Source organism: Phacochoerus africanus, chromosome 8 (genome assembly GCF_016906955.1).
Source record: "Phacochoerus africanus isolate WHEZ1 chromosome 8, ROS_Pafr_v1, whole genome shotgun sequence".
Lineage (NCBI taxonomy): Eukaryota > Metazoa > Chordata > Mammalia > Artiodactyla > Suidae > Phacochoerus > Phacochoerus africanus.
In genome coordinates, this window is record NC_062551.1 from 83,366,381 (window position 1) to 83,436,552 (window position 70,172).

The 70,172-nt window shown below is 46.1% G+C and overlaps 3 protein-coding genes across 7 annotated transcripts; all 3 read left to right on the forward strand.

The window, feature by feature from the left end:
* The first annotated feature begins 5,179 nt into the window (after positions 1 to 5,179).
* On the forward strand, positions 5,180 to 17,718 carry LIN28A (lin-28 homolog A). Its single transcript, XM_047791833.1, has 4 exons — positions 5,180 to 5,282; positions 5,747 to 5,931; positions 16,239 to 16,423; positions 17,423 to 17,718. The coding sequence occupies exons 1-4, from the start codon at positions 5,252 to 5,254 to the stop codon at positions 17,637 to 17,639; spliced, it is 618 nt and encodes a 205-aa protein (XP_047647789.1). The 5' UTR covers positions 5,180 to 5,251; the 3' UTR covers positions 17,640 to 17,718.
* A 4,589-nt stretch (positions 17,719 to 22,307) lies between these two features.
* DHDDS (dehydrodolichyl diphosphate synthase subunit) lies at positions 22,308 to 53,596 on the forward strand. 5 transcript variants are annotated; one of them, XM_047792745.1, is made up of 9 exons: positions 22,308 to 22,379; positions 22,956 to 23,032; positions 25,121 to 25,237; positions 26,301 to 26,443; positions 28,703 to 28,819; positions 30,300 to 30,401; positions 39,724 to 39,838; positions 42,510 to 42,617; positions 51,268 to 53,596. In XM_047792745.1, exons 2-9 carry the CDS (start codon positions 22,970 to 22,972, stop codon positions 51,505 to 51,507), a joined length of 1,005 nt encoding a protein of 334 aa, XP_047648701.1. In that variant the 5' UTR covers positions 22,308 to 22,379; positions 22,956 to 22,969; the 3' UTR covers positions 51,508 to 53,596. The 5 variants fall into 5 exon arrangements, with proteins under 5 accessions (XP_047648701.1, XP_047648705.1, XP_047648703.1 ...); XM_047792749.1 differs by having other exon boundaries at positions 51,271 to 53,596; XM_047792747.1 differs by having other exon boundaries at positions 22,311 to 22,508; positions 22,917 to 23,032.
* Positions 53,597 to 54,662: 1,066 nt separating this feature from the next.
* HMGN2 (high mobility group nucleosomal binding domain 2) lies at positions 54,663 to 58,378 on the forward strand. The gene is made up of 6 exons (XM_047792751.1): positions 54,663 to 54,875; positions 55,860 to 55,904; positions 56,093 to 56,122; positions 56,488 to 56,538; positions 56,962 to 57,057; positions 57,524 to 58,378. Exons 1-6 carry the CDS (start codon positions 54,861 to 54,863, stop codon positions 57,557 to 57,559), a joined length of 273 nt encoding a protein of 90 aa, XP_047648707.1. The 5' UTR covers positions 54,663 to 54,860; the 3' UTR covers positions 57,560 to 58,378.
* The last annotated feature ends 11,794 nt before the right edge of the window (positions 58,379 to 70,172 follow it).

The window sequence follows — 70,172 nt, forward strand, 5'->3', positions numbered from 1 at the left end:
ATGGCAATGCCAGATCCTTAACCCATTGTGCAAGGGTGGGGATCGAACCCACAACCTCATGGTTCCTAGTCGGATTTGTTTCCACTGTGCCACGATGGGAACTCCCTCCACAACCTTTTTACTTGCACATATCTTGTTCCTTATTGGTAAGATGGGGACAGTACCAGTCATGACGACAACATACTAAGACTGTGGGAAAAAAGTGAGCTTTGGGGTCAAACATATGGGTTCAAATCTGCCTCTGCTGTGTGTTAGCTGAGCTATGTTAGCCAAGCTATATTCCTCTCCTGCAAGGTGGGAATATTTATACCTATTACTTGGGGTTATTGACAGGCTTGAATGAGGTAAGAAAACTGCCTGTAATCTTGATAAATAATAACATTTTTTTGTCTTTTTAGGAGCGCATATGGAAGTTCCCAGGCTAGAGGTTGAATCAGAGCTGTAGCTGCTGACCTATACCACAGCCACAGCAATGTGGGATCCAGCTTGTGTCCAGGCCCACAACAATGTCAGATCTCTAACCCACTGAACAAGGCCAGGGATCAAACACTTGCCCCCATGGACACCAGCCAGGCTCGTTACCACTGAACCACCACGGGAACTCCTTAATAGCTGTTTTATTACTACCTATCAGAATACAAACTCCACAAAGATGGGATTTTTGTTTGTATTGTTTACTTACAACACTTAGAACAATGCCTGCCAAAGAAATGCTCAATAAATATGTGTATATTTTTAATTAATTAATTAATTTATTTATTTATTTATTTTTGCCATTTCTTGGGCTGCTCTTGCGGCATATGGAGGTTCCCAGGCTAGGGGTCGAATCGGAGCCATAGCCGCCGGCCTGTGCCAGAGCCACAGCAACACAGGATCTGAGCCACATCTGCAACCTACACCACAGCTCACAGCAACGCTGGATCCTTTACCCACTGAGCAAGGCCAGGGATCGAACCCACAACCTCATGGTTCCTAGTCGGATTCATTAACCACTGAGCCAAGATGGGAACTCCTACATATGTTTTTAAAATTGATGAGTTACTATCATTATTAATGCCTCTTTCATTTCTTCCTTTTATGGACGTAAGAGCCTACACAAGAATTTGGCAAAGGACTTTATTTTTATTTTTTTATTTTTTGAATGTCACTAGACAATGAATTAAGCAAACTTTTATTGAAGCTTAAATTGTGGTACAGAAATACATTTCAACTGATTTAAGTCCAACACCATGAAGAGAGAAATTATGGCACCAAAATTTTCCCTCCTCTATCATACATACTAGGATTAGTTAAAATTACTATTCGATCTATAGTTTTCATTTTTCTAGGCTTTGTGGAAAAGTACTTTAAAGGGGAGATGTTCTTTGTGTTGATACTGGAAAACTTTGCCTTGTCTAAAGAGCTCCCTTTTCTTCCCTTTATCTAGATAATATTATTCCCAGAAACCAATACACAAGAAATTTGCAATGCTTAACTATATCATGTTTTTTTTTTCCCCCTAACTAGGCTTTAACTTCTTGGATGGCAGGAAATGTTTCTTCTTTACTTTTGAGGGGTACATTTTTGGTCATTACACTACTTAGTGCATATTACTTATTTGATTCCTCCACCAACCTTCTGAGCTAGCACAATGACTGGATCACAGTAACTACCTAATAAGTTTTCACTGAGATGAGGACCCAAGAAAGGAAGAAATTTAGTCGGGAGCCCCCATCTCCAACAGGGAGAAGAGGCATTAATTAGGTTGGGAGCCATGTGTCCCTTCCTAAAGCATCCTCTGCCTCCAAAAATGCAACTCTATGAGGTTCTGACCTCTTTCTGGGTTTGTATTATTTAAACTTGAGAGAGGCAGCCTCAGAAAATAAGTATTATGACTCTTGTAATAACATTCATTATTTTGATCAAAGCCTCTCAAGAAACTCTCCTTGGATGTCTTCTGTGGGCCAAGCTCTGTGCTAAGTACTGGTAAGGATGTGAGAGAAGATGTGGAAAGAAATGATATATAATGGTCCAGGTCCTTAGGGAGCAAATGATCAAGCAGGTTCTAAATCATAGCGACAAGCACGTGCACAATAGCTATAATAACAGTAATAATTTACATTATTAAGAACTAACTAGGAGTTCCTATTGTGGCTTACATGGTTATAAACCTGACTTATAACCATGAGGGTGGGTTTGATCCCTGGCCTTGTTTGGTGCGTTAAAGATCTGGCGTTGCCGGAGCTGTGGTGTAGGCCAGCTTGGATACTAAGTTGCTATGGCTGTGGTGTAGGCCAGCATCTGTAGCTCTGATTCGACCCCTAGCTGGGAATGTCCATATGCCACAGGTGCAGAGCTACAATGCAAAAAGCAAAAAGCAAAACAAACAAACAACAACAAAAAAAACTAACCGTATGTCAGATGCTATTTTATTTTATTTTATTTTATTTTATTGTCTCTTCTGTAGATGCACTCATGGCATATGGAGGTTCCCAGGCTAGGGGTCCAATTGGAGCTGTAGACGCTGGCCTACGCCAGAGCCACAGCAACGCGGGATCCGAGCCGCATCTGCGACCTACACCACAGCTCACGGCAACGCCGGATCCTTAACCCAATGAGAAAGGCCAGGGATTGAACCTGCAACCTCATGGTTCCTAGTCGGATTCGTTAACCACTGAGCCATGATGAGAACTCCTGTCAGATGCTATTTTAAAAGCTTCAATTATATGATCTAACTTTATCCTCATAATAACACTGAGAGTTATGTTCTCTTTAGCCCCATTGGGCAGAGGAGGAAACTGAGGCATAAAGAGGTTAAAGAAGTTGTCCCAGGTCACAGAGCTATAAATAGACATTCAAACATTGACAATCTGATTCCAATTCCTGTGCTCCTATGAAAAGTGCGAATAGGAAAATAATTTGAAATTATTTCAAATTTCAAATAATCTAAAATCTGAAATTGTCTCAAATGTGGCAAGGTCACTAAGGGGTTGAGGAGAATCAGGGGTTCTGGGAAGGACTTGGAGGTGAGAATTCAAGGTGGGATTCTCAAATCTGGGCACTGGGAGCCAGGAGAGCATGGCTTTATTCAGAACCATGGACAGAGCTCCAGATGCCCTCAGGACCCTGGACAGAGAAGCCGGTAGGGCTTGCCGGGAACAAGTTTCACACCAAGGAAAAGCAGAGCGCTGAAATCCCTTATACTTTTTTCTTCATCCAGACTTCAGTCACCTGCTCTGAACTTTAGGAACAGAGGTACACAGAGTGAGTATATTTTAAGGGTGCTAGTTATGGGAGGAGATAAAACTCAAGTCGGGAGGATTATATAAATAAAAATGGCTTTGGCTGATATACTTGCATAACTCTAGGAAGATCTAAACTAGGGTCCTCAGCTGGGAGTGGACCAATGATGGTGTTATTCGTTAATGATTTGTATTTTTTAGGCTGAGTAGCATAGAGCCACAATTGTCCTTTTTTTTTTATCACGCAAAATCCTATGCCCCATCTCTTAGGCTGAAGTTTTATTCTCTTGCAGAGAGAGAAATAATCTGGTAGGAAAGAGAGAGAAATAATCTTTCCAGAGCCCCTAGCTCTCCTCCTCATCGCTTCCTTCGCTACCCTACACTCACCCTTGTTCTCTATTTCTCAAACACACACACACACACACACACACACACACACACACGCAGGGTGAGAAGCATGAGACGTTCTGTACACTTGGTGGAGAAGATTGAATTCAGAGCGAGCAGATGCCCCCGAAAGCAGGCTCTGTCCCTTTAAGTGGGTTGTAGCAGTGGGGGAGGGGAACTGGCCGGAGCTGGCATTGTCCAGTTTGAACTGAGCACCGGAAGTGAAGGGGCAGGGCCAGGGCCATGCACTGAGCCCTGGGCCATTGTCCATCTCCGACCAGGGCACTAGCCAGCCCCCTGGCCAACCTTCTTTATCTCCTAGAGGGGGAGGCTACCTCTTTAAATGAGATCCCCTACTCCAGTTCCCCCACCAACTTCGCTATGGGGAAGGGAGCACACTTTAGGATGGGACTCTGAAAAGAAGAGGGTCTGGGAACCTGAGAGTCGGTGTTTTGGGGTAAATACCTCCACCCACCTATCTACCTAGTCACTCTCAGCAACGAATAGGGACAGGATGGAAGTGGGCAGGATGAGGGCAGCTGGTGGAGAGAGGAGCACACTGCAAGCCTCTTAGGGTTCTTTCTGTTCTCTCAGGGAACTCAATGTGGGGTCAATATTAGACACAGATTTGGAAGGAAACAAGGAAGGATTCTTTACACAGACTCAATTAGGAGTGCTTTCAAAGAGCCAGAAAAACTCAGTTGGAAACTCAGGAAGGCAGAGACATTCAGTCAGAGATAGACTTTGAGAGGCAGCGCCTAGGTCAGGAGTGGAGATCGGTCCCGCTGGGTCTCCCGCCTCCCCCTGCCTCCCCCGCCCCTCCCGGCTTCCCCATCCCAGGCTTCCTAGTGTCCTGAACTCCAGGTCTATCTAAGCACACGGAGGTGGGGGGTGAGAACGGGTCAGCGCCGAGCTGCCGGGTCAGCTAGGAGGCCTGAAGGGGAAGGGAGGGGGAGGGGCGCTCAAGGGCTGGGGGAGGGGGAGGGCTCATCCATTTCTCCCTTGACAGGTGGTTTGTGTCTCTGATTGGCCAGCGCTGCCAGGCTCACACCTCCCTCCCCCAACTCTCTGGAATGTATAATTATCTGCACGGGGGGTGGGGGTGGTGTGTGAGTGTGTGTGGGAGCAGTCACGTGGCTTTAAAACTACCCCCTCCACAGGCCCCCCCCCCACCTGTATGCTGCTTTAGGGACCCCCATTGAGTCCTTAAAGTGCAGGATTCCAAATTCCCGGGTACTCAAGACTTCTTAGGGCTGACGGCCCCCATCTCCAGATGTGTGCGCGGGCGCGCGTGTGTGTGTGTGTGTGTGTGTGTGTGTGAGGGGGTGTCAAACCTTAAGGTTCTGAGAAGGGACACCCCAGAGGTGTCAGAGACTGCAGTGGTGGGGGAGGGCCAGAGCTGGAGCCGGAGGGAAAGGGAGGGGAAAGAAGAGGGAGGGGAGGGGAGGGGGGCTGCCCGCGGGGGGTTGGGTCATTGTCTTTTAGAATTTGGGAGCCTTTGAAAAGCCGTGGGCCCTCCCACCGCTATTGTGCTGGGGAAGATGTAGCAGCCTCTTCTCCGAGCCACCCCTTTGCCTCCGGACTTCTCTGGGGCCAGCAGCCGCCGGACCAGGGGCCCGGGGCCGCGGGCTCAGCCGACTACCATGGGCTCTGTGTCAAACCAGCAGTTTGCAGGTTCGACCTGGGGACAACTTAGGCTACAGGAGCTCCCAAAAGCCACATAAAAGGGAGGTGGGGAAGTGTCCCCCAGGCCACCCGAAGGACCCCAAGTCTGCGGATTCCTGCTTCGGGGGGGCCATCTCTGGAGCAAAGAACCCTGGTGTCCCAGCGGCGTGCAGGCTGAGGCTCCGGGGGCGGGGGTGGTGGGAAGAGAAGAGGAGGGGCCTGTCCGGCCGGCTGTCCCCGGGTAACGTGTTGTGTGTGGGAAGACGAGCAAAACTTTCGGGGCACCACTGGCTTTAGTGTAAGGTTGGGGAGCACAGGAGGCAGCCGGGACAGGGATTCTCTCTCCGGCCACTTGGTAGCCACAGCTTCCTGGGTGTTTACCGGCGGGCTGGACGCTAGGGTCTCTCTGCCGGGTCTCTGATAGGGTCCTCCAATTCCGTGGCCCCCCAGCTGAGCGCCTTCCCAATCTCCAGGTGGCTGCGCCAAGGCGCCGGAGGAGGCGCCGGAGGACGCGGCCCGAGCAGCCGAGGAGCCGCAGCTGCTCCACGGTGCCGGCATCTGTAAATGGTTCAACGTGCGCATGGGGTTCGGCTTCCTGTCCATGACCGCCCGCGCCGGGGTCGCGCTCGACCCCCCAGTGGACGTCTTTGTGCACCAGGTGAGACCGATTCTAGTAACTTTGCCGCGGGAAGGGGATGTTGGCGCGCGTATCCAAGGGTGGGCGGTCGGCTCGGCTCTTGGATTGAAGGAGATCAAGGGCTCTCATTGTGAGTTCTCATCTTTGCCGTGGCACCCCAGTTTTGAGTTCCCGATGACTCTAATCAGACGGGAGCTGGAGGCAGAGTCGATTATCAGCACCCCCAGCCCCTTCCGGCAGCCTCTCTGGCTTACCACGTGTCTGTTACCTCTTTCCCTTGGGCAGGGGGCAGGGAGGTGACCCCATGTGGCAGAACTAAGGTTGTATTGTGCTTGCCAGTGGGGGGAGGGCGAGCTGGCCGGCCAGGGAAGCACATGCCCGGTCGGAGCGGAGCCGGCTTGGAGAGAGGGAGGGAAACCTCTCCGGGTCCCTTCGGGGTAAAGCTGAGAAGTCAGCGGGGTCTCCTCACCCTGATAGTCACCCAACACTCAAACCCTGGTGCCAGGGTGGGTTTGGCAAATCCTGAAGGATCAATTTGGGGGTCTGAAAGCTGCTCAAGAGGACACCACGTCTCAGGCGCACAGTTCACTAGCTGGGCTTTCGCTGTCCATTTCCTATTGGGAAAGAAAACCCAAGGAACCAGGCCTTAGATTCCCCGGGCCAGGCTGGGAGGGAGTTGGGTTGCAACCCCAAGTTCTCAGTTAAAGCAAGGCAGCACAGTGGGGGTGAAATTCAGTGTCGCCGGCCAGGGGGTGGAGGGAGGCTAGCCTCTGGACTATTCTCCTCGGCTTGGCATTTATGGCCCCAGACAGCCATTGATTGCTGTCCTAACATTCCCAGCCTCAAACAAGGAGCCAGAGACTTCAGGTTTCCCTCCTCCCCGGCCACCGCTTCCTGAATATCTTAGAAGTGTTTCTGTGGTCCCAGGACACCAGCCTCACATAACAACCGTGCAAAGGAAGTTGTGGCTTGGGTTCCCTCCACCTTTGGAGATTTGAGACTGGACCTGGGAGGAAAATTGCTAATCCCAGGCCCATAGGTTGACACCCAGGCCGGGCATGGAGGGGTTACTTCAGGGAGGTTAGCTTTCGGAGCTGTGGGGGAGGGGAAAGGAGGATGTGGGGATTAAGGGTTGGAGCCTGAGGGATGGTATTCTGGAGGGGGAGGGGTGGGGAAGGGAGATGCTGGGTGGACTGGTTGGTGGCTGCAGGGAAATCTCTGAGCCTGGCCCTCAAGAACGCTGAGTGGGGGGAACAAGGGAGATAGAGGATGCTGGGAGATGGGGACCCACCAGTTAACGCTGGGGGTCACTGGGCTATTAGAACGTCTTTCTGCCAGAAAGGTTGGCAGCAGGATGCTTGACTACCCCCTTGCTTTGCTCATTCACTCCACCCCCCCCATTTTACCCCCTCCCCATCTGACAACTAATTCTGGCTGGTGGTTTTGCCCCCTTCCCTGTCTCATTTACATATGTGAATGATAACCCACAGGAAGTAATTGTGGGAGAAAGAAGGGAATTGGCCTCTTTAGATCTATTAAATCACTTTATTACAGGAACCAGCTCTGAATGGCCCTCCTCAGCGGGGTGGCCAGCTCCGCCACTCTCCCATTTATCTGATCACAAAGAGATTAAAATCTCTCCAGGTCCAGAGAGGACTGGACAGCTTCCCCAACTTTGGAAGACTTGGAATAAGAGTCAGACCCAACATTTTCTTGCTTCTCTTCCCAAGGCTGCAAAATAGGGAAGGACTGAGGGAATGGCACTCCTCTGGGGTTCTTTCACCAAAGAAAGATATCCAGCATCCAAGGAAGGTTTTCCTGAGCAAATGGATCTGTGCTTCAGCCCACTTAACCCTTAGGATCAAAAGCAGTTGGGAAATATCAGCTGGCATAAGGTGGGGACCTTCAGTTGGGGAACGGCGCCTACACCATGCTGTTTCAGATGGGTTAGCTGGGAGATAATATGGACTGTGGGGTCTTGGAACATCCGGGACATTCCACAGTTGAATAAGTTATCAAGAGGAGTTGAGCTGGGATAAGGAATCAAGAATTCTTCTCCCTCAACATCCCCTATTAACAGTCACAGAGGACAATGGCGGAAATTCCCTGAGCCTCACCTGGTAGCTCGTCTTTAAATAGCGCGCTGCTGGAGCTTAAGTTGATCCTCAAACCCCACCATAGCAGTTAGACAAGTGATTCCAGTCCTGCACTTGAGAAATGTGAACTATCTCCCTGGGGATCTAATGTAGAGGAATTAGGTAGATACAGATCCTTAGAAACCCTCCTGGGGGAGGAGATTGTCCCCAAAGTGGAGCAAGTAAGACATACCTTTAATAAAACCTCCCTTTTGGCTGCTGGTGGTGGACACCTTGGAATTTCGGTGTGGGTAGTGAGGAGGATAATTGTCCTAAATTAACATCTGCCAGGGAAGGGGATCAGGGAGCCCCTTTAGTAAGGAAAGAGGAAGGGGCTGGGGTGGGGAAACATGAAACTTTTTCTTTTACCCTCCAGGTTTGGGCGTATGTGGTTCCCAACACACTGTTTCCTACTCTACTTATACTCCCTGTCAAACACTCAGTGCCCCCCAGGGAAGGATAAGTAGGAAAGAAAACCTACCCTTAGCCTTTAAAAAAAAAATTTAAAAAAAAATTAGTAAATAAAACCTATAAAGTGAAGAGACTTCTATAACAATCCTTTTACTCAGCTACAGGTCTTGGGCTAAAACTCTCTTCCTGTCCCTGAATTTGGGGGTATTTAAGAATCATAGTAATGGCAGGTGGCCAGCCCTTTTAAGGCCAGGGTTCTCACTATTGACATATTTTGAGCAGGATCATGTCTCGTTCTGGGCATTCTCAGTTGTGACAACCAAAAATGTGTCCAGACATTGCCAAATGCCCCTTGGGAGGCAGCATCACTGCCCCCCCCAGTTGCAAAACAGTTATACATTGAAACATTGAAAGCTGGAGCAAGAACGAGCTAACTGGTTTCCTGAGATTCCCCAAGAATTCTCAGTTCTCCGAGGCCATTTTACAAGTTTTGAGTTAGCTCACATTTCCTGTGGTTCAACTCCCAAAGCCCCAAGATTTGTAGAAATTTGAAAACTAGGAAAAGGTTCCCTGCTTTCTCCCACAGCTGCTTGGAACCCAAATTTTTTAAAAAGGGCTTTCTGGCTAAAATGTTGTATTTCGAAGGCTTGGAGGTAAAAGAAGAGCCCAGATTGACAGGGGGGATCAAGTTTGGGTTAGAAAAAATTTCTCTTACTGAGAGGCTGCTGAAGCCACGTGGTCTGCTTTTTCTGAAAAGGAGGAGTGGGGGTGGTGAGAACAACCTCAGGCCACGTCTAGATTAGGACTCATGGGTTTGGGGGTGGGGAGAGTGTAAAGGGATCTTTCCCACCAGGTTTATAACCTTACCATTCCTCTGATTACCAGCCTTAGGTTTAGTTATTGATATACTTATCTTATCCCCTCCTAATTAACCTATATACTCTTTGAAGAGAGGGACGAGCAGTCTTGTTAGTTTTCTAGTATGTACTTGGGCTGAAGAAATTCATAGAAACTAAGGGGCCCCAGAGGAGTCAGCAGAGGTCTTCCTTCAGACAAAAAGACTGGCGATAGGGAGGGAATGTTAACTGATAGTTGCTGTCTTTCTGGACTAGCGCCTGCATAGGGCCTGGCACCCAGTGGAAACTCTGGACAAGTTTGTAGAGGGAATATCTGTGGGTCACAGTTGAGGCCCAGAAAGGATATTGAGGCCACGGGTTTGGTGGTTATTCATTAGTTACTTCATTTCCATCTTAATAGGAAAGTGTATTTGTTTTTTAATGAGTGAATTTTCTTAGGAAGTTGATAGAGAAGCACCTGGGTTAGTTTGAGCATTAAGGGACATTAGGTCCTTCTTTTTCTGAAGAGACATGCTTTCTAGAGAGTGTCCCAAATAAAGGCAGTGTCACCAAGTTTTTTTCTGGAACATTCTTAATCAATCTATCTTAGTCCTCAGCCTATTGGAATTCCCTGTCGCCTTTTTTTTTCTTTCCTTTTGGAAACAGCCTTAGGCAAATCTCCCCTCCCTTCTGCAATTACTATCAGTGTTAAATCTTGGAGGTCAAAGGAGGTGGGGGAGGAGGAGGAGAAAACTTTTAAGAATAGTACATAATTAGTACAGACTCAGCTTGGAGTTGTTTAATTCAGACTGGAAAGGAGAGTAAATGGCTTTTGTCAATAGAGCAGAACAGCTGGGTTTCTGGTTTAAAACTCCAGAAGCCTTTCTTCATTCCTTGAGTAGGTGGGTGGGGGCGGTGAGGAGGGAATACCCCGGTCTTTATAGGGACCCACTCTGGGTTGGGTCCTGAGTTCAGCCCCTCACAACGCCATCTTCCTAAGGACCGAGGAAAAGACGCCCGCCCTAAGGAGCTGGGCGGGTCAATCTAGGTGAACACTCCTGTTCCCAGTTGAGAACCAGGCAGCTCCTTTCTCTCTTCAGCTCCATTCTCCCTCTCATTCTGCCTTTGTGCGGACAGGCTGATAAGCAGCGCCATCTGGTGGAGAACTCCAGGCAGGAGCTGATATTTCTGGCTGTGTCTGAGCAGAGGTGATATGGAGGGTTGTTGGCTGGCAGCTTTTGGTTCTGGACAGATCTCTTTCCCCACCCTCTCTGACACACACACCATCAAAATAGCTTCTGGGAGAACCGGTTGGTTTCCTGGCTCCTACCCAACCCTACCTGCAGGAATGAGGCTTGCTTGGGTCAAACTAAGGACACCTTGGGACCAGGTCATTAAAATTACCTTCATTTGCTGCTTTTTACTTTTTAAATGTGGTTATTAAAAAATTTTTTAAATGTCTATGCATCTCACATTATATTGTATGGAAGTGGATATAGAGTTGGGCTAATTGCAATCAGCTCAGCGTTCACACTGTAAATGTGGGCAAGGTGCTTATAAATCCCTCTGCCTCCATGAACTCAGCTATAACACAGGGGTCGTGATAAGGTCTACCTCACAGGTTTGGTGTGAGGGTCACATGTGTTACAACATGCAAAGTGCTTAAACTACCACTTAGCCTATAATAAACATCAATGACTATTAGTAATTCTGGAGCGTAGAGAACTTAGTTTATTTTACAAATGTTCGTGCACTGGTAGGCCCCTAGAACTTAGGGTATAGACATGTAGTAGGTGATCCTGAGCTGGAATGGCCTTGAGTATTGTAGAAAAGCCAGAAACCCAACCTCTGACCAAGTCCAAGCCCTTGCTTTTACAGATGATTATAGACCCAGGGCTTATTTCTCCAAGTTTCATAGAGCAAGTTGAGAGAAACACAGCTTCCCTGAGTGGCTCCTAAGATCATGTCTGTCTGTAGCTTATAAAGGCATAAGTTGAGGCTGGGATGTGGTGCTTGATGTGGAGGAAGGGGAGAGTGGGGCTTTAGGGGAGCTGAAGCCCTAAGTACTATACATGGCCCAAGTCCTTCCCTGCCATCCAGAAAGAAAGAAAGGCCTTCTATACTGTTTTCTGCCTGATTAAATGCCATTCCCCCCTCTCCACTCCCCTCCATAGACTGCTCACAAATTAGGAATTTGAACAAATCGGGAAAGGAAGATTGGAGCCCTGCCTCCCTCCCACCTTTAATAGAATTTTTCTGAATAAATAACCCTAATTCAGGTCCCTGAGTAAAAGTTTTGACTGAAGCCACCCAAGTGAGTGGTGGATCCTGTTTGGCTCCCTCCCTAGAAGGGTGGGAGGGCTGATGAGAAGGAAATATGGCTGCTGGCGGTGACTTTGGCAGACCAGCAAGCTTGACTGAGGAAGAAAGGTGTCTCTGTATCCATTTCTCTCACCGTGACCATAACCCCTACTTGGAGAGGAAGGAAGGAACTGATGAATGTGAATGTTGGGAGGGGAGTGGGGGGGGATCTGCAGCCTCTGGAACTCCAGGAATCTGACCACCAGAACCAACCAGTGTCAACTCTTTGTTTCCTCGGGGCTGGGCTCTATTGGGGGAGTGCAAGCCTTGCCCCTCCCCCTGTCTTTTCTTTTTTGGAGGGGATGGGGAGGGGGCGGGGCTTGGGCCCTGCTTTGTGTGTGGTTGGGGGTAGGGTGGGGGTGGCAGCAAGAATTTCAGGCTCCTTTCTGATGCAGGCCCTGGGAGGCAGGCTTAGTGGGGCTGCACGCTGATTACCTATCTGATAAGAGAGGAATTCAAACTATGTGTTTTAGAAAGGGGCGGGGTAGGGGGGCCCAGGAGCCACCCCTGGAGACCACCAGTCTAAATCTTGACTGGTTATGGTGAGTTTTGGTTTTTTTTTTTTTTTTTTTTCCCCTTCACTTTTTCAAAGTCTTAAGCCGACCTCAAAGCCTCCAGTGATGGAGTGGGTGAGCTGAGAGGACTGGTCAATTTCATATGTCCCCATCCTCTTGTTCTCAGAGTCAGCCTAAGAGGTATGGATGGAGGAGAGTGTTGTCCTCAGTAAAAATGGAGCTCAGAGAGGGGATCTTTTTCTGAGTTTCCACTGGTAGTGATTTAAAAAAAAAAAGGTTCAAATTCTGTCTCTTGACACTTCTTTCTCACTGTTATCCTGCCCTCATCCAGTCTGAAGAGGTTGATGATAATTGCCACTTAGGATATATGTGTGGCAGGCTATGTGTTAACTACTTTCCATGCATAAAACCTCACAGGCACCACCATAAAATTAGTATTTATTCCATTTTGTGGGTTAGCACAGAAAGCAAGGGTGGGAGTGTTCCAGCCTAAGAGCCCCCTAGGCAAAAGGGAGAAGCCGGGTTTGCCTGGGTCAAGAATGCTCTTGGGGGGAGTTCCCGTCGTGGCGCAGTGGTTAACGAATCCGACTAGGAACCATGAGGTTGCGGGTTCAGTCCCTGCCCTTGCTCAGTGGGTTGACGATCCGATCCGGCGTTGCCATGAGCTGTGGTGTAGGTTGCAGACGCGGCTCGGATCCTGCATTGCTGTGGCTCTGGCGTTGGCCGGTGGCTACAGCTCTGATTTGACCCCTAGCCTTGAAACCTCCATATGCCACGGGAGTGGCTCAAGAAATAGCAAAAAGGCAAAAAAAAAAAAAAAAAAGAATGCTCTTGGGGGGAGTTCCAGTCGTGGCACAGTGGAAATGAATCCGACTAGGAACCATGATGTTGTGGGTTTGATCCCTGGCTTTGCTCAGTGGGTTGAGGATCTGGCATTGCTGCGGCTGTGGTGTAGGCTGGCAGCTGTAGCTTCAATTAAACCACTAGCCTGGGAACCTCCATATGCCTCTGGGCCCTAAAATGCAAAAAAAAAGGGGGGGGGAATGTTCTTGGGGAGTTCCCTTGTGACTCAGTGGGTTAAGGATCCAATGTTGTCGCTGCTGTGGTATGGGTTTGATCCCTGGCCCCAGAACTTCCACATACCATAGTGCAGCCAAAAAGGAAAGGGAGAAAAAAAAAATGCTCTTGGTCTGGCTTCTCTGGCAGCTCCTGACTTCCTGTCTTGTCCCAGCTTTAATAAGAGACAAGTCAGATTTCACATCAAATTCAGGGTGGTTGTTAGGCAACAGGGATGAAGAAACAGCCTTTTGCCTTTCTGCATTGTTTTTATTTTCTGCTTTAATGCTCTACCCTCTCCCCCATATCTGATTGGAAGAGGGAGTCATCACATGTCTGCTTCTTCCTATGGGAAAAATAAGAAAGGAAAGACTCCCCAACCTTTTGGAGTATTTCACTGCATTTCATTTATGTATGTACTTATGCATGTATGCATCCGCTGTACCCTCACCATGCGGATCCAGCCCATGCCATAGCAGTGACCTGAGTCATAGCAGTGACAATGCCAGATCCTTAACTATAGGCTTCATTGATATTTATCGAGCCTGTATTCATGATGTTTCCCTGCCTGCATAACTGTCCATTAAAACCTTTGGTAGATAGATACTGTTCTCCCATTTTCCAAAGGGTCTCTGAGGCTTAGAGGTGAGTGACTGACCAAGGTCAAACATGATGTCAGAAATTGGTAGAACCAGCATTTCCTGAACCAGGCTGTGTCTGGCACCTGAACTGGTACTCAACCAATTACCCCAATGGGAGTTTGATCTTAAGTAATCCCATCTAAAATAAAAATGTAAATGATTGGGGAATTGGGAATCCCAGCTGGCTAAAGAGCATGTTTCGCCCAAGTCCCAGCTTGAAATATCCACACCCCCCGCCAACTCCACCACCAGCAGCATAAAATGCCTCCAGCCAGGACTAGATACACAGTGATCCCTTTTGCTTCTGAACCCCATTTGCTATGATGATGACACCTTGTTGACATATTTGACATGCTCTTTCGTGTTTTGGAAGGTATCTATAATGAAGTCGATGCTGGGCAGCATCTGAGAGGGGTTAGTACTCCACTAATGTGTTGTTGATCCACTAAGTTGCAAGGTGAAATGGGCTGTGAATTTCAAATCAGGAACCCTGGGTTCCTCTGACCCTGGTTTTGCCACTTAACTAGTTGTGTGAATAACTTTTTTTTTTAAAATTTTGGTTTTAGTGAGATTGTTCCACACATATTTGGTAGCTTTTTTCCTTTAACAATTTAGCCATTTGCCCAAGTTAATTAAATTAAAATCTACCTCCTTGTTCATTAATTCATCCAAAATGTGAGAGGCATTATTGAGGTGACAAAATGCAGCAGTGACACAACACAGACTTTACATACTTTTTAATGGTTTCATGATATTTATGTTTTCTCTCATATTTTTGAACCATGACATTCTGAACACAGGGGTCATGCTGAGTCTTACAAATTACCTACTTAATTCTGTTCTTTACTTGATCTAAGGTAGCTTTTTTGTAGTTTTATCCATTTAGTAACATTTAGAGGAAATGCATTTCCAAATGTATTTTGCATACATACAAGATGTAGAATTCTGTCTTCATTTTCGAATGCATAACTGGTTTTACATATTTATGGAACTACTTTACTCATCTGTTGATTTCTTCACTTATTCTTGGATCTTCCAGTAGACTTTCCCTTCTAATTCACTGATCCTGTCTGCTTGTGTTATAAACTTTTTCCTTAAACTTAAGTGATATAATTTCAAACTTGGGAAAAGGCTGCAAAAACAGTACTAAAAACTCCCATAATAAACTTTATTCAGATTCATCAGGTCTTATCCTTTATGTCCCTTTGCTTTATTATTTTTTTCTTTGTACAGATAGATATCAAGCACTTTTATCTCTAAATATTACAGCACATACTTTCTAAAATACAGCCATTCTCTTATCTAATCTCTGTACAATGATCAAAATTGGGGAATTTAACATTGACACATGTATCTACATTCCCTATGCAAATTTTGTCAGTTGTCCTAATTTTTCCTGTTCTAGGACCCAATCCAGAATCATATGTTGCATTCAATTGTTCAGTTTCTTTACTTCCTTGGGGTTTGTCTTTCATGACTGACCCCCCCAAAAAAATGTGTGTAGGACTGTTACTTTATATTTTACAATTTTGCAGCCAATTTACATTGGTCAATTTCTTATAAATGCTATGTTTAAGAATTTAACCTTCTGGGAGTTCCCATCGTGGCGCAGTGGTTAACGAATCCCACTAGGAACCATGAGGTTTCGGGTTCGGTCCCTGCCCTTGCTCAGTGGGTTGACGATCCGATCCGGCGTTGCCGTGAGCTGTGGTGTAGGTTGCAGACGCGGCTCGGATCCCGCGTTGCTGTGGTTCTGGTGCGTAGGCTGGTGGCTACAGCTCCGATTGGACTCCATATGCCGCGGGAGCGGCCCAAGAAATAGCAACAACAACAACAACAACAAAAAAAATAAATAAATAAATAAAAATAAAGGTTAAAAAAAAAAAGAATTTAACCTTCTATTCTACCTAGAAATTTAAATGGGAATAGCTGCAAAAAATACTATGGCATCTGCTTATATAATGTTTGTTCTTAATGTGATGTATGTAGATTTCTTATTCCTAATTGTGGGGCCCTTTTTTTCCCTTTCTTCCGTGGCACCCAGAGTGGCACCCTGGAAGTTCCCAGGCCAGATACAGAATCCAAGCTGCAGCTGCAACCTATGCCACAGCTGCGGAAACATCAGATCCTTAATCCTCTTCCCCAGGCTGGGGGTTGAACTCGCAATGCCACAGAGACAAGCTGGATAAACCCACCATACCATGGTGGGGGCTCCCTGTTGTGACGCTTTGAGTCAGTTTCTTAACTAATAAAAATGGAAGTATTACACATTTGTTCTTCCATCCTTACAGGAACACATATATACAATTTTTGTTTGTTTGGGGTGTAATAATGGAAACTCATGTTAAAACCAATCATGTTTTCCTCCCCCAGAGTAAGCTGCACATGGAGGGCTTCCGGAGCCTGAAGGAGGGTGAGGCTGTGGAGTTCACCTTTAAGAAGTCTGCTAAGGGCTTGGAATCTATCCGAGTCACTGGCCCTGGTGGGGTGTTCTGCATTGGGAGCGAAAGACGGCCCAAGGGGAAGAATATGCAGAAACGCAGATCCAAGGGAGACAGGTATGGATTGGAAGGCAGCTTGTGTGGGTTGTGGGGGGACATGCTGAGGGTGAGAGGAACTTTCCCAGTCTTGCTCCTTTCTTGGACCAGATTGCCAGAGATAAAACAAAGCCTGTGGCCCCTGGCAACATCTGGATGTCGGAGGTGTAGAGAGGGCAGCACGTGAAGAGCGTTCTTCCTGGCCTAGCTCTTGGACTTGACAAGCAATTTTGTTCTATGAGCTCTAGTCTCCATTGCAAAATGGGGATTGTGATACTAACCTCACATGGTTATTTTAGAAGGAAAAGAGACCACAGGTGTGAAGCTGGGGACAAGACCGTATATCCCTATCTGTCACTTTACCAAATCTCAGAATGGCTGGTTTCTTTCATCTTAGTTCTATGCTCAAACAGAAAACAGAGTCTGGCTCCATTAATTTCTTCTATGTTTTTTAATGAATGAACACATGCTGTTTTTAAGGGTATAGTATGGTCTTAGCTGTCCCCCAAATTGTAGTTCCCAATTTGGGTCCATAATTTTTATTTTATTTATTTATTTATTTTTGTCTTTTTGCCTTTTCTAGGGCCGCTCCAGTGGCATATGGAGGTTCCCAGGCTAGGGGTCTAATCGGAGCTGTAGCTGCCAGCCTACGCCAGAGCCACAGCAACACGGGATCTGAGCCGTGTCTGCAACCTACACCACAGCTCACGGCAATACCAGATCCTTAACCCACTGAGCGAGGCCAGGGATTGAACCCGCAACCTTATGGTTCCTAGTCGGATTCGTTAACCACTGAGCCAAGACGGAACTCCTTATTTGGTATTTTCAAGCTGATGGGACAACTCTAGATTTGGAAAGCATTATCTAGTCACATTCTTCCTTTTGTAAGTGGGGGACTTGGTCTCTAGGAAGGGAAGTGGGGATAGTAAGAACCTGATCAGAGCCCTTCATCACTTGGAGGAAGGCTTCTGGTCTCTTCTCGCTCCTTTCTTTCAACCATACCATCTTGCTTGGTGCCAGGTGCTACAACTGTGGAGGTCTAGACCATCATGCCAAGGAATGCAAACTGCCACCCCAGCCCAAGAAGTGCCACTTCTGCCAGAGCATCAACCATATGGTGGCTGCGTGTCCACTGAAGGCCCAGCAAGCTCCCAGCTCACAGGGAAAGCCAGCCTACTTTCGGGAAGAAGAAGAAGAGATCCATAGCCCTGCCATGCTCCCAGAGGCTCAGAATTGAGCCGTGGTGGGCGGGGGCTATCCTTTTGTGATCAGGAAGTTTTGAGGAGCAGGCATCAATCGGCAGAGTGGAGAAAGTGGGGACAGGGCGGGTAGGGGGCAGCTGGCACTGCCATCTATCTCAGGCCGGGGTCCATAGCATCACCCCTTCTTCCCTCTTGGTGGGGGGAGGGGGTGAAGCAAAGGAACTCCAATCAGGCTCTATCCAAATGCACCTGAGGGCTCTGGGGGGTAACCTTCCCTGCATGCTTTATCTACGTCTCCACCCCCGGCATCTCCAGCTTTTGAAAGTGGCCCGGATAGTGAAATTGACACTTAAAGAAGGATAGGGAATAATATTTCCCATGCCAGAGTGAAAAGATTTAGCATGAGACCAGATTGATAAACCTAACCCACAAGCCACTCCATTCTGTGGGAAGGAATATCTCAGGGGTAAGGCAGGGGTTCCCACTCCTTGTCTCCTCATAACCCCCTCTTGGGATAGGGTGCTGAGAACTGTCCCAAGGAGTGGGTTGTGATGACAAGCAAAAGGATGGCTGAGGGAACAGCTGCAGACCTGCTGCTTCTAAGCTCACTCCCACCCTATTCCGGGCCAATACAGTTTTATTTATTTGCTCCCATGGCTGACTGTACCTTGGGTTCCACTTTCTCCAGGATGCCAACTGCACTAGCTGTGTGCGAATGACGTATCTTGTGCATTTTAACTTTTTTTTTCGTAATATAAATATTCTGGTTTTGTATTTTTGTGTATTTTAATCTAAGGCCCTCATTCCTGCACTGTGTTCTCAGGTAATGTGAGCAATCTCAGGGATAAGTCGGCAGCAGCTCCGGGTCTACACAGCAGGAATACTTTTTGTTGCTGTCTCATCAGAGAGAACAACTATGTGGAGTGTATAGCCTACTGAACTACCTCATTTTTGCCAATTAGAGCTGGCTTTTCTGCCATAGTGTCCTCTCGAAACCCCTCCATCTTCAATGATTCATGGGAGGCTAGGTTTTAACTGGGTTGCCCTATCTATGACTTGGTCTCCTTCTACTGAAAGATTAGAAATTGGTCTGAACAAGGAAAGGTGGTGCACAACAGCTGGGAGAGGCTGGGCCAGGCAGAAGGTGCAGAGGGGGGAAGCCAAGATTAGGTGAAGGTCATCTTATGTGATAAGGGATTCCTGTTCCAGACCTCTAACCCTGTGGCACAGGACTTGTTTTAACTACCAGATCCATCCTTCACTGGATTGGGCTAGGCCTACCATGCTCAACAGGGTGTATGTGTTTGCAAAAAAGGCGAGTTGGTAAGGATAGGTTTTAAGAATGATGCCTCTGTACCCATCTTGAGCTGCCCAGGGATGGATATATGAACCAAGGACAAAATCCTTAAACCTTGAACAATTCTGGGCTTTTCCTCCTTGGCTTCCAGAGGGACCATCAGCGATGGTTTCTTTGTGGTTCCCAGAGCCAGTGTCCTGCCCTGCTGCAGCAGTGATGAATGTCATAGTAGCTAAAGGAGAAAAGGGGGTTTCGTTTACATGCTGTGAGATCACTGCAAACCTACCTCACTGTGTTGTAACGGGGCAAATGCAATAGAACGCATTGGGTGATGTATGTCTTAGCCTGGGTTCTTGTCTCCCCCAACTGCTGCCCCCCTTTAGTTATTGTATTTGTCTGGGCTTCGTAGGACTTCACAAGTAGCTGATTTGGTGATTGCTAGGTGGCCTAGTTTGTGTAAATATAATATGTTGGTCTTCTCCATGTTCTTTTGGGGTTTTATTGTTTACAAACTTCTTTTTATATTGAGAAAAGTAGCCAAAGCATCTTTGACAAAAGGTTCTGCACCAGGCAAAAAGATCTGAAACATAAGCTTGGGGGCCTCTCTTCTTGAAGTGGGGGTCTTGAACCACACTTTCTTTTGTTCCCCTTCCCCTATTTCCTATTTTAAACAAGAACTTCTGTCCTCAAAACTAGATCTCCCCCCCAATAGCCTGTACACCTATCCATTAATTTGTGGGGTGTCTGCAATTCTTAAATGATTTGTGCAAAAATCCTAAGAAGCTAAGACCTCTCCATCCCTTGTTCCCAGTCTCCTGAGTCAAGACCATTCCTTGATGTGGTTCATGCCAAACAGACTGCTACTTTTGGATAGATTATAACCTATTTCAATCTCTAATCCTAGGGTAGAGAAAAATAATATGGGGGCCTTCCATGTAGAAAGTGGGGTTGGGAGACCAAGAAAGGAAAGATGAATGTATATCCAAGTCACTCAGGAACTTTTATGCAGGTGCAAGAAACTTATGTCAAAGTGGCCACAAGATTGTTTAATAGGAGACGGACGAATGTAACTCCATGTTTACTGCTAGAAACCAAAGCTTTGTGTGAAATCTTGAATTTATGGGGCGGGAGGGAGGGAAGGAAAACATGTACCTGTCTGTTCTTTGCCTCATCCCTTCTCTTCATTCCTGAACTGCAGGAGACTGAGCCCTCTTGGGCTTTGGTGACCCCATCTGGGGAGTGTTTATTTGATGGTTGACTTTGCTGTGCCAGGTACTTCCTTTCCTATTTTATCATCATTTTGTAACACACATGCTGACCCTTACCCCTTCCCTTCTTTTCCCTGGGAAAGTTCAACGAATAAAGACTTATTGGTACTGAAACTGTCATCTTGGTCGATATTGAAGGTGCTTTGTGCATTATTTCCACCTTCTTGGATTGGGACTCAGAAGTCACAAGAACAACCATTAAGTTTGCTGTTCAGCCATTTTGTTAGGAGTGAATCTTGAAAGTTCAGTCTTTTTAGCACCTTATTACCATGGATTTTTGTTTCTAGTTAAGGCCTCTGTCCTTTCCTTGGAAGCTGCCACATTCAAGAGGGGATTAAGGGCTTGGCATGCATAAGAATGGGTTTGCCTGTGCCACTGGCTGGGATGAAAGGATGGGGCCATGGCTTGGGGCATGAGACTCTAATAATACTTTGTCCTTTGCTCCTCAAAGCCCTTTACAAATCTTAATTAATTAACCCCCTGCAGCAACTCGAGGAGGGAAATATGATGCGGATCTGGGGAAATTGAGGCCAGAGGAGATACACTGACTAGCTATAAACACACATTCACATTTTGTTTTAGCCTAATGAACATTGTACTTTTAAACACCTAGCTCCCTTTAAGTGAAGGAGGGTCTAAAAAAGACTTGGAGACAAACAAACTATTACAAAGTGCAAGAAAACATTAACAGAATTTTCATACATCACACTAGGGACTTATTACCAAAAGTCAAAGCTGACCACAGAAGATGTTAAAAGTAGCACCTATTTTGTTTCAGTAAATGGTTTTCCTGCAAAATTGAAGTAATTGGCTAGGCAGAAACTAACCTGGATGCAAAGCACGACGGGTGGAAAAGCTTAATAGACATTCATGGGTGAGTTACTCATCTTTAGAGTACTTTAATCATTTCACTCTGTTGAAAGCAACTCATCAGAAAAAATAGGAGACACAGGTAGTGAGCTGGGGGTTGCCACTGCAATATCATCCTTGCCTTGTTTCCTTGATAAAATTAATCCCAAGTAAAACTACAAGAAGGTTCTTAGGTAAAGTTTGTTTTTTTTCCCCCTATATATATATTTTTTTCCCCAATATATGTATTTTTCCCCACATAACTATCTATCTATATATATATATATATGTTTTTTTTCTTTTTAGGGCTGCACCAGGGCATATGGAAGTTCACAGGCTAGGGGTCTAATCGGAGCTGCAGCTGCCAGCCTACACCACAGCTACAACAATATCAGATCCCAGCCGCATCTCTGGCCTATGCATCAGACTGCAGCAACACCAAATCTCTAAACCACTGAGTGAGGCCAGGGATCAAACCAAACTCTTCTTGGATTCTAGTCAGGATGGTTACTGCTGAGCCACACAGGACTCTCCTATAATTCTGAGGAAACCAAACTCCCAATTTCTTTTGTAAGTTAGTACCTCAAACTTCTGCAACCCTTTTCCTTAAAGATTTGGTACAGAATGAATGCCCTTGATTTTTCTGTCAGGGTTAGTCGATGGTCTCTTAGATTTCAGAAGCCATCCTTCCGGCTTTAACCTCTTTTTTTTTTTTTTTGAGTTCTTTGGGGTAGGGCCTAAGAATGCAAATCCAAAAATCTTGAATGCCTTATGTCAGCACAAGATGGATTGGTATTAAATGCCTCTATGAGACTGGCTAGGGCTAGGAACTTCGTAAATGATTAAATCCACTCAAAAACAAAACCGTATAAAACCAGGATTTTTAAGACTTGTACCAGAGTTCTAAAGCCAGTTCTGAGAACTTCTGGCTGGCAGGACGCTGCCTTAGCCCTTTTAAATCCTAAACTGCCACCAGTGGCTGAGAAGTCGCTGCCTTTCAGAAACAAGCCCTGTAACCTAACCGGCCGGAAGGTCTACAGACTCCTGGGCTCTCTCAGGTGGTCCGAACCCTGCCTTCCTCAGCCCTGTTCTCAGCACGTGGCCTGTAGGAGTGCCCTCCCAGTTCCGTCACGCGAGCGCAACTTTTCCCCTTCGCCCCGCCCCTCCCCGGGAATGTGAACTGCCAGGAACTCTCGCGCCGCTCCTCCTCCGAACGCGCAGGCGCAGGCCAGAGCCCCGCCCGTTAGGTGACGGGAGGGGCGTGTCCCAGCGCCCGTCAATGACGTGTTCTTCCAGCGCCACATCGTGAGAAAGTGTCCGTCTACTAGAGCGATTGGAAAGCGCCGGCGGAACCTGTCAAGGTGCTGTGTTCAAGGGATGGGCTAGAGGAGAGAGATGACTGGACTGGAGGCAGCTGTGGTAGGGACAAAGAAGGCAGTGGAAGAGACAAGTGAGGGAATAAGGGAGTAAATAATTGGGAAACCTCTCAGGTAAGAGGGGTAACGGGTGCTACAGCTGAAGGGGTTAGTGACCTGGAGCGCCGAGAGTAGGAAACGGCCTGGGGAGAAGATGAAGGAAGAAGGGGAAGGATCAGGGTATAGACAATACAATGTGGATGTGGCAGGAAGCAGGCTTACATGTTCACAAAAAGGCAATGCAGACACAGAAAAAAAAGGGATGGGAGCAAAGTCCACCAAGCTCAGAGACACAAGGAAAGGCCTCTGTCCCAAAAGTCCCATTGGCTTATAAACTCTGGGTGGTGAAAGACTAGAGGTTTAGACCAGCATTTTTGGATTCTAATGCTGGCCGCTCTATACTGTTCTGGTGAATCTCTGCAAGTCAGCCATGGTTGTTTGCAAGCCATGGAGACTTCTGATTCTCTTTCTTGTTTATACAAGGTGACCTGGTTGGTGTCTAATTGTTCTGTGCTTCTCCAGCTGGAGCAAGAACTATGTCATGGATCAAGGAAGGAGAGCTGTCATTTTGGGAGCGGTTCTGTGCAAATATTATAAAGGTGAGCAATGGCCCACAGCACCATTTGGCTTTCTGGTCAATTGTGTAATCTTATATCAAAACCTGTTGTTAAAATTGAGTAATCCATGATGTTTATGGATTTGTGATAAAATTTAGTAATGGCGTCAAAGTCAGAATTGCAGGTAAGTTCCAGGTCTACCTTTCCGGAAGATCATTGCCCTAGTTCTCACATTTTCAGGAAGGCCGGGACCTCCCAATATCGATGGGTAGCATAGACCTTAACCTGAAATTTGTTTCCTTAGAAATTTGATCTGTTATTCCTAGTAGTGTCCTCTGGGTCTAGATAAAATAGTTTTTCCCTGATGTGGCAATAGAGTATAATGGTTAAGACTTGGGGCTCTGTAGGCAGAGAATGAATGGAAGTCTTGTTCTATCTTTTTTTTTTTTTTTTGGTCTTTTGTCCTTTTAGGGCCACACCCAAGGTATATGGAGTTTCCCAGGCAAGGGGTCTAATCGGAGCTACAGCTGCCAGCCAACACCACAGTCACAGCAATGCTAGATCCGAGCCGCAAAATCATGGTTCCTGGTTGGATTCGTTTCTGCTGTGCTATGACGGGAACTCCCTGTTCTATCATTTATTAACCGTGTGGCTTTCTGTGGTCGTTTTGAGTTTTAAGGAAACTAATAAAATCAGCACAAGTTCTTAATTATTATTAGGGCTGTCTTTCAACCATTTGAAGACTACAGTCACTCTGTTTCCTACACTCCCCTGGGTTTTCTAGATCTTCCGTCTGCTTTTTCTCTAGGAATCACAACTGTGTTATATCCTCCGTATATGAAAATTTTGAAATTGGAGCTAGTCAGCTCGGTTTTATTTTTCAGCCTCAGGCTCTCAAGCAGCAGTAGCAATGAATTTATGAGTCATTAAGCTTTGTATCCACACACATACTTCCACACAAATGCCAAGTGATGCCAGTCAGGCCAGCAAATAAAGAGCATCTCCTCAGGGAACCTCTGTGGTCATGTGTTGGAAAGAAGAAGCTGCATGACTTGACTGGAATTTTTTTTTTTTCTTTTTACAGCCACACCCACAGCATATGGAAGTTCCTAGGCTAGGGTTGAATCAGAACTGCAGCTGCCAGTCTGTGCCACAGCCACAGCCACACCAGATCTAAGCCACAAATGCAACTTACCTTGCAGCTTGCAGCAATGTTGGATCCTTAACCCATTGATTAAGGTCAGGGATCCAACCTGCATCCTCATGGATGCTAGCTGGGTACTTAACTCACTGAGCCACAAGGACTCCTGGATTTTTTTTTTTTTTTAACAGCTATATGTGGGGAACAGAAGTAAGAAATGTTAGAGAGGTGCAGACTGTGAAGAACCCCTCCAGTGAGGGAAATAGCTCAAAGAGTGAATTTTTGTTATGACAGACAACAAAAGGCTGCCGTAGCGAGATAAGTTTTATTTACCTCTAGAATGTCTTCTTTGTTTTAAAATGGCTCCTGCATGTAAATTTTCATGAAAATTCTGACTGGTTTCTCCTGTAAAGTAAGAAGACCCAATAACATTAGTCCCCCTCCCCCCAATTCCTGTGTGGCAAGACTCAGATAGAACTGAGTCCTCCTGTCTGGAGGATACCTGCTACATTTGACCACACCCATCAGTGTCCTTCCTGCGCCTCCCAGTTGGAGGCTAATGATTTCAAGGTGTTAGTTAAGGGCTTATGGTTAAGAGATGGACTCTGAAAGCACATAGACCTGAGTTTGACTCCCCACTTTGTCTCTTCTTGCCTTTGTGACTTATGCAAGTCACTTGACCTCCCTGAGCCTCAGTTTTTCTTATTAGAAATATGAAAATAATAGTATTTGCTTTACATGTTTGTATGATAAAAAATTAAGCTGAAATGTAAAAAGCCCAGCATAGTACTTGGCATGTGCCAAGTGCTCAGTAGATATGTAAATAAAAATAACTAAAAGGGCCTAATACCTGCGTATTGAGCTAAAGTATGGAATACCCAATTCCCTTCCTTGGGGCTTTTATCACATAGCTCAAGCCTATCAGCTAGGCATACTGTCTTCCTTAATCTCTGAAGAGTACATGATGTGTTTGTCTCCTTACTTCACAGGCAGGCCCAATGCCCAAACATATTGCATTTATAATGGACGGGAACCGTCGCTATGCCAGAAAATGCCAAGTGGAGCGGCAGGAGGGCCACTCACAGGGCTTCAACAAACTGGCTGAGGTGGGTGTGGGTGGCAAAACCCAAGGCGAATGGTCTGTGGGAAATTTTATTTATTTTATTTATTTTTTTTATTTTATTTTTTTTTTGTTGTTGTTGTTGTTGCTATTTCTTGGGCCGCTCCTGCGGCATATGGAGGTTCCCAGGCTAGGGGTTGAATCAGAGCTGTAGCCACTGGCCTATGCCAGAGCCACAGCAACACGGGATCTGAGCTGCATCTGCAACCTACAGCACAGCTCACGGCAACGCCGGATCGTTAACCCACTGAGCAAGGGCAGGGACCGAACCTGCAACCTCATGGTTCCTAGTCGGATTCGTTAACCACTGCGCCACGACGGGAACTCCAGCATTCTATGCTTTTAAAATGCCTCTTGCAAATTGGGAAACATTAAATTTAACAATAACGATGAAACGTCTATCTTTGTGAAACTAACTTTAAAAAGACTGGAATTACAATCTCTACCCCACAGATTTCAGCTTCTTGGCATAAGAACACAGCCTGAAGCCAGGGCATTGATGGTTTTTGCCTTGAATGAGTGGCTGTGGGGTTCTCTCCATCACTCTGTGGAGGTCTGCAGGTTTGTTGATCTCAGTTTCTCTTTTGTGACCAAGAGGCAGTTTTTTTGTTAGCTTGTTTTGTTTTTTGCCTTTTTTTTTCTTTTTTCTTTTTATGGCCTCACCTACGGCATATGGAAGTTCCCAGGCTAGAGGTCGAATCAGAGCTGCGACTGCCAGCCTCTGCCATAGCCACAGCCAAGCGGGATCCAAGCCGCATCTGTGACCTATACCACAGCTCACGGCAACGCCAGATCCTTAACCCACTGAGTGAGGCCAGGGATCAGATGTGCATCCTCATGGATACTAGTCACATTCGTTTCCACTGAGCCACAACGGGAACTCCTGGTTCATTATTCTGACAGAAATGTTGATATTATCCTAGTTTTACCCAGTCTTGGGAGAAGAAAAGTCTGTCTCTCACTTCCAAAGCCAAGTCAGGGCTAAGGTGTCTCCTGTTTCCCTTCGTGCTCTTCCTTAAACCCTAACTCCTTGCTTTCTCCCTTCTCAGACTCTGCGTTGGTGTTTGAACCTGGGCGTCCTAGAGGTGACGGTCTATGCGTTCAGCATTGAGAACTTCAAACGCTCCAAGAGTGAGGTCGACGGGCTAATGGATCTGGCCCGGCAGAAGTTCAGTCGGTTGATGGAAGAACAGTAAGATGGTGTCAGAGGGGAGAGAGTGTTCTTTCACCACCTCCAGCCTTACCCTAACCCTCAACTCTCTTCTCTGAGGCTATTTCGGGAACTCAAGACCCTTCTGCTATTAGACCTCTTCAGTGGCAAATATGGCAAGCTAGTTTTTCTTTTCTTTAAGGGGACATTTATTTGAGGATTTAGAGGTAGTTCACAGAATTCAAGATTATGAAGTCCTGAACAGAGCAAGAAGAAACTTTAGTGGTAGTTTTCCAACAGAATGCCACAGAACCCCAGAATTCTGAGGAATGGGCCTGCGGAGAACCCAGAGGGAACGGGTATATGGTGCTGGTTTACATTTATCTGTTTTATATATTGGGCTTCTGTTTAAGATTTGATTTGAGAAAAGAGTTGCCTGGCTCAAAGAAGTTTGGAAAACCACTGGCCTAGTTCATTTTCATCAGCTGGGAAACTAATCCTGGTGAAGAGAAGAGAAAGGCTTGCCCATGGTCACCCAGCAAGCAGTGGCAGAGCCAGGCTGGGAACCCAGATCTCCTGGCTCCTTGCCAGGGCTTTTGCAGCTCCCTCTCTGTCTGCCTCACTCAGATCATGTGCCTGATGTCTGAGAATAGGCATTTTCATGTACTTTATCTCACTCAGCACAAGCCAGTGTGGATAGTATGACAGGGATGCTTATCACTTCAGTTATAAAGTAAAAGGAACTGAGGCTTAGAGAGGCTAAGCGGTTATGCAAGATCAGCTAGTAAGTGTTGGCACTAGGGCTTGATTCTAGATAATCTTGTTCAGATGTTGCCTTGATTTGAGTATACATGTGTCTACTGTAACCCCAGTGGGTTCTCAAAATAAGGGGATTAGATCTTGTTTTTACCCTTGAAGAAATACGCTGGGATTATAGAATGGGCAGGCTGTGGGTGCAGCCTTCAGCTCTGAATCATGGTTTCCAGGACCTGCCAGATACCCTTGCCCCAAGTGTATTTCTTGTTCTGGAAGCTCCCATTTTCCACACGTTAGCTGTTTACTTTTTCTATAGCATTCCCAGAAAAGCTGGCTGGGTAAGAATGAATTCATGCTCACTGTGCAGAGTTTGGGAATTACTATATGGAGGCAATATAATGTTGTGATTAAAAAGACAGACCCTGGGGAGTTCCCGTCGTGGCTCAGTGGTAACCAAATCCGACTGGGAACCATGAGGTTGCAGGTTTGGTCCCTGGCCTTGCTCAGTGGGTTGAGGATCCGGCGCTGCCGTGAGCTGTGGTGTGGGTTGCAGATGCGGCTTGGATCCCGTGTTGCTGTGACTCTGGCGTAGGCTGGCGGCTACAGCTCCAATTAGACCCCTTGCCTGGGAACCTCCATGTGCTGTGGGAGCGGCCCTAGAAATGGCAAAAAGACCAAAAAAAAAAAACAGACCCTGGGAGTTCCCTTGTGGCTGAGCACGTTGAGGTTCTGGGCTTATCACTGCTGTGGCTCTTTTCACTGCTGTGGCTCTGTTCACTGCTGTGGCATGGTTTCCATCCCTGAACCAGGAGCTTCTGCATGCTGTGGGTTTGGCCACAAAAAAAAAAAGGAAAAGAAAAAAAAAAAGACAGACTCTGGAACCAGACCCTAGCTTCGGTTTCTGGCTTTCAACTCACCAGCTATCTAATCTTGAGCCAATTACCTCCCTGTGCCTCAGTTTCCTCATTTGTAAAAGGGGAATTATATTAGTGTCTGCCTCACAGGTGGATGTAAGGATGGAATGCATGTTAAACACTTAGACCAATGTCTGGCACCCTAGTAAACATATAATTAATATTATATTTTCCTATTCTTATCGTATTTCACCAGAAGATACGAAAGTAACTGGCAGTACAACTCTTGCCCTTGATGAGTTTATTCACCTGTCAAAATGGGACAGACATAGCACAGAATACATACACTGCAACTTGGCAAGGACACCTGAAGTGGTGCGAGTTTGGGTTTTCAACTCAGACAGAACTGGGTTTCAGTCCTGACACAGCACTCTGTGTCTTTATGACCTTGGGCAATTCTTGTCTGACTGTTCTCTCAGAGCCTCCTTTTCCTGCTGTAAAACAGGGAATGTAGTAAACTCCTTCCAGAGTTGTTGAGTGCATGCAGGGAAATGATATGTGCAAAGCAGTGCTCAAACACAGGAGAGCTCTCAAAAACAGGTAGTTGGATATCATCTAAGCACCTTGCTCTCTCCAGCTCAGCAGGGGCTGTGTCCCAGCTCCCAACCCTGCCTCCTTTCCCCCGAATCAGGGAGAAGCTGCAGAAGCATGGGGTCTGTATTCGGGTCCTGGGTGATCTGCATTTGTTGCCCTTGGATCTCCAGGAGCTGATCGCACAGGCTGTACAGGCCACCAAGAACTACAACAGGTAAGTTTTCAGATTTCCCCTTAGGGACCTGTAAGAATCTTTGGCTCCATGCTAGCTTTAGGGGGACATCCTGGGCCTTCCTAGGTCTGTATGTGGTGTGAGAGGCAATGAGGAGGTGGTTTTGGATGCTTAAAGACTTCTCCAGAGTTCCCGTCGTGGAGCAGTGGAAACGAATCTGACCATGAGGTTGCGGGTTTGATCCCTGGCCTTGCTCAGTGGGTTAAGGATCCGGTGTTGCCGTGAGCTGTGGTATAGGTCGCAGACGTGGCTTGGATCCCGAGTTGCTGTGGCTCTGGCGTAGGCCTGTGGCTACAGCTCTGATTGGACCCTAGCCTGGGAATCTCCATATGCCGTGGGTACGGCCCTAAAAAGGACAAAAAAAAAGAGACAAGACTTCTCCCTCCATCTGCAGGGCAGACCAGAGATGATTCTGCAATATCACGTTCTCTGTGTGTATACTCACACATACAGTGTCTCGTCTTCCTTCCCACCGTGTGTGCGTGTGTGTGTAAGATATATAAATATATGTGTGTGTGTGTTTGTGTGTTATTGATAGAGGATGGGGTGGGAATATAGTAGGCCTTATTCCTGTCTCTGAAGACAGATCCTTCAAGAAATACTTTTTCTATCCCACTCCTTCAACCAATGGATGGGATGACCTTGGGAGGGTGCAAATACAGAGGGAACAGAGTTTAATAATCCAGACTGGAGTTCCCGTCTTGGCGAAATGGAAACAAATCCAGCTAGGAACCATGAGGTTGCAGGTTCAATCCCTGGCCTCGCTCAGTGGGTTAAGGATCCGGCGTTGCCTTGAGCTGTGGTATAGGTCACAGATGCAGCTCAGATCTGGCGTTGCTGTGGCTGTGGTGTAGGCTGGCAGCTACAACTATGATTGGACCTCTAGCCTGGGAACCTCCATATACCATGGGTACAGACCTAAAAAGCAAAAAAATAAAAAAATAAAAAAAATAAAAAAATCCAGACTGTATTATGTGCAGCTTTGGAATATAATGTATTTGGCACTGAATTTGTTTCTTATCAAATTTCTTTCCTATTCTTTTTTTGCTTGTGCTGATATCATAGTGATTTCACACCCTCTGAAAGCTAGATGTTAGCAGAAGAGAAGAGGATTAGGATTGTGATATGGATCAGTTAGTGTTTTTCTTATTACAAAGCTAATATGTTTTTTCTAAGGAAACTTGGAAATCTCAAAAAATTCATATCTTGGCACAGTGGGTTAAGGATCAAGCATTGCTGCAGCTGTGGCACAGGCCACAATTGCAAGGCAGATTTGATCCGGGGCCCGGAAACATTCTGTGGGCACGGCCAAAGAAAAAGTCATAATCTCACCTTTCGGGGATGTCCATGGTTAACATTTGGTGTGTGTTTGTTCTCCCACAGAAGGGGTACACTGCAGTCAGTGATTCCACTCCTTGGACCTTGCTCCCTTTGGTATCTTATTTTGTTCTTCCCTTCTCAGGTGTTTCCTGAATGTCTGCTTTGCATACACGTCTCGTCACGAGATCAGCAATGCTGTGAGAGAGATGGCCTGGGGAGTGGAGCAAGGCCTGCTGGATCCCAGGTATCCGCAGTTGTGGAGCATGGTAACTGATAGGGAAAACAGGCATGCACCGAACCATAAAATCCCTCCCAAGTCAGCTGCTTGGGCCAGAAGTCCAGTCACGAATGTATGTGGGAAGATTTGGTGGGGTGGTCCCCAACACTTAGCGCTTGGGGATGGCTTTAAATAGCCTGCTTCAGAATTTCTTTGTGTTCACCACACACCCAGAAGCCCCACAAAAATGGCATATCAGTGGCAGGACTGGCATTCAATAAAAATGATGGAAGTTCCCATTGTGGCTCAGCAGTAACGAGCCCAACTAGTATCCCTGAGGATTTGGGTTCGATCCTTGGCCTCACTCAGTGGTTTAAGAATCCTGCGTTGCCATGATCTGTGGTGTAGGTCACAGACGTGGCTCTGATCCTGCGTTGCTGTGGCTGCAGCGTGGGCTGTCAACTGCAGCTATGATTTGACCCCTAGCCTGGGAACTTCCATATGCCACAAGGTGTGGCCCTAAAAAGAAAAACAGAACAAAACAAGGCCTTTGGCAAGAGTTTTTCTCAGAATGATTTTTTAGGAATGTAGCTCATTGGGGGTATTGTCTTTTAGGCCTCTCATGTTACAGTTTCATGCAAGATTCAGGTATTTTTCAAAAAGAAAGTTGTTCTCAGAGTTCCTGTTGTGGCTCAGTGGTTAACGAACCCAACTAGTAACCATGAGGTTGCGGGTTTGATTCCCTGGCCTTGCTCAGTGGGTTAAGGATCTGGCATTGCTATGAGCTGTGGTGTAGATTGCAGACACAGCTCAGATCTGGCATGGCTGTGGCTGTGGCATAGGCCAGCGGCTACAGCTCCAGTTCAACCCCTAGCCTGGGAACTTCCATATGCCGCAGGTGCGGCCCTCAAAAAAAGACAAATACAAAAAAAAAAAAGTTGTTCTCATTAGCAACATGGCGGAATTGTAAGAGCTGGGAGAGACTTTAGAAGCCATCTGTCTACTCGTTCCCTCTCCTGTCATTATTAGTGTAACCTTTGGTAATATTAGTAAATTAACAACAGCAATAGTAATCCCAGGCAGTGTGTAATGCTCTGTATTTTATTAAATCATTATTTTCTTCTGTAAGAAATTTGAGCCTTTTCTCCACTTTATAGATGAGAAAACTGAGCTCACATTAAAATAACTTTCCCAGGGTCATTCTGCTAGTAAGTGCAGAGCTGGGACTCATCAAAAGCTGTCTGATTCCAGAGTTTTTGTCTTGACCTTTATTATATAGGACCTTGGCACCTAGGAATTTTTCTGATTCCTACTTTGATATTCTTGGGAAACTAAATTAAAAATCAAGAAATTTCTCTGTGAGAATGAAATTAGATAAGAAAAGGAGACAATTTTTAAGACCTTTTATGAATCCCTCTCTTCTCCAACAGCGGAGTGATTTTTCTGTGCCAGAAGGCTTACTCATTCAATCAATCATTCAACAAAGTTTTTTTTTCCTTTTTCTGCCGCACCAGAGGCATGTGGAAGTTACCGGGCCAGGAGTCAAATCTGAGTTGCATCTGCAACCTACACCACAGTTGCAGTAACACTGGATCCTTAACCTACTGCACTGGGCCAGGGACTGAACCAGCAATGCCAGGGAGATAAGCCAGATCATGAACCCACTGTGCCACAGCGGGAACTCTTTAACAAATATTTTTAAATGCTAACTAAAGGCCAGGCACATTGCATAGAGGATACAGTGGTAGGAATAAAAAATATATTTACTGCTTTCATGGAGCTCTGGTAAAGAAAGTAAACAATCAAGATTATACAAATTAGCATAAAATTATAATGATGATAAACACAGTAAAGGCTGTGGTGGAGTTTCTGTTGTGGCTCAGCGGTAACGAACCTGACTAGCTAGTGTCCATGAGGATGTAGCTTCCATCCCTGGCCTCACTCAAGTGGGTTAAGGATCCGGCATTGCCAAGAGCCATGGTGTAGATCGAAGACTAGGCTTGGATCCCGCGTTGTTGTGGCTGTGGTGTACAGCAGCTCTGATTCGACCCCCAGCCTGGAAACTTCCATATGCTTCGAGTGCAGCACTAAAAAGACAAAAAAAAAAAAAGGCATTGGTGCATAGTACAGCAAGAATTTATAAAAAGAAGAATGGACTTGGTAGGGAAGGCTTCTGCAAAGAAATGGTAGTGACCTGAGAAGGAAGTAGTAGGATAAATAATAACTGGAGAAAGAGGCAGTAATATGAGGAGCTTGTTGGTTGCACAAATACTGTTGGAATAATTCAGATAGAGAGTACTTTGAAGGGAGGTTAGATTTTGGTGCTGATGGTAGAATAGACTGAATAGGCTACATCAGGAGCTATGAAGCAGGTCAGATGGAGAGGCCCTGATGGACTGACGGTGGGGAAAGGATATGTGATGGGTGACTCCAGGGTTTTTGACTCATAGAACAGTGGACGGTGGTGCCCTTCACTGGGTGAAGAAAACTGAGAGGATACAGTTTGAGTGAGAAGGTGAGGAGTTTGGTTTGGGAACTACTGTAGGTATTGAATATGGATGTCAGGTTGACAGTTGAGAGGAAAAGGTCGGGACTGGAGATAGGAGTGTTGTCACTGAAGCAAAGAGAGGGCATGAGGAACCCAAGGAGAATCTAGAGTGAGAAGAGAGGGCCAAGGATGGTGTTTTGAGAATTCATGAGGTTTATTGGCTTGGGTAGAGGAAAATGAACTTTAAGGGGAAAAAAATAAAGAACAACCAGAAAGGTAGAAAGAAAACCAGGGCTGCCAGTATTACAGAAGCCACAAAAAGAGGGTGTTTGTTGGTGCAGTTGAGGTGGGGTATGGGCATTAGTGGGAGCAACAGTGTCAAGTGCTGTAGAGAGGTCAGTTAATACGTGGGTTGAGGATTCCCCATCGTGGCTCAGTGGAAACGAATCTGACTGGTATTCATGAAGATTCGGGTTTGATCCCTGAGTTAAGGATCAGGTGTTGCCATGAGCTGTGGTGTAGGTCACAGACAAAGCTCAGATCTGGCATTGCTGTGGCTGTGGGGTAGGCCAGCAGCTACAGCTCCAATTCGACCGCTAGCCTGAGAAGCTCCATATGACTCGGATGCAGCTGCAACTAGACCAGAAAAAAAAGTGGGTTGAAAATTGGCCGTGGGAGAAAAAATTAAGACACCTGTTAAGTTGGCAGCATGGGGGCTGGGCAGAAAGATGAGATATAAGAAGGTGAAGGATATATGAGTAGATCCAAATTATTGATAATTTTTTAATTCTTAGCTTAGGAGATGATTTCATAGTTGTTTGTTATATTCGTAGTGCTTTACAAATAGTGTTTTATATAGTTTTGGTATAAATTAAATATATTAAAAAAAATAAGGGGAATTCCCGTTGTGGCACAGCGGAAACCAAATCTGACTAGGAACCATGAGGTTGCGGGTTCGATCCCTGGCCTCACTCAGTGGGTTAAGGATCGGTTATTGCCGTGAGCTTGGTGTAGGTCACAGACTTGGCTCAGATCTGGCGTTGCTGTGGTTCTGGTGTAGGCCAGCATCAACAGCTCCAGTTAGACACCTAGCCTGGGAACCTCCATATGCCACTGGTGCGACCCTAAAAAGGCAAAAAGACAAAAAAATAAATAAGGGACAAAAGTTTATGCTAAAAAGAAAAAATACACTTTAGCAAGCAGATTTAATACTTTGTTTATACCTGGGACTAGAATTCTGATCTTGCCTCTTAGTTCAGTTTTTTTATACTCACACCACTTTGCAGTAGCCACTGACTTCCTCCTTGCCCAGCAAGTTTCCTCATATCCATTTTCTCTGCCCTGCATGGTTTAGTAACTTGGCTGTGTGGAGTTAGTCATGCAGACATGGCATGGGCTGGGTACTTACCAGGGTAAGGAGGTGACGTCTCGCCCCACAGCTCAGGAAGCTTGATGTTCAGCTCAGACTAGGCTAGTCAGGGCCTGAGGCAGTAGTCTTTTTTTTGCTATTTCTTGGGCCGCTCCCGTGGCATGTGGAGGTTCCCAGGCTAGGGGTTGAATCGAAGCTGTAGCCACCAGCCTACGCCAGAGCCACAGCAACACGGGATCCAAGCCGAGTCTGCAATCTACACCACAGCTCACAGCAACGCTGGATCCTTAACCCACTGAGCAAGGGCAGGGACTGAACCCGCAACCTCATGGTTCCTAGTCGGATTCGTTAACCACTGCACCATGACGGGAACTCCCAGTAGCCTTTAAATTATTCGGGTTTTTTTTTTTTTTTTCCTTTCTTTTTTTTTTTTAAGGGCCACACCCACAGCATACGGAAGTTCCCAGGCTAGAAAATGAATCAGAGCTGTAGCCACCGGCCACAGCCACAGCCACAGCAACACCAAATCCTAGCCACATCTGGTCACGGCAACCCCAGATCCTTAACCCACTGAGCGAGGCCAGGGATCGAACCTGCATCTTCATGGATACTAGTCTGGTTTGTTACCGCTGAGCCACAGTGGGAACTCCCAAATTACTCAGTTTCAGACATGTATTTATAAATCCATATTTATAACAGAATCAGTGAGTTAATTACAGTCAGGCTCTACCTTTCCCATAACTGGAAATTTTCTATTTTCTCATCTCCACTATCCAACTCTTTAGTTTCCTTTTTTTTTGTCTTTTGTATTTATAGGGCTGAACCTGCGGCATAAGGAGATTCCCAGGCTAGGGGTCTAATCGGAGCTGTTGCTGCCAGCCTACACCACAGCGACGCCATATCCAAGCTGAGTCTGTGACCTACGCCACACATGGCAATGCCAGATCCTTAACCCACTGAGTGAGGCCAGGTATTGAACCCCTGCAACCTCAAGGTTCCTAGTTGGATTCGTTTCCGCTGTGCCATAGTGGAAAATCCAACTCTTTATTTTCCTTGTTTCCAGGGTATGTATTTTTTTCTAGCAGTCATATTAATATATATATTTTTGAGTCTGGAATTGAAGAAGGAGTTAGGTTGAGTATTAATGATAATTAATAAATTCTTGGGGAGTTCCTGTTGTGGCTCAGCAGGTTGAGAACCCGACTAGTATCCATGAGGACGTGGGTTTGATTCCTGGCTTCACTCAGTGGGTTAAGGATCCAGCATTGCTGTGAGCTGTGGTGTAGGTTGCAGACAAGGCTTGGATCTGGTCTGGCTGTGGCATAGGCTGGCAGCTGCATCTCGGATTCGATCCCTCACCTGGGAACCTCCATATGCCATGAGTGTGGCCCTAAAGAAAAAAAAAGATTTCCCCTTTGGAGTTCCCATCGTGGCTCAGTGGTAACAAACCCAACTAATATCCATGAGGATTCAGGTTCAATCACTGGCCTTCCTCAGTAGGTTAAGGATCTAGTGATCCCGTGAGCTGTGGTGTAGGTCGAAGACATAGCTCGGATCCCGAGTTGCTGTAACTGTGGTGTAGGCCAGTAGCTACAGCTCCGATTCAACCTCTAGCTTGGAAACTTCCATATGCCACACCTGGGGCCCTAAAAAAGGAATAAGTAAATAAATAAGTTATCTTGAGTAGGTCTTTGTCCTCTTGTAGGCCTCTTTCTTCCTCTTAAACAATTGTTTTTGTTTTTGTTTTTGGTCTTTTTGCCATTTCTTGGGCCGCTCCAATGGCATATGGAGGTTCCCAGGCTAGAGGTCGAATCAGAGCTGTAGCTGCCAGCCTACGCCAGAGCCACAGCAATGCAGGATCCGAGCTGCGTCTGCAACCTACACCACGGCTCACGGCAATGCCGGATCCTTAACCCACTGAGCAAGGGCAGGGATCGAACCTGCAACCTCATGGTTCCTAGTCGGATTTGTTAACCACTACGCCACAACAGGAACTCCGAAAACAATAGTGTTAATAGTAATTGCTAATATTTACTAAGCATTTACTCTGTGTCCAGCACTTGCTAAGTATTCCACATATATTATTTCATTTAATCCTTAGAACTTTTGAGGTAGATAATTGTTTTTTTTTGTCTTTGGGTTTTTTTTTTCTCTTTCTTCTTCATTTTTGGCTGACCTGTGGCATATAGAGTTCCCAGGCCAGGGATCAGGTCGGAGCCCCAGTTGTGACCTGTGCCACAGCTGTGGCAGCATGGAATCCTTAACCCACTATGCTGGGCCAGAGATCAAATCTGTGACCTGTACTGCAGAGGCACGTTTTATAAGACCAGTTAACTATGGTTTTAAAAGGTTAGGTGAGGAGTTCTCTTGTGACTCAGCAGGTTAAGGATCTAGAATTGTCACTGTTGCCACTTGGGTGGCTGCTGTGGCATAGGTTCAGTCCCTAGCCCAGTAACTCCTGCATGCCCCAGGTGCACCTAAGGCCAAAAATAAAAAATGAATGAATGAATGAATCAGTCAATCAGTGAATAAAAAGGTTAGTTGACCTGCCCAAAGACACGTGAGCTACTAAGTGGAACAGCCTGGACTCCAGCTCAGATTCATCTCCCTCCAAAGCTTATGTTCTTCACCATCTTCTTTATAAAATGAATGCTAGAGAAATGTGCTCTGTTGTTATCACAGGGCACATTTCTGTGTATCTTTGTAGCTTCTAGAAACTGTCTATCTTTCCAAATGATACTGGGAACACCCTGACAGGTTCTAACTCTCCACCGAAGGCCACTCACTGTCTTGTTGATACTTCTTGCCAGGCCTCCCTTCCCAAAGCTGTTACCATATCTCCATTATAGGTTTTTAATTTTATTTTAGGTTGGCCATTTAGTAAAATAAATAGTTTATAAGGGAAGAGTTGTTATCTTGTTGAATACTTGTACCCATATCCTTCCAGAAAATGTTCTACTTTTTAAAAAAATTATGATAATATTTAACAAATTTTACAATTTTAACCGTTTTTTTTGTTTGTTTGTTTGTTTCTTTCTTTTTAGGGCCACTCCTACAGCATATAGAAGTTCCCAGCCTAGGGGTCAAATCGGAGCTGCAGCTGCCAGCCTTTGCCATAGCCACAGCAGTGCCAAATCCGAGCCACGTCTGCGATCTACACCATCGCTCACGGCAACACTGGATCCTTTAAGCCACTGAGGGAGGCCAGGGATCAAACCCACGTCCTCATGGATATTAGTTGGTTTCCCCTGAGCAACAACAGAAATTCCCTATTTTACGCATTTTATTTATTTTTTTATTTTTATTTTTCTTGCTTTTTAGGGCAGCACCCGCAGCATATGGAGGTTCCCAGGCTAGGGGTCTAATCGGACCTGTAGCCACTGGCCTACGCCACAGCCACAGCAAAGTGGGATCCGAGCCACATCTTTGACCCACACCACAGCTCACGACAACGCCAGATCCTTAACCCACTGAGCAAGGCCAGGGATCAAACCCGCCACCTCATGGTTCCTAGTTGGATTGTTTCTGTTGCGCCACGACACAAACTCATTTTTTTTGTCTTTTTGTTTTTGTATTTGTTTCTGAGATCTTTTTTCAGTGGTTCGTTCATTCATTTATCCATACAATTATTGAGTCTTTTGCTATCCCTGGAAGGTCCTATGCTGGAAGGCCAGGATAAGGGCTTGCTCTCAAGCTGCTCACAGTCTGGTTCGTGCAAGCTAATAAGTAATCCATGGTGCCATGCTCCACAGTAATGGATGTGCCATATAGGGCACAGAGCTGGTGCTGACAGAAGTGGTGATTGGCTGTGGTTGGGATTTCAGCCAGAGTCATCTTTTTAAAACCCAATTCTGGGAGTTCCTGTCGTGGCTCAGTGGTTAACGAATCCGACTAGGAACCATGAGGTTGCGGGTTCGATCCCTGGCCTTGCTCAGTGGGTTAAGGATCCGGCATTGACGTGAGCCGTGGTATAGGTCGCAGACACTGCTCTGATCCAGCGTTGCTGTGGCTCTGGCGTAGGCTGGCAGCTACAGCTCCAATTAGAATTAGACCCCTAGCCTGGGAACCTCCATATGCCATTGGAGCGGCCCTAGAAATGGAAAAAAGACAAAAAAGACAAAAAAAAAAAGGTCTCTATAATAGGAGTTCCTGTGTAGCTCAGCAGGTTAAGGATCCAGTTGTCACTGTTGTGGCTTAGGTCGCTGCTGTGGCACAGGTTTGACCTCTGGCCCAGAAACCTCTGCATGCCATAGGTATGTCCAAAAAAAGAAAAAATGTTCTCTATAATAAATTCGAATAATACAGAAGTACATAAAGTAAGAAGAGTTCATCTTTCCTTCTTATCCAACCTTTCAGAAGTAATCACTGTTAATAGTATAGTGTGTGCCTTTTTAGATTTTGTTCTTTGTTTATATATACATGTATTCACCTGTATGAGTGTTTGAGTGTGTGTGTGTGTGTGTGTTTTCCATGCTATTTTTTTCTGAAACGGCTTTTTTTCATTTAATATTGCATCTTAGACATCTTTCCAAATCAGTACATTTAGATTTGTCTTTATTAAAAATAGTTGCATAGTGTCTCATCACATTGCAGGGTCCTAGGGTGTATGCATTTTATTATTTATTTATTTATTGTCTTTTTAGGGCCGCATCTGCGGCATATGGAGGTTCCCAGGCTAGGGGTCAAATTGGAGCTGTAGCTGCCAGCCTACACCACAGCCACAGCAAAGCCAGATCTGAGCTATGTCTGCGACCTACACCACAGCTCATGGCAATGCTGGATCCTTAACCCACTGAGCAAGGCCAGGGATTGAATCTGCGTCCTCATAGATGCTAGTCAGGTTCGTTTCCACTGAACCACAGTGGGAACTCCAGGTGTACACATTTTAAAAATCAAGATGCTTTAAGTGAAGGACAGACATTCTAGTGGGTGCATCTGGTTTTAGACCTGCAACTAAAGGACTCTGGGCAGATTATTTACCTTCTCGAACCTCAGTTTCCTTATCTATAACGTGAAGATAGAAATACCTTATGTAGTTATGAGGATTAAAACGATTCATTAGGAGTTCCCGTCGTGGCGCAGTGGTTAACGAATCTGACTAGGAACCATGAGGTTGCAGGTTCAGTCCCTGCCCTTGCTCAGTGGGTTAAGGATCTGGCGTTGCTGTGAGCTGTGGTGTAGGTTGCAGACACGGCTCGGATCCCGTGTTGCTGTGGCTCTGGCGTAGGCTGGTGGCTACGGCTCCGGTTAGACCCCTAGCCTGGGAACCTCCACATGCCGTGGGAGCGGCCCAAGAAATAGCAAAAAAAGACAAAAAAAAAGATTCATTAATTTATCAAACATTTTTTGTGGTTCTTCCCTCAGGCGGTATTAACTAATCTATTTGATGGTGTTCTATAAACTGAAAACGTAAGGAACCTAAGGACGTTCACCATGAGAAAAATCTAGAAAGAGATGTGTGCTTATCTTTGTCTCTTCCCCACTCACCTTAGTGATGTCTCTGAGTCTCTGCTCGATAAGTGCCTCTATACCAACCACTCTCCTCATCCTGACATCTTGATACGGACTTCTGGGGAAGTGAGGCTCAGCGACTTCCTTCTGTGGCAGGTAGGTCATTTCCAACCACTGTTCCCTTTGTGTAAAAACTGAAAACGGTGACTGCATCCACAAAACAGATTGGAGGGGGAGCTGAAATCCAGAGAAATGTCTCTAGGCTGTGCCTAGAATGTTTTCTATCCCTTCCTCATCTGTTCCTGGCTTTGTGAGCCCGTGTGCTTCTTGCTCTCTAAAGTGCCTAGAGGGGAAATCAGGGCTATCCACCTGTGGTGAAAGCTTTACCTATGCCTCTGTTCAAGGAACTGGACTTCTGTCTTTTGCCCCTGAGCATAAGCTCCTGCCCTGGTAACCTGCCAGGTAACCTGTCACCTCTGAGCTAGAGCCTTGCTTTACAGTTACTAATTTCTCTCCTTCAAAATAAAGGGCTGCATCTACACAAGCACAGTCCGCATATGGTACCAATTATATGCAGATGCTTTCTTCGGGGCCTGCCATTGCCTCTCAGCTCAGTTATCACAGTGTAGGTAGTTCTCTAAAAGCTTATATCCAAATAAGTTTGTCTTCTTGAATATCTCCATCATCTGGATATCACTTGGCTGGGGGAAATCTTGTTCAGGGAGAGCTTGGACAGAGGGAAACTCAGCTTAGAAGTAATTCACATGATAAAGTTCCAGAAATTGTGGGAGTTCCCATTGTGGTGCAGCAGAAATGAATCCAACTAATATCCATGAGGATGTGAGTTTGATCCCTGGCCTTGCTGAGTGGGTCAGGGATCTGGCGTTGCCATGAGCTGTAGTGTAGGTACAGACTTGGCTCAGATCCCACACTGCTTTGACCAGTAGCCTGGGAACTTCCATATGCCTCGGATGGGGCCCTAAAAAGCAAAAAAAAAAGAAAATCTAAGTGAACAAAATTTAACTACTAGAGATACTTTCAGAAGTTCCCAATTGTGGCTCAGTGGTTAACGAATCTGACTAGCATCCATGAGGATGCAGGTTTAATCCCTGCCTTGCTCAGTGTGTTAAGGATCTGGCATTGCTGTGAGCTGTGGTGTAGGTCGCAGATGTGACTCAGATCCCAAGTTGCTGCGGCTGTGGTGTAGGCCAGGAGCTACAGCTCTGATTCAGCCCCTAGCCTGGGAACCTCCATGTGCCGCGAGTCTGGCCCTAAAAAACAAAAATAAAAAAAATTTTTTTAAATAAAGATACTTTCGGTCTTTGGCTACTGTGTTGTATGTTGAAAGACGTATAATATGCAGCTTATGGTTCTGTGTCTCACGCTGCTAGTCAGATTATATCTGGAGAGTTTTCTTCTGGCCACTGAGTTTTAAGAAACTGTGCTGGTAAACTAGAGGACTTAACAGAAGAGGCCAACCTGAATGGCAAGGAACCTGAAACTCATATCCTAAAACGAATAAGTGAAGGGTAATGGTCTGGAAAAGAGAAGCATGGTGACAGTTCATTCCCTTGGAAAAAAATGTTGAGATCCTCCTTTATGCTGAGAATATGGCAGTGACCACGTTAGCAGTGACCAGTCCCTACTGTCTTAAAACTTATAGTTTGTTGGCAAAGACAAATTGAACAAGGCATTACAACCTTGGGAACAGATAATAGGCAGCTCTAATCTAGCTTTCAAATACTTAAAAGAATGTCATTTTGAGGAAGAAATAAAGTTGTTTGAGAGCAAAACCTGAGACTTCGGTAGAGAAGGTGACATTGGTGTAGCATAACAAGCTATCTGACAATTAAAATTTTCCCCCTTGAGGCACTGAATTCCTTACCACTAAAGATATCAAGCAGTGACAAGAATGTTCCAGAAGGGCATCTTATATCTGATTATGATTAAAAATTCACCTAGCTCTGTGCTCTGCTTTATGTATGGTATTGTGTTAAATTTTCACAGCACCTTAAAAACTGTTTTTGTTTTTTTTTTGTTGTTGTTTTTTTTTATTCTTTTTAGGGATGCACCTTTGGCATATGGAAGTTCCCAGATTAGGGGTCAAATCAGAGCTGCAGCTGCCAACATACATAGCAGTCCAAGCTGCATCTGCAACCTATGGCACAGCTTATGGCAACGCCAGATCCTTAACCCACTGCGCAAGGCCAGGGATTGAACCCACATCCTCAAGGACATTGTGTCAAGTTCTTAACCCACTGAACCACAATGGAAACTCCAAAAACTAGGTATTCTTATTGCCCAATTTTTTAGTTGAGGACACTGAGGCCCAGAGAGGTTAAGTAACTTGCCTTGGATCAAATAGATGATAAAAGGTGGAGCCAGAACTCAAAGCTGGGAAGTCTGGCCCCAGAGCCCATTGTGCCATACTCTGCTACTTAAAAATAACAATGGCAGCTACCATTTGTTCATTGCTAACTTTTATCTGGCACTGTGTCTCCCAGATGACCTCTAAGGGCCATGAGCCAATAACATAATCCAGATGTTATTTCATAGTCCTAAAATTGGCTCTTAGAAGAATCCTGGTGGAAATGTTGATCTAGTCTCACTTTAGTTCCATCTTGCCACAGGCAAGTGATCTTAACTGCCTCAGATGACCCTCCCCCTATTAGTGCATAAGGGCTGGTAGCAGCAGCTGCAACTCAGGATGCCTGTGCCACCTCATCTCTGAGTGTGATCAGCTTGCTTCTCCTTTGGAGCCTGACCAGGAAAATGTTCTGGTAACATATTACTAAATCATACTGTCTCCCTTCCCCACCTTTCCCAGACCTCCCACTCCTGCTTGGTGTTCCAGCCCGTTCTGTGGCCAGAATACACGTTTTGGAACCTCTGTGAGGCCATCTTGCAGTTCCAGATGAACCACAGCATGCTTCAGGTAAGAGCATGGGACTGGCCTGACTGGATGGGATGGAAGGAAAGGTTAGCATTGACTGACCACCTACTACCAAATATGCCAAGCACTTGCTAATCTAATGGGCATGTTAATGGTAATGACGACAGTGGCTACCGTTTACTGAGTGTTGACTGTGTGTCCAACTCTGAACAGTTTATATGCATTATCTAACTTAATGTTCCCAAGAACCTAATGAGGCAGGAATTATTAGCCCCATTTGTGCAAATGAGCAAATCAAAATTATTTAGTTAAGGGCATTTAACAAATAAAAGAACTGGGATTCAAGTTACAAGTCTTCAATCTCTTTACTATGGAAACCTAGGAAAGGCTTCTCAGAGAGATTGGCCATTATTCTCTAAAGGAATTAGCCTACAAAGATTGTAGAAGTGGAAGTATACAAAATCCAAGACTCCAAAATAGCACTGTCTTTCTGTTGTATAAAACTGTGTTCTGGAGTTCCCATCGTGGCTCAGTGGTTAACGAATCCAACTAGGAACCATGAGGTTGTGGGTTTGATCCCTGGCCTCGCTCAGTGGGTTAAGGATCCGGTGTTGCCGTGAGCTGTGGTATAGGTTGCAGACGCGGCTCGGATCCCGTGTTGTTGTGCCTCTGGTGTAGGCCGACAGCTAGAGCTCCAATTAGACCCCTAGCCTGGGAACCTCCATATGTCTCGGGTGTGGCCCTAGAAAAGACAAAAAAAAAACCTATGTTCTGCCAAGACTTGACATTCTGTTTTTAGGGGTTTTGTTTGTTTGTTTTTGTTTTTTCCTTTTTCAGGGCTGCACATGTGGCATGTGGAGGTGCCCAGGCTAGGGGTTGAACCGGAGCTGTAGCCACTGGCCTACCCCAGAGCCATGCCAGATATGAGCCACTTCTGCGACCTACACCACAGCTCACGGCAACACCGGATCCTTAACTCACTGAGCGAGGCCAGGGATCGAACCCGCAACCTCATGGTTCCTAGTTGGATTCATTTTTGCTGAGCCACGTTGGTAACTCCCTGCTTTTAGTTTTGATCACCAGATCTTGAAACAGTTTCATTAGGAGTCAGTCACCTGTGTCTGATTAGGACTCTTAATAACCATGGCAGTGTGTGTGGTGGTGGCAGCTAACATATTGAGGGTCTGCTAAGACTCTTCGGTGTTTTCATATAAGTTTTCTTATTTAACCCTTCCAACAATCCAGCAGGTTTGGTGTCCTCATTTTTCAGATATGGAAAGGGCAGAGTTACTGTCCCAAGGCCACAGAATTTTTTTTAATTTTAATTTTAATTTTTTATTTTTTTTTATTACTCAAATGAATTTATCACATCTAAGGCCACAGAATTTTAAATCCTAAGCTGCTGCTGCTTTTGAGTCTGGAGAGATAATGACCAGGAGGAAATAATGATGTAACTCAGGCTTCCCAGTCCTCTTGGCATTAGGGACTCCCTAGGGAATTTGCTGAAAGCCGTAGACCATCTCCTTAGAAAAAATGTGAAGCTCACTCTAAAACATGGCATTTTGCATAGAATTGCACTAATCACTGAAACAAACTACTTCTGGGGGTTCCCATGATTCCTGGAATCTTTCCATGACTCTGAAGTCCAGAACTCCTGGAATAAGTTGATCAAATCATGATGGTTTGGTCATGTGCTTGATCATTTAGTCTCAGACTATGAGGAAATTGTAAGAGGAAGTTGAGTTCAAGTGAAAAGAAAAACAGCAACATCTCAATTATCCACCATCAGTGAGGAACAAATATCAGATTTTTCCACCTGACCAAATCTCCCTTTAAGAACTAAAACTTTCTTTTTTCTTTTTTTTCCCTATGGCATATGGAAGTTCCTGGGCTAGGGGTCACATTGGAGCAGCAGCTGCAGGCCTGTGCCACATCACAGCAACACCAGATCTGAGCCACATCTGTGACCTATGCTGCAGCTCGCAGCAATATCAAATCCTTTAACCCACTGAGTGAGGCCAGGAATCAAACCCTCATCCTCATGGACAATATGTTGGGTTCTTAACCCACTGAGCCACAACAGGAACTCCAAGTACTAAAACTTTTTTTATCCTTTTTTGATAGAAAACTTTCTGGAACATGTCTTAGGCATAATTCATTGACACCTACTGTATGCCAGGCATTTGGTAGTAATGATGATCGGAATACTCATGTTCTAAAGATGCCGATGACGGTAATAGTAACTACCATTTTGATGTATTGCACCATATAGGACGGCCTTGAAGAGTGGAATTCTTTCTCTAAGCTAGATGTTCCCTAAATACTTGGCTTTGGGATTTCTTATCTGTTTTTCTCTTGTCTTCCCTCTCAGTCCCTCCCATGGTCCATGGCTAATTTTGACAGTATCCCTTCTTCCCTTATCTTCCTGTTTACATTTTTAAAATCAGCTACAGGCAAAGAAACCAGTCAGTCAAGCTTGTTAGAATTGTATCTGTAAAATGAGAACGAACTGGCCTTATAAAAAGCCCAGAGGATCTTGGTGCATGAGCTTTGGTATATGGATATTCTTGTCTCTAATGTGGCTGCTCAGAGGCCTTTTAGGAATTTGTTTTCTCAGATACTTTCCCACATGGCTTTCAGAGGAATTACCTCAAATTTCACTCATTCCACAAATATCTATTACTGAGTACCTGGTCTTGAGACAGGCACTCTGTTAGCATTAGGCACAAGGGATTCAAGCAGTTAGTTGGCCAGACAGGATCCCTACCTTCAAGAAACTTATTCTTTTACTTGAGGAGTCAGATAACAAACAAGTGAACTGGGAGTTCCTGTTGTGGCTCAGCAGTTTAGAACCCAAATAGTATCCACGAGGATGCAGGTTCGATCCCTGACCTTGCTCAGTGGGTTAAGGATCCAGCATTGCCGAGAGCTGTGGCATAGGTCACAGATGTGGCTTGGATCTGGCATTGCTGCAGCTGTGGCCTAGGCTGGCAACTGAAGCTCAAATTCAACCCTAGCCTGGGAACTTTCATATGCCACAGTAAAGTAAAAAAACAAACAAAGTTTCATTTGATACCTAAGAATCATAATTTCAAACATTTATTGAGCTCTTACCACGTCAAGCATCCTTTACTTAGATTCTATGTTGTGCTACAAGGTAGATATTATTATTTATGGCCCCCATTTTTAGAGTGAGGAAACCAAAGTAGTAACAGGTATTGACTGTCCTGAACCCTTTTTCAGGAAACCTCATGGGGGTTCTAGCCAGGTTTCCTCCACCCAGGAGCTCTCAGACTCTGTTTCTAGACATCGTATCACCTCAGCAGAAGCATTAAGGGTAGATACAGACTAACAACATCCTGGCTAGTTTGCCCTCAGACCAAAGAGCTTATCTTCCTAATATTATGTGTTTTGTAGCCTGTCTTCCTTTTATATATCCTGTATCATCACCAAACAGGACTCCTCACAGTGCCTTGTTCCCATAACCGTTGGTTTTCTGCCTCCATGTCTGTATTCTTGCCCCTTATCCCATATTCCCATTGTTAAATTCTGAGCTGCTCTGGCTCAGCCCAGTATGTCCCCATTCCCTGCAGGAAGCCAGGGCAGGGAGCTGGGTTCCTGACCTAGAGAAGTTCACTGGGATGCGGGCAGCTGATGGTTACTAATGGAAGCAGGGACTCAGCTACAAATTCATTGGAGGCTAGACCTTGATATTTGAAGGGACCATGAAAATCATTAAGTGGTCACTTATCCGTCTTATAGAGAATAGAGGCTGGCAAAGGGAAGAAATCTCAACTATGACATGGTAGGACATGTAGAAAATCAGAGCGGCCAACAGTATGGAGCCACTGATCCTCAGTTACAGACTGCGGGGATGGTAGGTCCATGAGGGGTCATGGACAGAGATGAGGGATAAGTGTTTGGTCCACCTAATCTGTAATGATGTAGAGGGAGAAGATACCTATTCCCACTACTCTTGCTTTGATGCATTTGTCGGAGATTAAACACCAGGCTAAATCAATCACCAGGCTAGATCAATCAACCAAAACTCTCTCTAGTGATCTTTAGGTGGTCACTCTCTTCTCCTCAGCAGAAGTTAAGAACTTTAGCTATTGTCTCAGATAGCCTGACTTTGAATCATGGCGCTGCCTACTAGCTATGTGGCTGACTGGGCAGTTACTTAACCCTTCAGAGGATCATTTTTCTCATCTGTAAAATGAGAGGAGTAATGATTAAAATAATACCCGTCTCACAAGTTGGTGATAAGGGTTCAGTAAACTAATACACTGAAAGCTCCGAGTACAGTGCTGAAACAGAGTTCATTTTCAGAGAATGGTGGCCGATATCATTCACCATGTGTGTCTCTGGGCTGTTCGCCCGACTTCACCTGTCTCCAGGAAAACCACAGACACCCCGCTCATCCCATCCCCAGTACAGTTCCCCTGGCAGGGGGACTCTTGGTGCTTATCGGAACATCATGCTCCCAGCAGGAGGTATTCTGTCTCAAACAACCCTCAGAAATGCATCCCCATACTCCTACCTGGGCATATTGATGGCAGCAGATGGAGACTTATGGGCAGACTTGTCATTAGCGAACGTTTAGAAGCCCAAGACTTGCATCCTCTGTCCATGCCCCAATGAGGTCAGAGGACCCAAGGATTTATGTACTGGAGGGGCTGTTACATCTTGTTCCCTAATTCTGCTAAGGAGAGAACAAGAACAGAAAGCCCGAATGCCCAGGAGAGGTTTATATTAATAGGTTAGGGCCCCATTTCTCAAAATGAGCTCCATGGAGCCCTTACACCAAGACTGAGAGAGTCTGTACAAGAAGTGTCTAAGGTAATTATTAACACCCTTACCCCTGCTTGGTCATTATACAGGGAGAGTAGACAGTGTGGTCACGAAGAGAGAAATTGACCACTAGGACTTGCATTAGCCTAGGTTTTCAGAGGCTGAGTACCTGAGAAGAACTTAGAACACCTTTACGATGATGGGGAGGTCGATGCACACCACAAGGAGGTTTTACAGAGTGTTCAGATGCAGGCCACTGACTGTGGGAATAAGCACAGCTTATTCAGAGGCACAGAACATTTCCCACAGATCTTTCAAAGAAGCCTCCTTAGTGGAGAAACCAAGGGAACTTCAACCCACTGTGTGACCTGGGCCAAGTCCCTGCCTGCCTCAGCCTTGGTGTCCTTGTCTGCACAACGAAGAGGCTAGAGCCACTGGTCTTTATGAGCTCTCCTGACTCTGTCGTCCTAACAGTGAATCACTGATTCCTGGCAAATAGGGGCCAGGCTTTGCCTGGATGCAGCCTCCCTGCCTGGCACTCAGTCTAGGATGCCATTTCGAAAAAGCCTGAGCCTCATGGAGCAATTTTAACCATCTCCTCACTTCCTCCCTCTGTGGCTGGAGGCCTTTATCCTTTCTGTTCAGCCAGAACTTAGCCTGCTTAGCCCTAGCCACAAGCAGTGGTGACAGAATAGCTTACTGCCTTACTAGCCAGGCACCAGGTTGGGTGTACATTATCTCATTTTTCCTCAAACCACCCAGTGAGATGGATACTGTCATCCCCATTTCTCAAATGAAGAAATAGGCTTAAGGAAGTGGGGGAGGAGTTCCCACTGTGGCACAATGGGATCAGCGGTGCCTTGGGAGCACTGGGACGAAGGTTCGATCCTCGGCTGAGCACAGTAGGTTAAGGATCTGGTGTTGAAGCAGCTGCAGCTTAGGTCGCAACTTGCTCAGATCTGATCCCTGGCCCAGGAACTCCATGTGCCACAGGGTGGCCAAAAAAGAAAGTGAGGGAGCTCTTTGGACAGGAACTTCTCACACCCCACGGTTCCAGGCAGACTCATACTGGCCAAATCACTCTTCAATTTCATGAGTCTTTTTTGTTTTTAAGTTTTATTGAAGTATAGTTGATTTACAAGGTTGTGATAATTTCTTCTGTACAACAAAGTAATTCAGTCATATGTATACACGTAGCCATTCTCTTTCAGATTCTTTTCCCACATGGATTACCACAAAGTATTGGGTAGAGTTGTCTGTGCTATACAGCAGGTCCCTATTGGCCAGTCATTCCATATACCTCAGTGTGCATATGCCGATCTCAAACTCCTAGTCTCTCCTTACCACCCCCACCACCTGTCCCCTTTGGTAACCATCCATAAGTTTTCTAAAGTCTGTGAGTCTGTTTCTGTTCTGCAAATAAGTTCATTTGCATCTTTTTTTTTTTTTTTAGATTCCACATATTAGTGCTATCATATGATACTTGTCTTTCACTGTCTAACTTCATTTAGCATGTTTCTGGGTCCATCTGTGTTGCTACAACATTATTAATTATTCTTTTTTATGGCTGAGTAATATTCCATTGTATATATATTCCACATCTTCTTTATCCCTTCTTCCGTCAATGGACATTTAGGTTGCTTCCACGTCTTGTCTATTGTAAATAGCATCACAAGAGTCTTTGCTCATTATTCCCCTGCCTGATAGTCTCCTTCCCCTATATACTCCACCTTTATCTGAATCTTCCCTATTGGTTAAAGCTCAGCTCAAATTCTGCCTATTCATGAGATTTCACTGCTACTTGACCTCCATCAACCAGTTTCTTCTGAATTGCATGGCCCGTTCCCTTGCCTCCCTGATGACCACATTCTACCTTGTATTATGGTATTTGTGTACATATCTGTGTCCTACTCAGCCTCTAAGCACATGGATTGCAGTGACTATACCCTGTGCATTTCCATACCCCAAATAAAGTCCTGTATATAGGACCCAGGGTTCCTACTGACCAAGGCCAGGAAAAAAGCCCTTCCAGTGAGATGTAGACCCTTAGAAGGAACATCTCAAGCTTGTTTTAGTCTTCGTAGCTCTGCATGTGGGCTTATTATCATAGCAGAAGGGTACCCTTGAATGCTTCAGATCAGTCAAAAACCTAGGAGTGGGGGGGGGATTTTCCAGATTTTTTCATTTGTCATCTTTATTCATGCAGTGAATCTTTATTGCTGAGAGACCTTAGCAAATCACTTCCCTATTCTGAACCTCCATGTCTATCTCCAGCAGATAGAAAGTACCTCCCTAGCCCTATTGTGAGGATCAAAATGAGACACAGATGAAGTGCTTGTGTACGTGAAAGGTATTCTTTAAAGGATGAAAACAGAGCAATCCAGGTGTTTTCACGCTGAGGAGGACACAAATAGGTACCCAAATACCACAGTGCGAGGTAGAATGTCCTAAGGGTCATCAAGGGTATAGGATGCCAAGTTGGCAGCAAAACAGGAGCTTCTCACACATGGAATAGGTCTGGCAGGAGGAACTCTGGTGCAAAAATTCTCTAGCCTGTTAGAGTAGCAGGAGCAGAGAGCATCGGTGAGGCACAGCCAAGCCTTGGTTCTGCTCCAAAGGGATGTTCCCCTCCTATGCCAGGAGCATCCTCCTTCTTCTCCTGGGATCATATGGTCAGTGGATTGAGTATTTCACATGCAGAGGGTGCTCCACGTGCCAGAGAGGAAAGGCCACAGTCTCTGTCCTCTAGGAATTTATGGTTTGTCTAGAGACACACACAAGGTATGATAAGTGCTGCCAAGGAGTATAAACCTGCCAGATGTCAGAACAGGTTTCAGGAGCCTGAGGGCTCTACTGAGCCTTCAGGGGCTCATTTTCTAACAGAAAGAGTGGACTGTGGACACTAATGCCTATCCTAGAGGCAGAATGCAGTGAATGGCTTAAGAAAAGCTGAATCTGCTTCTCAGAATGTTCACAGGAAGGTCATTTTCTGGGCGAGTCAGGCTGGTCTCCATGTGGAAGGCAGTTCTGGAGCCAAACTCTAAAAAATAACTTAGGGAGTTGGGAAGATGGCACCCTTCGAGTGACCTGGGAAACCAAAGGAAATGAACCAATAGGTGTGCCCCAGGCAGGAATAGGACCTTCCTTGCATCAGAGAATAGGCAGGTAATAACTTGTAAGATCGCTGTTTTTCTTTGAGAGCCTGCTAATATGCTATAGGGGTTTTGCATATATTACCTATAATCCTTAAAACCACTCTTCAAGGTAGGCACAACCCCCACTTTACAAATGAAGAAATGAGGTTAGGAGAGGATTTGCCCAAAGCCACAAAGCTAGGTGGTGGGGAAACCAGAAGTCAGACCCACATTGGTTCCCTTCCAAGTGCAAACCTGAGAAGAATTTCAAGAATCATAGATGCTTGGAGTTCCCGTTGTGGCTCAGCAGTAATGAACCCGATTAGTATCCATGAGGATGTGGGTTCAAGCCCTGGCCCCACTCAGTGGTTTAAGGACCCGGTGTTGCCGTGAGCTGTGGTGTAGGTCGCAGATGTGGCTCAGATCTGGCATTGCTCTGGCTGTGGCCTAGGCCATCAGCTACAGCTACTATTCAACCACTAGCCTGGGAACTTCCATATGCCATGGGTGTGGCCCTAAAAAAACAACAAAAAAAGAAATATAGATGCTTCCACCCAAAACAAGCCAAGATGGACCCAGAACTGCCACTGCCCTGCCTATACAACATGAGCACCGCCCATCACCTCCTAAACCTTTCCAACTCTGGTACAGACTCCCCATGTTCCACTTAACTTGGCCTCTCCTGTGCCCCACCCCCTACCTCTTCTATCCCAATTCCACCCACACCTAAAAATGATCTCCCCACCCCAATCCCCACTTTTCTCTAGCAGAAGGCCCGAGACATGTATGCAGAGGAGCGGAAGAGGCAGCAGCTGGAGAGAGACCAGGCTGCAGTGACAGAGCAGCTGCTGCAAGAGGGGCTCCAGGCCAGTGGAGACACCCAGCTCCGACGGACACGCTTGCACAAACTCCTAGCCAGAAGGGAAGAGCGAGTCCAAGTCTTCCTGCAGGCCTTGGAACTCAAGCGGGCTGACTGGCTGGCACGTCTGGGCACCGCATCAGCCTGAGTGAGGCTGGCCTCCTGCCATTTCGCCCTGCCCTCTGCCTCCAGGGCCCCACTCCCCTTTCTTGGTGAAAGGCACCTCCCTCCTGAAGATGAATTGTGTTTCCTTTGCTTGGCCAGGGAGCCCTAGAGGCCAGGTCTGTGTGCTATAGATACATACCTTGGGGCTGCCTGGGACAGTGCCCTTGGGGAAGGTTGAGGGTGAGAGTCTCCCACAAGTACGCTAAACCCAGCTCTGTTCACCAGTAGGTTTGGTGAGTAGGGGGCCCTAGCTCTTCTGCTGCCTGCTTCTTCCACGTTTGCCACCTCTACCTGTGCTTCTCACTGTACTTTCTTTTTCCACCAGCAATCCTTCAAGGAAAGAGGTCTCCCCCAAACCCTAGTCCTTTACCCATCCATCTTAGTCTTCACAAAAGATGTGGCTCCACCTTGAATCTGCTGGTAAATAGCTAATAGGCAGCCAGCGTTATTTAGGCAAGGAAGTGGAGAGACAGAAAGAAAATTTGCCCATCTGCTGCTCCTCCCCCTTGGCTCTCCACCTGGGATTTGCTATTGACTCTCTACCCCCTCCCACCACGCAGTGCTGATTGCTCACTGAAAGGCTCAGCGCCCCCAATGGCGCTCAGAAGCCAGGCGGGTGATTACAATCCAATTACCTATTGTCGACTCAGCCCACACAAGCTTTTCTCCTCCTCTTGCGGGGCATGGGGCCAGGCTCCACTCCCCAGTGAGACTGGCCCCCTCCATGGCTACAGGGTAACAGAAGCGCCTTTAGGCCCTGGCAAATCTAACCCAGCACAGGCCTCCTTCCCTGGAACACATCAAGACCAAGAGCACAGAAACAAGCACTTCTCCCAGCTGACTGCCTCCTGCCCTCTGCATCTCAACTCTGCTTCCCACCTCCTTATTCTTTGAGGCTTCTTTCCATGTTTGACCTGGGCCCCTAAGTAGGCCATGAGACAATATATTTTCAGCATGGCAGTCTCAGCTTGTGAGGCCAAGGTTGCCCAGCAGGGAGAAGAGGGCCAAGTCAAGGGCTGTGTCCTTTCCCTTACCTCTCCCTCCCAGGCCTCACTGAGGAGCTGCTGAGAGGATTAGTGCCTTTGAAGAGCTGTCGGCCTGAGCAACTCTATGCTTCAGGTGCCCCAGAGCAGCAAGCACCAGCTGGTAATACCACCCAAAAGTTACTCTGTTTAGTCTTCACATTTTACTCTCTGCAAACCGATTCCCCAACACCCCCCTCTAGGGGTGAGGTGGGGCCTTGCAAGCAGTGCTAAGAGCAGACAGACTCTTTAAAACCCCTAACTTGACTATACTCCAGTCTGCTCCTCCCCTTCCTATGCCTGGATACCTGGCACAAGAGACTCCTTGGCCATCATCCCTGCTCCCAGAATCAAGCATAATGCCAGACACTGCGATTGAGAAGCCAATCAATGTACCCTTTGGCAAGTCCCCCACACACACCTGGCACTCCCCACTACCAATCCCTGGCACAGGGTTCCCAGAGAGCAGGTGCTGTACATTTTCCAGTTTTACAATGGGGCTGTTGACAGCCTTAATTAGGGAGGCATGAATTATGTGGCTGTTACGCAGAGCCCTACAATTAAGGCGGGAAAGAGGGGCTGGAGGCAGCAAACGGAATCTGCCCTGTGAGCATGATTGTTGAGTCCTGTCTCCTTTCTGGGTCTGACTTTCTCCAATGTGATTGGGGTACAGCAGAAGTGATTAATCAGGCTGGTATCTCTTTGGCCTGAGGTCCTGTGTTCTGGGAAAGGTACACAGTGGGGTGTGGTGAGGAGGGGCTGCCTCAGGAGGCACTGAAGGGGTGGGAAGGAGAAGAGGCTGAGGGACCACGGCTGTCCAGGCACAGCAACTGCAAATAGGTGACATGAACTCCTTGTGGGTGCTTTCTACTGGTGTGATTTGTACAAACCAGCTCAACTCTTGCCTCAAGAAACTAGGTGGGACCTATTTAAATGTTCTCCCACCTGTGAGCCAAGCCCCAACTTGAGGATATTTATCGTATTGTATTCTCTTGGGTGTCAAACAGAATTTTAAAAATTCTTGGATGTAAAACTTGTTTGCGAACAGTGCAACAGTAGACTGTGTTTTGCTGCAGCAATTGTCTACCTCCCTCAGGTGCACTTGGCTACTTCCAAGATCCCTAGCTTTGGGGGCGGAGGAGGGGGAGCCACTGGAAAAGCCCTTTTGCCATCTCAACACCTGTTCCCTAATCCCCCGGACGCTTTCCTCCACTGTCCTTTTCCTCGCGCAAGTGAAAGGAAGCCAGTCTGCCAGTGTGGAAGGAGGGATTTCGCCAGCTGCGTTTGCAGCGCCCAGGCTTGGTGACCGCGTCGGGTGGGGGCAGCTGAGCTTGATGTCTCCGAAGCGGGAGGAGCTTAGGGGGAGGGGAGTGCTAGTAAGCATTGGCGGCCACTCTCCGTCATTCTGTGGCGGGGTTCTGAGATGTGGGAATACAAGGACCTAAGGGAGGCACTCGACAAGCTTTGGGGGGCTTCGTTGATACTTGGGGAGGCAGCTGAGCAACGGGTGCTGAAAGGACAGCTCCTACCTGCCCCACTGCACCCGAAATGTACCTCTGCTTGTAAAGTGCCCCCCTCGAACCCCTACCCACCTCGAGTGGACCGCTTTCCAGGTGAGGTGCATGAAAAGCTTCCTCCGAGTGGAGGTTTGGAAGGATGCACGTCCAGCTGCGCCAAGCTGGCTTCTCCACTCTTTCCCCACTTCGGCGTCAGCCTTGGCCCTGGGAACTGCAACCAGTGCCTCGAAGCCGCGCGCTTCCTCCCGCCTCCGGCAAAGGACATTGCGGCCAGGCTGAGCAAACCTTTCTTCTGGGGCCCCCAGCGGGAACAGGAAGGAAAGCGGCTGAGATGCGCCCTAAGTGTCGCACGGCTTGGAGAAGTGGATAGCTCGGTTGCATAAGGTGGAAGGAACTTGGTAGTTTGCAAAAGCCAGCTCTTGGCGGGAGCCGAAACCCACAGCCCGCCGACTCGCACCCCCCTCTCAACTATAGCCTTCGATGTGCGCCTCCCCCACTGCGCCCCCACCCCGAGGCGCGCCGCCGTCTCGCGCGCCCTCCCCCCATACCCCCCTCCTCACTCCCTCCAGAGGAGGTGAGTTTAAACCCCGCCCACGTGACCCCAGCTGGGCCAATGAGCGGCGGCGGGAGGTGAAATCCGGTTCTAACCGGTCCGGGGCTCCCAGCGCTATAAAAACTTTATAAACCCCCCGGAGCCCGAGCAGTGTGAAGAAGAGGCGAGAGCGACCCCTGGACCGACCAAAGCTCGCGCGCCACTGCATCCCCGTGTCCAGCGCCTACGTCCCGCCGCCGTCACCATGCCCAAGAGAAAGGTACGTGGCGCGAGGGCCCCAGGCGCTGGGCCGCCGCCGTGATCACCAATGCTGCCGCCGCCGCTTCCTCGGCTTTGGGGCGCGAGAATCGGCGCCGAGCTGAAGCAGACTCGGCTTCCCGGCGCGGTGGCTCGAGGCGGTGTCAGGCGGCCCCGGGGTAACCCTGCGCGGCTCGGCTGCCCGCGGGCGCCAGAGGCCATATTGGAGGAGCGGCGGCCGCGGCGGGAGGAGCCATGTTGGCGGCTGTTTATCCCGCTCCCCTGGGCTCGACGTGCCCGCCTTGCGCCCCCTCCCCCCCATCCCCAGGCCCCCTCCCCTCCCCGCGGGCGGGCAATTCAAACCCGAAAGGGCGGGAAGGCGGCGTTCGGGGTTGGCGGGCGGGGGAACGCGCTGCCGCCAAAAAACTGCCGCCGTGAGGGGGCGGGGCCCTCCCCCTGAGGGCGGGACTTCTCGGGTTGGCCCCTCCTCCACTCGCGCGCCGCCCACGGACCCAGCGCACGAGACTCGCGCTGGTGCGCGCCGCTGCCGCCCACGAGTTCCCCCGGCTGCGTGCGCCTCCGTCTCCCGCCCTCGACGGCTGCCATGGCAACGGCTCTCCAGCCCCGCCTCCGAGGGGTTTGTTAGCTCCTTCTGCAGCTGTTGCTTCTGCCTGGCGCGGCGGCGCGGGCTGCGCTTTGCGCGCCTTGCTCCAGCTTTGCGCGGGCTTCCCGGGGCCGCTGGGTTTCGGACACCCAGCGTCCCTGCGTGCTTTGGGCCAGATCCGGCGTGAAGCAGACGCATGAGAGCACCCCTAGAGCTTTCTGAGCACTTCAGGGATTTGCATAGGAGCTGGGGATGCTACAAACCCCATTTGTATGTCCTAGAAATACTGTGTACCAGATTCTCTTCGATTTCTTTTTTCTCCCCTTAGGACTTTGCTAAGCTTAGTGAACCATTAAGAATTGCTTCAGAAGCTGCAACTTTCTTCGGTTTTGTTTTTTATAGGCTGAAGGGGATGCTAAAGGGGATAAAGCCAAGGTGAAGGACGAAGTAAGTCTTACTTTCACTTCTTTTGGGTCAAAAAGCCTTGGGCTCCTTTGGCACTAATTAACCATGTCCTTAGTCTTGCCTGAGTAAGCTGTCTATACTTCCTATAGTCTTGAACACATTGGCCCCAAAGATTTTTAAGTGGCTCACCTGTCCTGTGTGTAACTTTACTTATTTGTTTTTTTAAATAGCCACAGAGAAGATCTGCGAGGTTATCTGCTGTAAGTATGTCTACTTTTAACTTTTCATATTATTCCCTGAAACTAAAAAGCATTGAAAACAATTCCCTTTGCTTCCCAAGAATTATGGTCAGTGGCTGGTATTGAATGACTTACTCTGCTGTGGACTCTTGCCCATTTGGAATTTGCTGGTTCTGAAATTGTGATGGCTGTAGCCAAAATGGGACACTACCAAGTGTTACTTGAATGGGTTTCTGAAGATAGGAAGTTCTAATGGAAAGCCTGCCACAAACTTTACAAAGTAGGAGAACTTCTGTGCCAGTGGTACTGTGGTTTGGTTGTGGGTTGGGTTTTTTTGGTCCACTGTACTAATGTTCTGTGCTTTCCTTTTCTCCCCTAAATAAAAGAAACCTGCTCCTCCAAAGCCAGAGCCCAAGCCTAAAAAGGCCCCTGCAAAGGTGAGCAGGATGGTGAGACGAACATGCCTCTAGAAGTTATGTGAAAGCCTGAGTGGTTTCCCGTGTTGCTGACAGGGAGACTTGGTGTATAACAGCTTCATTGCTTGAAACACTGACAAATAGGACTGCTTCTTAACCAAGAACTCTGATGTCAATTTACAGAAAACTCTGCATTGCATTTGGGTATTAAACACCCAAGTTTTTAAGATGTCTTGTTCTATATTATTTATACTCAGGTAAAAATTTTTGTATATTGAAGACCACAGCAGATTATAGATAATTTGGCTTGTCAGTGGGGCAGGATGTATAGTGTCTTAACCTTTGATAAACAGTCCTACCTTGTGCAGAGCTTTGCAAACTATATTCTGGTTATATGAAATAAGAAACAGCTTTTTTTTTTTCTCTCCCCTACCCCCTTTGTAGAAGGGAGAGAAGGTACCCAAAGGGAAAAAGGGGAAAGCCGATGCTGGCAAGGATGGGAATAACCCTGCAGAAAACGGAGATGCCAAAACAGACCAGGTACAGCGGCTGTTTGCACTTTTTGTTACATCTGTTCAATCAATCCGTTACTGATCACAGAATCTTTTATTGCTTTTTTCTTGCATCTGTATCACTCCAAGTGTGTCTTTTAGTCCTGAGCCTTTTTAAGTCTCTGCCATCTGATAAAGGGAGCTGTGGTGCAGATTCCTTGTCCTGTCCTTAAGTATCACAGTCAGGCTATGTACACCATAGTTTTCAAGATGAGATAACCTAAGATCTTGTAATGCTGGTGTGTCCCCTTCTGAATTTTACAGTGAGGTGCAGAGGGGAAGTGACTTGGCAAAATGACCTACCAGGACGTTTTCAAAAGAATTACTGAGTTTCACTGTCAAAGTACCTAAAACCTGAACTTTGACATGGGAGCAAAGTAATGCTATAAATGAAATATGGATGGAGATGCTTTCTAAATCTTCATCTTGTATTAATCTGTCTGTTTTTCTTTTAGGCACAGAAAGCTGAAGGTGCTGGAGATGCCAAGTGAAGTGTGTGCATTTTTGATAACTGTGTACTTCTGGTGACTGTACAGTTTGAAATACTATTTTTTATCAAGTTTTATAAAAATGCAGAATTTTGTTTTACTTTTTTTTTTTTAAGCTATGTTGTTAGCACACAGAACACTTCATTGTTGCTTTGGGGAAAGGGCACATGTCACTAATAGAATGTCTCTGAAGCTGGATTGACATGGGGAAAAAACACCTTTCCCATCTAGTTCTGAGACTTCTTGGTTCCCAGGAAGGAGGGATTCCTTGATGTTGACACACATTAGCCATCTTGGCACAAATGCCTTGTGGTGTGGAAAACTAAAATTAGTTTTTTATGCCCTCTTCTCCTCCTCCTTGAGCATAGACTTGACTCCCTTAATCCCAGAGAGACCTACTGGGACCTGATCCCACAAAATTGGTTATCAGAATTGTCAGGCAATTTGGACCTTCCGGTGTCACCATTAAGATGGCATCTCTCAAAAGAGCAGTGGTTCCTTTTTTAGATTGTGGATCTTCAGATTGATAATTCTGCCATTTTCATTTCCATTTCCTGAAAGTCAGGGTCGGCTTGTGAAAAGTTGTTAAACAACATGCTAAATGTGAAATGTCAACCCTCACTCTAAACTTTCCCTGTTCAGAGCATCACATGAAGACTTCATGGGTTTTATAGTGGCTTTCTGATTTTGGTAGTCCATTGAAAAAGGGAGTTTGAAAGTTGTTGTATACTGTTAACGATTGTCTGCCCATGTCCTGCCTGAAATACCATGATTGTTTATGAAAAGTATCTTTAATAAAGCTGGATACAGTTTGGCTTGGAATGCTGCCTCTAATCTTTTCCCAGGAGTATGGGAACCTGATTTCTCCAGGTCTCTTGGGGCAGGATGCATTCTGGTGTAGAGGTTCCATGGACAGTCAGTCTTTACAGTCCATCTGCAGAACACAGTGTTACGTGGAGTTGGGAAAGATCGAAGGAGTGGACTAATGAGAGGCTGGGAGCAGAGAAGTGGTTTCTGTATTTGGTCATGCAACACTGCCTGAAGTGTGTTTTTAAAAGCAGATAAATGTGGTAGGTCTGAGATTTCGGCCTGGTAGCTTATAATAAAAGAGCCTTTCCATTTCATTCACATTTAAGATTTCTGTAAAATAAGGAAATTAATAGATGTATTAATAGCTGTATAACCCCTTTAGTGAGGAGAGAGGGATTCTGTGTCCACATCTGGCCATCAGATGTATAAGGCAGATGGCACCCTGCTCTTAAGCAGACCTGCAAGTCTTCTGTGAATTGTTTAAATTCTTGTACTAGCTCCAAAAATAAAAACGTTAGTGGGGACTTTTGCTTTAGTTAGGAGACTATGCAAAAGAAACCTTTTCCTCTAGGGAAATAGTAAAAAGTTAGCTGTTAGGAAATAGAATCTGTAATAAGTTGATAACTTGTAATTTGAATTTGCTTTCATGGGTCACCTCTGTTGTTTGAGGGGAATAAAGTAAATTGGAGACTATTAAAAACACCTTTCATGGCTTTGTTTATCCCTTGAGTCAAAAGGTAGCTTTTATATCAGTTCTTTGTTGACAAGTTTTCTGTGTATTCTCTCTGATCATCAGTTTTGAGACAATTGTGTAATGCAAGTGTTAGAGATGAGGAAACGGCTCAGATGAAGAAATTGGTTCAAGGGTATGTGGACATCTAAAGAGAAGTGGGTATGTGTACATCTCAGTCCTGGTTCAGACCCTCAACTTCATAGAAAGAAGTAGTTACCAACTTTGACTTCTGCCAGGGGTAACTTTTTGGATAAAGTTTGCGCACTTGGGCATTTTCCCCAGCATTTGCCTCCGTTAGTGCCAAAACAGTTCTAGGCTGTAGGTTGTTAATTTTATTCAAGGATGGTGTCAGCTTCCAGAGTGAGCCCATTACAGCTGTCACAAGTAGGGGTGTGGCAGCTTGTTGACTTGCACAAGAGTTGCAGGATGTGAGAAAACCCCAGTTGGAGTTACTTTATCAGTATTTGTTAGAATTCAGGTTGTTGACACATGTTGAGCCGTGGATGGCGCTAGGAGTTTGGTGACATGCTCTCCTTTACTCTCTGGGGCAGTCCTGGGTAGGTGTTAACCCCTATTTTACGGAAACAGACTCAAATATGAAGTGACTTGCTGAAGTTGTTCTCAGAAGTACCCATCTTTTTCTGTTATCTAGAAATTAGTGTGAGGAGGGTGAGCTTGGACTCTTTCCTTCCTGGAAAATACTGGTTTGACTGGCTGTGGACTATGAGAGTACCTGGCCTTTAAAAGTCAAGAAACCAGATGTGGAAACCCCGTAAGGACCTTGGAGGCAGCCCTCATAGTATGATCAGTGGCAGTCCTGACTGGAACTAAAAATAATCCCAGTGAGAAAATAGAAAAGTGGGAGTTCCCGTCGTGGCACAGTGGTTAATGAATCTGACTAGGAACCATGAGGTTGCGGGTTCAGTCCCTGCCCTTGCTCAGTGGGTTAACGATCTGGCGTTGCCATGAGCTGTGGTGTAGGTAGCAGATGCTGCTCGGATCCTGCGTTGCTGTGGCTCTGGCGTAGGCCGGCGGCTACAGCTCCGATTCGACCCCTAGCCTGGGAACCTCTATATGCCGCGGGAGCGGCCCAAAGAAATAGCAAAAAGACAAACAAACAAAAAAAAAAAGAAAATAGAAAAGTGGTTTCTTTCTCTTCCCCCTATCTTAGCCCGTTTGGGAAGAGTCTCCAATAACCTGCCTTGGGCTGCTTTGACTTTGTTTTCCTTTTCTGGCCCACCCCTAGCATGTGGAATTCCCAGGCCAGGGATCAGATCTGAGCCACAGTTAAGGTCTACATTGCAACTGTGCCAACGCCAGGTCTATCACTCCACTGTGCTGGACTGCAGTGATCCTGTTGTGCCACAGTGGGAACTCCTGCCTTGGCTTAAGCAGGATGTATCTGCATAAGAGAAGTCCTGAGGTAGAGGAGGTTCTAAGGACCTAGGTGGCCCTTTCCAACTGCTGCTCTGCTGCCTTCGGAATGTTGTCCAACCGCCTCACCCTCCAAGTCAGCTGCTCCAGACCTCAACTTGACACCACTGTCCAGAGGCAGAAGACCTGGGGTTTTTTCCCCTTCAGTATAATGAATTCTTTCCCGGAAGCACCTCAGTAGTTTATATCTAACTGGGCAGGAGTAGGTCACCTGTCCATCCTTAAACCAACTGTGGGAAGAGGGATGGAACCACAGGATTCAGCCAAAATTATTGGAATTGAATAGAGGGAAAGAAGGACTATGAGTAGACCCTCATCCTGTGGGGCCTCCAGGCTTCACCTTGCCTGACTTGACTAACATTTGACCCTGCTAGACACAAGCCCCCACTTTTGAGCAATAACACATCCATAAAATTGACTGTTTTAATGTGTATAGGTGAGTGGTTTTTAGAAGAGTCACAAGGCTGCGCAGCAGTCACCGCTATCTAGTTCCAGCATATCTTCAGCATTCCAAAAAGAAACCCCAGGAATTCCCATCATGGGAAATCTGACTAGTGATTCCTGGCTTCCCTCAGTGGGTTAAGGATCTGGCATTGCCATAAGCTGTGGTGTAGGTCACAGATGCACCTCAGATCTGGAGTGGCTGTGGCTGTAGCCAGCAGCTGCAGCTCCCATTCAACCCCTGGACTGGGAACTTCCATATGCGGCCTAAAAAAAGACAAAAAAAAAATCCATTGCCGCATCCAAGGTCATAAAGATTTATACCTATATCTTCTAAGAGTTAAATAATTTTAGTCTTCAACATTAGGTCTTTGGAGTTCTCGTGGCTCAGTGGTTAACGAATCCAACTAGGAACCATGAGGTTGTGGGTTCGATCCCTGGTCTTGCTCAGTGGGTTAAGGATCCGGCGTTGCTGTGATCTGTGGTGTAGGTCACAGACACTGCTTGGGTCTGGCGTTGCTCCGATTAGACCTCTAGCCTGGGAACCTCCATATGCCGTGGGTGCGGCCCTAGAAAAGACAAAAAAAAAAAAAAAAAGCTAGGTCTTTGAAGCACACTGAGTTAATTCTTGTATATGATGTGAGTCCAAGCATTCCCTCTTTTAAAACTGTTCTAGACTTTTTTTCTGGGCTTTCTATTTTCTAAGACATTGTTAAAAAGAAAAACCAAAAGTCTAGGAGTTGCTTTGTGGTGCAGCAGGTTAAGGATTCGACTTTGTCACTGCAGCAGCTCTGGTTGCTGCTGTGGTATAGGTTCGATCCTTGGCCTGGGAGCTTCCACGTGTCATGGGCACAGCCAAAAGAAAACCCCCAAAGGTCTTGGTCTTTGCTCTGTGACCATTCAGACCCCTTTGAGATCCCCTTCTCAGTGACTACTCACATTTTCATCTCCCACCCACATCTCATCTCAAGTAACACCCCCATGTACCTGTCACAGCTTCAGTGATGATTAACTGGTTGCCAGTCTTGTTTTGCTTAATACTACTGTCCACTTACTCTTCTTACTATAGCCTGACATTAATTTATCCATATGTAATATTTCATTATGTATCTTCAAAGGCTATGGACTTTTTATAGTACATGATCATAGTACCATTTACACATATCAAAAACACTAATTCCTTAATGTTATCAAATACTCAAGTTCTCAAATTTCTAATCGTCTAGGTGTCCTTTTTTTTTTCTAAGAACTTTGAGAATCCAAACAGAGTCTCATTGCAGTTGATTGGCATATCTCTTGAAATCTCTTTGAGCCGACTGGTTCCTCTCCCTCCCTTTCCCAGTCTGGATTTTGCTTTTATCTCAGGTGTCATTTAATAGGTTTCTCTGTTCTTTGTATTTTCTGTTAATTAGGGTAGATCTAGAGATGTGAGTGGATTCAGATTTAGTGGCAAGAAAAACTCATACATAGTGTTGTAGGTGTTTGTCAGGAGACATGTGTTGCAGTCATTGAAGCTTAATGCCTAGACCCATTAATTCATCCAAGGTTGCAAAATGGTGATATTTTTGTTCTACTGTTGCTCCTCCTAATACCTGAATCCTGCTATAAAGAGAAACCTGGAGTTCCCATCCTGGCTCAGTGGTTAGTGAATCTGACTAGGAACCATGAGGTTGTGGATTCAATCCCTGGCCTCGCTCAGTGAGTTAAGGATCTGGCATTGCCATGAGCTATGGTGTAGGCCGTAGATGCAGCTCGGATCTGGCGTTGCTGTGGCTCTGGCATAGGCCAGTGGCTACAGCTCTGATTAGACCCCTAGCCTGGGAACCTCCATATGCTGCAGGTGCGGCCCTAGAAAAGACAAAAACAAACAAAAAAAAACCGCAAAAAACTTGTCTGCTATTTGGTTACCCAGAGTTACAGTTCATACTGGAAAAAAGATAAATGTTCATCTCTTATCAGTTTTAAAAAGGAGTTAGTTTACTAGCACCCTCCAAAAGTAACCATTAGGTTTTTTGTATTTTTTTAGTATCATGGTTAATTAATTAAACTTATTTTACGTGTTTTAGTTCATTGTGGTTCTTATATTGTCCTTGATTTTGTCCAGTGGAGGCCTCTGCAAGTTGGCTCCCAAGTCCTTTTGCTAACAACTTATTTTTTAATGGCCTCACCAACGGGATATGGAAGTTCCTGGGCCAGGGGTTGAATTTGAGCCCTTAATATACTGTGCCAGGCTGGGAATCAAACCTGTACCTCCACAGTGACCCAAGCCGCTGCAGTCCGGTTCTTAACCCACTGTGCCACAGCAGGAACTCCAATGCAACTCTTTTGATAGTGATGTTTAGTGACTTACTTGCTATTTAAGATGTTCCAGACTTACCTTGTCCATTTTCTGCTGCAGACCTGGAATCAGCTGTTTTTAGGAGAGGGGTCGGTGGGGATAAAACAAAATCCCTCATTCTTTTCAGTGATGAATGGAGGTATATCTAGGCTCTGGAATGGAATGCCCATTGCTGCTCTGTTGGTCATTGTTTCCAGGTCTTTTTGGTATGCAAAGGTAGAACACATGTTAAGATAAAACACATCGGAGTTCCCATTGTGACTCAGCGGGTTAAGAACCTGACTGGTATCCAGAGGATGCAGGTTCCACCCCTGGCCTTGCCCAGTGGGTTAAGGATCCAGCACTGCTGAAAGCTGCAGCAGAAGTCACAGATGTGGCTTGGGTCTGGCGTTGCTGTGGTAGGCCAATAGCTGCAGCTCCAGTTCAGCCCCTTGCTTGGGAACTTCCATATGCAGTGGGTGAGGCCCTAAAAAGACAAAAATAAAAATAAAACACATTGATAACTTTCAATTCAAATTCAAGACTTAAGGGTTTTTTTCTTAACTCTTCTATTTACATCTACATGTATTTTTTTTCTAACACTGAAAATCCCAGTTCTCTTTGTATCCTGAATTATAAAATTAGAATATCGAAGAGTTCCCTTTGTGAATCAGTGGGTTAAGAACCTGACTAGTATCCATGAGGATGCAGATTTGACCCCTGGCCTTGCTCACTGGGTTAAAGGATCTGGTGTTTCTGTGGCTATGGTGTAGGTCAGCAGCTGCAAGCATCCATATGCTGCAGGTGTGACCCTAAAAAGAAAAATACTATTACAGTTACTCAGTTATTTTATTTCATTACCCAACAGTATCAGAATAACAAAAGTCAAAAGTTCTGGAGTTCCCCCCATGGTGCAGTGAAAACATATCCAACTAGGAACCATGAGGTTGTGGGTTCGATCCCTGGCCTTGCTAAGTGGGTTAAGGATCCGGCGTTGCAGTGAGCTGTGGTTTAGGTTGCAGACGTGGCTCAGATCTGGCGTTGCTGTGGTTGTGGTTTAGGCAGGCAGCTGTAGCTCTGATTAGATCCCTAGCCTGGGAACCTTCATATGCTACGGGTGTGGCCCTAAAAGACAAAAAAAAAAAAGCTCTCCTTTCTCTTTTCTTAGGTGTCCACAACCAGTATTCTGACTTTAAATACCATCTACATGACAGTGGCTCAAATTTTTTTATCTCCAGTCAGAACCTCTTCCATCAGATCCAGAGTGAGACCACTTAATAGACTTCACTAATCTAACAATGCCAAAAGTTCTTTTTTGGTTGTGCTTAAGTATAGTTGATTTACAATGTTATGATAGTTTCTGCTGTGCAAGAAAATGATTCGGTTTTACATGTACACACATCTGTTCTTTTCCAGATTCTTTTTCCCACATAGAGCATCACAATCTTGGGTAGAGTTCTCTGTGCTCTATAGCAGGTCCTGGTTGGCTTGTCATTGTATATACCGCAGTGTGCGTATGCTAATCCCAAACCCCCAGCCCATCCCTCCCCACACACACACCTGTCCCTTTGGTAACCATTAAGTTTTCAAAGTCTGTGTCTGTTTTTGTTCTGTGAATAAGTTCATTTGTATCTTTTTTTAAGATTCACATGTAAGTGAAATGTTTGTCTGTTACTGTCTAACTTCACTTAGTATGATGATCTCTAGGTCCATCCATGTTGCTGTGTTATTTCACTCTTCTTATGGCTAAGTAATATTCCACTAACAATGACAAGGGTTTCTCCATTTTCCTAACAAAGTAAGCTTCCCTCAAGCTTTTCCCAAGTAAATGGCACTGTCATCCACCAAAACCTTAATTTCTCTTCCAGTCCGTCAATGCATTGATGATCAATCCGTCAATACATCCTTTTGACTCAGTTTTTAGACTCTGTTTTGGACCAGCCAGTTTGCATTGTCCTACCTACTTTGGACACAGACTCTTTTTAAGATCCCTCAGATTCATCCAGTTGCCTATTCAGCTCTCATTTGGTTCTTACCAGCACCAAGTCTCCCCTCCACTTCAGATTTGGATGAAAGCACTCTTGGGCTCTGAGACCTGGCTACCTGAAAGGCAGGTCCAGAACTGTGGAGACCTTAGCTCCCTAGGACAGACATTGAGGAGATAAAAGGGGAGGGAACTGGGCTGACAACCACCTCTGTCTCCCTCCATGGTTCCTCCTCTCAGCCTTCCCAGAAAAGTCTCTTATGTCAAGTAAATACACCTGGTGAATGGCCTGCTGTGTCTCTGCAGCTTGGTGGGAAGCAGTAGCCAGCGTGTAATGCATCCTATCTCTTCCCTTCCTCGTCCTCCTCACCCTGGGTGTGCCCCTCCTGAGTAAAGTATCAAAGCTGGAATCCTTTCTTCAGCCTCTTCGTTCTCCGGGAACAAGGTTAATGCCCAAGTGAGACACATCCAGTCCAAGCCACCATTAACTCTGAGCTGATGCCTCAGGATACCTGTCAACTTTGAGCAGTGCAGCTCTGGAGTCCTACCCCAGACCCACAGAGAAATGTTGGAGAAGGGGCTCAGGACTCTGATTTTAAAAGTTTTTAGGTGATCCTTGTGCCTATTGAAGTTTCAGAACAATTTTCTAGAGGAGAAAAATTTGTTGCCCCCTCTTACTCCCTGCTTGGGTGTATTTTATGAGGGCGTGAATCTTGGAGCTGTTGTCAATACACAGATGACAGCAGAACGCCTGGGCCACCACTGAGCTGCCAAGATCATTTTAGAACTACCAAATCCCAGATACTTCTGTGAGATAATGAAAGACCTTTGTTTTTGTCACGTGATCTCTTATTCCCTGATTCCATAGATTGTTTCATTTTATCCTCACAGGAGTGAGAAGTGGGAATCTATTTCTCCATTTTACAGGTGAAGAAACTGGTTCCTGGAGAGGTGGAGGCCTTACAAGTTCGCACGTGCTGTAGAGGCGTAGCCAGGAGTCGGGCACAAACCCATCTGGCTCCAGAGCCCCTGTTCCCCAACCATGGCTCTGTTCTGCACACTGGCTCGGATAGCATTTAACCTGCTGTGTGAAGGAATGAGTTGGGCTTGGAAATGTGAATGTGAACTATCAGCCTGGACCGAGCTCAAAAGAGGAGAGTTGAAGTATTATTGACCAACCACGCAGAAATGTCCCCTTTATTATTTTCCCACAAAAATGCAGGGAGTAGAGAATGTTTTTCTCAGTTATTCAGAAGTTATGTCATTTCTCAGGGCCACGGGTAGAACTGAACCAGAGGGATGGGTCTTACATCGCCTTTTAAGAAGTCTGGGTCACAAGTTTGAAAGATGACTTTTGTGGCGACAGTGTGCAGCAGCGTGATGTGGGATCTCAGTTCGCAGACCAGATCAAACTCAGGTTGTAGTCCACTAGACCATCAAGGAACTCCCCAAAATATGATTTTTTTTTTTTAAGGGCCTCATCTGGCACATGGAGGTTCCCAGGCTAGGGGTTGAATCGGAACTGTAGCCACCAGCCTACGCCAGAGCCACAGCAATGCAGGATCTGAGCTGCATCTGCAAACTACACCACAGCTCACCACGCCAGCTCCTTAACCCACTGATCGAGGCCAGGGATTGAACCTGCGTCCTCATGGATGCTAGTCAGGTTTGTTAACCACTGAGCCATGGTGGGAACTCCCATGATGGCTTTTAAAACCTGTCACTCGTAGTGATGCAGACAGGAAATATCAGTGATTCTGCACCCTTACTGAGACCTCACTATAAGCCTGAAACTCTTCTAAATGCTTTAGTTGAATTATTTAATTCTCACAACAACCTAGTAACATCATTGTTCCCATTTTACAGAGGGGAGAATTGAGGCACAGAGAGTTAAGTAACTTCCACCAAATCACGTGGTTGGCAAGTGACTAAACCTGACTTGTACTTGGGTTGTCTGAGCCTGAAGTCTGCATTAGAAACCTCCGCACTATTCTGGGTCCCCAGGAGCACTCCCTGGGCCACAATGACCACAGAGTGAGGATTGGAATCCATACCAGCCTCCTCTGGCCTGGCCCCCATGATACGCCTCAGCCCTTATGCTGCCCACTCCAACCCACCACCCACTGTTTCTGCCTTCGGAAGTATCCAGCTTCCCTGCTGGTACCCCCACCCCACACAGACTCCAGTAACTCTGCTGCTCCCAGACAAAATTGGCCCTTAGGACTCCATCTCCTACCCTCTGTGTTTAACAGAAAAAAACTTCATCCCCTCTCACCTCTTTCACCAGGGCTAGAAGTGTAGCTGAGCAAAGACTAATTCCTGGAATGTTTTCTTTTTTTAAAATTGGCAGTTTTATTTATTGACATATAGTTTAAAATGTGTTCATTTTAGGGAGTTCCCATAGTGGCTCGGCATTAATGAAACTGACTAGTATCCATGAGGACAAGTGTTTGATCCGTGGCCTTGCTCAGTGGGTTAAGGATCCAGTGATGCTGTGACCTGTGGTGTAGTTCGAAGATGCGACTCAGATCCCAAGTTGCTGTGGCTGTGGTGTAGGCCAGCAGCTATAGTTCCAATTCAACCCCTAGCCTGGGAATTTCCATATGCTGCAGGTGTGGCCCTAAAAAGACCAAAAGAATCTGGCTGCAGTGGCTTGGGGTTCAATCCCTGGCCCAGCACAATGGGCTAAAGGATCTGTCATCGCTACAGTGGCAGCGTAGGTCACAGCTGGGGCTCGGATACAATCCCTGGTCTGGGACTATTCATATGCTGTGGGTGAGACCATATAAATAAATAAAATGTGTTTCAAGTGTACAGCAAAATGATTCAGTTACTTTTCATATTCTTTTCCATTATAGATTATTTCAAGATATTGAGAGGGAAGAAGAAAAAAAGATACTGAGTATAGTTCCCTGTGCTATACAGTAGGTCCTTGCTGCTTACCTCTTCTATGTATAGTAATTTATCTCTCTCCCCCGACCCTCGTTATCCCCTTTGGTAACTAACCATAAATTTATGTTCTATGTCTGTGAGTCTATTTCTGTTTTGTAAATAAGTTCATTTGTATCATTTTTTAATATTTACTTTTTTTTATTTTTTATTACTCAAATGAATTTATCACATCTGTAGTTGTACAATGATCATCACAATCCAATTTCACAGGATTTCCATCCCACAACCCAAGCACATCCCCCACCCCCCAAACTGTCTCCTCCAGAGACCATAAGTTTTTCAATGTCTGTGAGTCAGTATCTGTTCTGCAAAAAAGTTCAGTCTGTCCTTTTTTCAGATTCCACATGTCAGTGAAAGCATTTGATGTTGGTGTCTCATTGTATGGCTGGCTTCACTTAGCATGATAATTTCTAGGTCCATCCATGTTGCTAAAAATGCTAGTATTTCGTTCCTTTTAGTGGCTGAGTTATATCACTTTTTAGTGATATATAAGTAATATCATATGGTATTTGTCTTTCTCTTTCTGACTTACTTTGCTTAGTATGATAATCTCTAGCTCTATCCATGTTGCTGCAGATGGCATTATTTGATTCTTTTTTATGGCTGAGTAGTATTCCATTGTGTATATGTACTGCATTTTCTTTTCTTGGTCATCTGTCAAGGACATTTAGGTTGCCTCAATGTCTTGGCCCTTGTAAACAGTGCTGCTATGAACATAAGGGTGCATGTATCTTTTTGAATTATAGTTTTGTGTGGATATATGCCCAGGAGTGGGACTGCTGGATTATATGTTAACTCTGTTTTTAGTTTTTCATATTGATTGTACCAATTTATATTCCCACTAGCAAGGTAGGAGGGTTCTTTTTTCTCCACACCCTCTGTAGCATGTATTATTTGTAGACTTTGTAGATTTAATATTGTAGATTTCACTGGTATGAAGCATACCTCATTATAGTTTTGATTTGCATTTCTCTAATAATTAGGGGTATTGGACATCTTTGCATGTGCCCTTTAGCCATCTGTTTGTCTTCTTTGGAGAAACATCTGTTTAGGTCTTCTGCCCATTTTTTGATTAGGTTGTTTGTTTGTTTTTTTATATTAAGCTGTATGAGCTCTTTGTATATTTTGGAAGAAATGTTTTTATTCTTACTAAGATCGCTTTGTGCTAAATGTATGACATGTATTATCTCATTTAACCCACACAACAGTATTTTACAAACAAAACTCTGAAGCCCAGAATGATTTAGTAACTTGCAGTTAGTAAATTGTCCAAACTCCTGACCTCCATGGCAGGAGAAGCTAGTGTCCACACTGCCATGGGCAGGCATTGTTCCCATGCTCCCAGCACAGCCCCAATTGAGCCCATACATACCTGGGCCCACAGCATGTGCCATGCCATGCCAAAGCGAGGGCCCCAATTTCTGCTCCCAGCACAGAGGCCAAAACCTTTCATAGCCCCTGGGTCCTAAAGGAACCTTTTTGGCTGCTCTGACCTCTGGCTGATCTGGAGCTGGGCAGAGTGGTAGGGCCCTATCAGGGTCTGCATGCAGGGGACCAGCCAGAGGCTGGATGCTTCCCCAGAGTTTTAGCAGCAGTTAAGGACAGGGTGGTCACTGCTGGGCAGTGAGTCAGTCATGACTTGTTTCTTATCACTTGCCTGCCCATTATGTTTTAAATTGCCGCACTGCCCATGTATTCCTTGAATGAGCTGGGAAGGAGGTGCAGGGGGACTTTGCCTTCTGAACATAAATGTATTGCCTGCTCTCTGTGAAAATAGCCTTTGAAATAATTAAAGGATTACAGGCAAAGCAAATGCGAAAATCCCCATCACATCTCCAAACCCACTGTCCTCCCCGAGGCAGCCAGCACGGTGTTGGTGTGGACCCATCAGGCTGTTTTCTGGGTATTTACAAACACAGAGGAGCGCGTGTCTTCTGAGGTCCCC

Bases quoted from the DNA above. Each gene is read 5' to 3' on its own strand.
- LIN28A (XM_047791833.1), top strand. From the start codon at position 5,252: ATGGGCTCTGTGTCAAACCAGCAGTTTGCAG. The intron at 5,283-5,746 runs GTTCGACCTGGG...CCCAATCTCCAG, and splicing joins GTCAAACCAGCAGTTTGCAG to GTGGCTGCGCCAAGGCGCCG. The intron at 16,424-17,422 runs GTATGGATTGGA...GCTTGGTGCCAG, and splicing joins CGCAGATCCAAGGGAGACAG to GTGCTACAACTGTGGAGGTC.
- DHDDS (XM_047792745.1), top strand. From the start codon at position 22,970: ATGTCATGGATCAAGGAAGGAGAGCTGTCATTTTGGGAGCGGTTCTGT. The intron at 25,238-26,300 runs GTGGGTGTGGGT...CTCCCTTCTCAG, and splicing joins GCTTCAACAAACTGGCTGAG to ACTCTGCGTTGGTGTTTGAA. The intron at 39,839-42,509 runs GTAGGTCATTTC...CACCTTTCCCAG, and splicing joins GCGACTTCCTTCTGTGGCAG to ACCTCCCACTCCTGCTTGGT.
- HMGN2 (XM_047792751.1), top strand. The intron at 55,905-56,092 runs GTAAGTCTTACT...TTTTTTAAATAG, and splicing joins AAGCCAAGGTGAAGGACGAA to CCACAGAGAAGATCTGCGAG. The intron at 57,058-57,523 runs GTACAGCGGCTG...TTTTTCTTTTAG, and splicing joins GAGATGCCAAAACAGACCAG to GCACAGAAAGCTGAAGGTGC.